General features: G+C 43.3%; 1 protein-coding gene and 2 long non-coding RNA genes across 3 annotated transcripts; 1 reads left to right on the top strand and 2 right to left on the bottom strand.

Annotated features, from left to right (window-relative positions):
• Positions 1-9,643: 9,643 nt before the first annotated feature.
• Positions 9,644-13,093, bottom strand: adora1b (adenosine A1 receptor b; the record flags this gene model as incomplete). Its single annotated transcript, XM_084479908.1, has 2 exons — positions 9,644-10,433; positions 12,753-13,093. The coding sequence occupies 2 exons, from the start codon at positions 13,091-13,093 to the stop codon at positions 9,644-9,646; spliced, it is 1,131 nt and encodes a 376-aa protein (XP_084336034.1).
• A 37,348-nt stretch (positions 13,094-50,441) lies between these two features.
• On the top strand, positions 50,442-64,300 carry LOC311359504. The gene is made up of 4 exons (XR_014638240.1): positions 50,442-50,561; positions 52,048-52,201; positions 52,321-52,416; positions 63,731-64,300. It is a non-coding gene; the product is annotated as an uncharacterized lncRNA (long non-coding RNA).
• On the bottom strand, positions 61,083-65,238 carry LOC311359506. Its single transcript, XR_014638242.1, has 3 exons — positions 65,130-65,238; positions 61,983-62,063; positions 61,083-61,303 (listed from the first exon to the last, which is right to left on the bottom strand). It is a non-coding gene; the product is annotated as an uncharacterized lncRNA (long non-coding RNA).
• Between the last annotated feature and the right edge of the window lie 274 nt (positions 65,239-65,512).

Below are 65,512 nucleotides of genomic sequence, written 5' to 3'. Positions count from 1 at the left end.
AGGAAATTAATGTAATGTCATTGCTAGTCTATGTCGAGAAGAATGCAATTTTCACACTACTTTTCCCACAACAATGACCAAATGACCAGTTGCAATAGCTTGCATGGCCTTATTTGGTGATTAATCTAAGACTATACGTGTTGTTGTATTTTTCCTTTAAAAGGGATCTTGCTGACTTCCTCTCGTGTGAATATACCAAATTCAACTCTAATGTCTTCTTTCGACTTGTTGAGAAAACACATTAAATACTTCATTGGATTGCACCTTAGACTATTTGTATGTGTATTATGACTATTACTGTCATTATCACTTGCACAACCATTTCTGGCTGAATGCATGTGAGTGTGCACTTGAATGTGAGGTATATTTTACATAGAGGCCATGTTTCTTTCTTCTTGCCATACTTTCAAAACACATTTAACAGTTTAATATTTGATGACGCTAATATAGGCCTATTAGCTTTGCTGAATTAATAGTTTTAGTATATTATGTTGGTCTGCACAATGATTGTTGTGGATAAGTGATGAAGTTATTATGTTTTGATCCGTCGTTCCGAAGTTATTATGACTCACTAGGTTACCACACAAATGACCAACCTTACCATTGAATTGTCTCTATCAATCATCATGATGAAACATGCCTACCCAGTCACATCTCCAGATGAAGTCAAACATAAAACTTGAAAACAAACCACAACATGAAAGAAATCCATTCAAACGTTTGGTTAATGGTATTATCTTAAACATTCACAATAGGCAAAATATAATATAATATATATTATATTATAAAATGGCCTGAACCATGTATTGATGAATAAATGAACAATACAACTTTTAATGTATAAATCCCAAAAACGCAGATGTGTTTAATTTATATTCAACCCCAAGCTCTAATCCTTTCAAGATGATTCAAGGGCAAATGAGTGTTGTCAAGGACAATTTTTTATACTATAAAAGTAGGTCATCATACGGTTATAAGGGCATTTAAAAGAAGGAAATTAAAACCATTGAATCCCTCTTAACACATTTTATGAACATTCTTGTATATTTTACCAGTGAAGCCAGTAACCTTACTGGAGTTATGCATCTTCATTAAAGTTTATATTTAGGAAATTGTTTTTTAATGCTGTCTGAGCAATGTTTTAATTTATATTTCATGTGCTTTTGTGCAAATAAATCAATAATATACTTCATGATAAACACAAATTACATAATTTGTCACAGAAATATCTCAACAAGTACTATACATTCATGTAATTTGACGAACAAAAACGGTATATATATTTTCTTGTGATAGCCTGAATATTATGGTGTTAGGCCAGTTCACTGACCAGGTTTTATTTGTGCTGCATGAGCATCTTGGGCCAACTTCAAACAGAATCCCTGGCACACACTGTCTCTCATCTCATGAAGTTTTCACGCTCATAGAGACACAATCACAAGGTTATTTCTGCCTCTGCGTGGCTCCCCGGAGCATCCCCAGGCCTGCTTTGAAAACATCTGCCACTGATTTTACATGGCGTCAAAGGCTTAATGAACACGGCTCCATGAACGTAAATGCATGCCACATTTAATTTGGCTCTGCCACTTCTTCTCTCAAACAAACACGTCCGCACTGAATGCTTAAAAAATTGACGTTGTTGTTGTTGGGCTTCGCTCCCGATTTAGCCTGAATCACCATGCATGAGTCTGTTGGTACACAGCAGGCAGCCAGACTACGTCACGAGTGCATGAGTGGAAAACATGATGGTTGAGCAGTCGACCCTTCATGTCAAAACATAAACATGGATGGAATGTATAGGATTAGGTTAGGAAACGTTGGCATGTGGGGTCTAGCCTTTGCAGACATTGCCGCCTTCCTATTTGTTTAGGGAAGAGGTAAGAGAGTGCTGAAGAAACACAGCAGTTAATAAAGTCCAGCAAAATGTGCCCTAGAACCATGCAAAAACCATGCATTTGTGTTTTTTTACGATTCAACGTCTCCATTTTACTACCAATTGTGATTGTGACAACCCCTGTTTGGTTTCAAACTGCAATATAAACTATAGTGTTTCTCGTGGGTCGTTTAAGTGACCAAAATCACTTCCTGTCTGGTATGGTTTCTGTCCAGCTCCACTCCTCAAACGCCCACCACAGACCTGTGTTGACATTGTGACGTTGTGACCATGCTACTCTGAAGTTTGTCACGGTACTTTACCCTGCTCAGCTCTGCTGAGTGAGCATTTCCAAACTATTACCCTTGAAAGAGTTGAAAGAAAAGTAAGTATTTTTTAACCCACTTAACCTTTCAGGCATAATTTGATTGATCTTTTCCATTTGCGACTTTTTGAAAGAACTCCTAATATATTTGTATTAAAACACACACACACACACACACACACACACACACACACACACACACACACACACACACACACACACACACATAACACACACACACAGCAATGAGTCCTGGGAGAATGATTAATATGTAAATAAAAGACATACCATAAAACAAAGCTGGTCAAAAGTGAGACTATAGATACCAGGACAGAACGCCCCCGTATGGAAGCGTACTTGTGACACATCTCCACTACCTCCATTGAGTCAAGCAGGTAAAGTCTGCCATGGAGGACTACAGCCCTGAATCATGTTGGCCTGGAGCAGCAGACGGCTGTTTCCTTTATCAGATAATCCTGTTTTAGATGTTCGAGACCATGAGTCATATTAGACCTACCCATTTGTTAGTATCTTTGTTTGTTTCAGCAGACCAGCTGATACTAAAAGACATACAACACATATATAATTGATATCAGGTACCACAGCAGTAAGTATTTATTCATATTTTATATTTATTTTCATTCATTTAAATAATGCCAATATCACATTCAGCCCTATAATGACCAGTAAGGTAATACGACTGAGAGCTCAAGCCCAAAAACATCAGAGTCAGCACTCAGGCTCCATCTCATCAATATGCTTTGCTGTATTAGCAGCCAATGAAGTTGAGCTCCACTGTAGTGCGTCACATTGAATAAGTCACTTCCATGATTGGATCTCAACAAGTGAGCAAACTCTGTGACTCTAATGAATCAAACAGGATGTGACAGAAGACCAGCAGTGTGTAGTACATGGTGTGCCTGAGAAGCGGTTATGGTGCTTGCCTCACAGTATATCCTTAACCGTAATGGAGGTTTTGAAATTATTGTGGGGACGGGTAGCGGTGGCTGATGGCGGAGGTTCCTCAAAATGAGTGTGAGATTCTACGCGATCTTAGTAACCAAAGTAGGAGTGGATTCCACTGTGGGACACATCCAGACTATGACTGCTGAGGGCCTTGGCCTCCGACGGCGGGCCAGGGACCGTGGCATTGACTGGCTGGCTAAAGATGTGTGTGGCTGTAGGGGCTTTATGGAAAGCAGCCTCCCACTACTGCAGTTAAAGGCTAATGTCTACCAGGCATCAGTGGTGGGGTTTATGGGTGTGGTCCCGCCCCCCCCCCCCACCCTCTCCTTAACCCACACCCTCTGTCAGAGTCGAGCAACATTGAGTGACCGGGCGGGCTGACCATGAAGCAGTGCTTATTGCAACTGAACAATATTATTGAAAAGTTAACTGGTGATGTATGGTAGAAACAACGCCTTTGTGACTTATTTTAAGAACTCCTATTTAAAGAGCTGTCTTAAAACATCAACATAAATCTGTTTTGTGTCAAGCAATTGAGCAAAAAGGAAAATGTAGAACAGCGCATTGGACATTTATCTTACAATCTTAGCCTCGGGGACAACAGACTCGCAGGGCCGAGCAGAACGACAGCCTAGCTGGGATGGATAGCAGAGATAATATATTATAATGTGTATGTAGTAGCCTGTGTGTCACTGGAGACTTTAAAAATGGATCCAGGGGTTGAAAAAAAAGGGGAAAGAACGATGGGAACTTCCCCCTTCCCCCTGAAGGACAGACTGCTGATAGTAGGAAGCTGGGGATGTGAGTCAGGCTCAGCATGGTCAGACATGTTGATGCAGGAGACTCAAATTCATGCGTAAGGCCTAAACCACAGGGACGCAGGGCCAGCTGCAGTGTGGACCATCGTGAAGGGTCGCTTCTAGGGTTTGAGGAGTGGGGATCTATCCCTGGGAGAGGATCCTTTTTTATATAAACAACCTCTATTCTGATGCTTTTTGATGCACTCTGGCACCTTATTTATATTCGAAGAACATGTCTCTATGAGACATGTCTCTCTCACACACACATACGCACACACACACACACACACAGAATGTTCAGATACAGGTTATGCAATGTAGTGCAATGAGAGGCACAGCCTGCGTGCAACCAACAGGTCCACATTATCGGGAACACTATGATTTTCCTGGAATGCCCACCAAACTGCTCTGGGCCTTAGCATTGTCATCATCTGTGGTCACGCATTGGTTGATTTGATTGCGTTGTTTTTCAATGGAATCATGTTTTGAAAGCACTGCTGGACCAGCAGCAGTTGGATGAGACACAACTTACCTTTAGGTTTTCTTTTAAACTTGACCTGCCCTGATATATAATATCCCTCAGCGCTGTACAAGTGCTTCAGTCTGTTAGCTGCTGAAATCTACAACTTTGTTAAATGACCACACTAATCTAGAAACCTAGGAAGCTGGCTATCTCTAATAAAACCACAGGCCTCAGTTCAGTCCACTTCACTTGTATTTACTGAAAATCAAATGATGGGGGGAAAGTTAAAGCCAAGTTCAAGGTGTTTCAAAAGAAAACAGGATTTTCAAGTGTAGACAAGGCACCCAATCTAGAACTTGCCTTACCTTGAGTTCGTTTATCTAATGGATGTACCCTTCCGAATATTTATGCATTTTATGTGAGGAGCTAAGCAGGGCTTTTTGGGCGGCAATCAAAAGACTAGCAATATAGTGTGCGATAATCTGGTAATCAGGACCTGTAAGAGAAGTTAATGAGGGAGACAGTGTCTCTCTCTCTCTCTCTCTCTCTCTCTCTCTCTCTCTCTCTCTCTCTCTCTCTCTCTCTCTCTCTCTCTCTCTCTCTCTCTCTTTCAGTTCTGTGATCTAATTGATGTGCTCTTCTGAATATTGATGAATTATATTTGAGGAGCTAAGCAGGGCTTTTGGGGTGGCAATCGAAAGACTAGAAATATATCTCTCTCTGTCTCTCTCTCTCTGTCTCTCTCTCTCTCTCCCACTCTCCCTCACTCGCTCTCTCCCTCCCCCTCTCTCTCTCTCTCTGGCACTGAGTGTAGTTTTCATCAAACCATGCAAACACATGGCTTCCCAGCAGGGGGTGGTCTGTCACTACGAGCTTCAGCTGAGTCAGACAAAGAAAAACGACATTTACCAAAAGTTAAAACATAAACTGATTCAACCCCATCAATAAAGCTAACTCTGCTTTTGTAAACTGCTTCTACAAGGCTGCTTTTCAAATTTGTAATGCATTATCTTCTGTAAACAATTTATTAACAAAGCACAACCAATGTAGATGTACATGTGACACTCTACTTTGCATTTTGTGGCTTGCTGATGCCTGAAAACTTTCAAAGTCATGTTCTGTTAATAATTAATGTGTGTGTGTGTGTGTGTGTGTGTGTGTGTGTGTGTGTGTGTGTGTGTGTGTGTGTGTTGACAGGGTGGATGTGTGTGTGTGTGTGTGTGTGTGTGTGTGTGTGTGTGTGTGTGCACATGTGATCGTACATGACAAAAAAAAATACTAAAATTTACTTGAATTATCATCATCATCTATTTAAGAGGCTGCGTGTAGGACAGAAAAGACCCATTTGGGGAATATTTGACAGTAAACAAAAGTAGGAAATATTGTTTTGGATTTCATGAAGGTGTTTTGTTTTTTTCACAGAATTGATCTGCAACGCCATTGTTCATTGTATATTGTATTGTTGTATCGTGTTGATTTGTGTTTTTGTACTAATGTAGTTTATTGTCGTATTTACTTTTAGTATGTTTGTCATATATTATCATGTTTCATTTTCATTCTATTGTATGATAATGGTTGTATTTATAATGGGTCGTTGTTTGTTCCATCGTTGTGTTGCTTTATTTTGGACATTGTTGTGTTTGTGTGTGTTTCATTGCCCTGTCCTGAAGTCAGTGTTGTCGTGTCATGCCATCTGACACGGCCCCCCCCGGGCCCCCCAGAGCAGTGTCACCTGGAGCCCTCCCCGCTTGGCTATTCATGTCTTGTGGCCCAGCAGGCCGCAGGTAGATGAGACCGCTCGTCCATTTTTTATGCCCGAAGCCCTTCAGCAGGGCATAAATATCCATCTCTCCCCCCCTAAGCCTGACCAAGCGGAGGCATTCCTTCGTGAACGGCACGGCAGCATTGACAAATGGTGAGAGGAAACGATTCAACCGAGAGGAAGAAGAAGAAGAAAAAAGGAGTACTTAAGATGTTTAGATCAGGTGGACACGCCAGCAACAAGGCCACACTTTAAGTATCGTCAGATGAGATTCTTTGAAATCCTTTCTCCAAAAAAGCATATTGCTATTATGCATTCCTAGATTGTTCAGTCAACTCGTGGGCCGATTCATCTCAGTGACGGATGGATCTAAGCCAGAGGACGTACCTGCACTGCACAATGTGAATTTTAAATGTTGGGCGGAGACCCCATCCACCGCCAAAGCCCCCTCCGGGGATGCATTATCAGCCCGGGGAGGACGGGGGGTCCTTGGGGGGATCGCGTCTCAAAGGGTCACCTCCAGCACTCTCCTTGGGATAAACACATTGAAGTTGGCTCTAGCTCGTTTCTTTCTTCTCTCTTCTCTGTTCTTATCTTATTTATTATCTTAGTTCTTATCTGAAGTCACTCTCTAAACACATACCCCTGCTTTGCCCAGAAATCGAGGTCGACTGCCAAGCAAGCCCGGCCCATTTGATAAAAATAACATTCACACATGAAATGCAAACCTTTTGCATGTAAACACATCTGGGATATCAGACCGGGATAATTGATTTGAATGGGCCATTTGGGTGGCCTTGCATGGTATTAAGGTACAATATGTCTGGTGTGTTTCCTGTGGTATTGATTCAAGGGTGGCAACATCTGAAAGATGAGACTAAAAAGATCACAATGATGACAGGCTATTCGATATCCAGTCCCCTAGTAGAGAGAGAGACAGAGAGAGACAGAGAGACAGGGGGGGAGAAACACACACACAGACACACACACTGAAAGAAACTGAGATAACGAGAGAGAGGAGGAGGGAAGCACTTTATACTCAGTAGTTTGTCCAGAAACTTCTGGTGCTCTATAATTATTCAACAGAATGCATATCCTAAAGGGAGACATGGGCTGTCAGCGAGGAGAGAAGCAGTTTTATCTCAGAAACACACAATGTTGTTGCGCAGACCCAAGGTAGGAACAATAATAGGAATTCTACAGATCTGCTGAGGCGAACGTGCAGGCACCAATACAGAGTCGGGATTGCTTAGCCTTATGCAAGTGTTGTGGTTTGAGGATTTGAATGAAGCTGCACCATAGCATTCATCAGCCAACTCCCATGGTATGCATGGAAATACAGATGGAAAGGAACCAGTTTTACGCTTTGATCACTAAAAGAAAAGCAAAGGCTAGTGTGCGTTTGTTCATTTGCATTGTGCAGTTTGCACAATGACATTGTCTTTTCATGGAAATTTTGCTGGAAGCTATCGCTGGTTGCATTTTCCCTCATGCACTGTTAAGTATTCACTTCCTCTGTTTAAATGATGCATACTTATGTACATCTTCTGGCCAATGCGCTTATTTTGGACTGGTCTATTTCGCACACTGTCATGTATTAATGAACATCAGACCTTTAAATAGCATCTTGTGTGTCATTTAAAAGCAAGATATCAGACCTCACCGTGGGAAGAGAAACCAAGTCAATTGACCCAGAAAGGACAGAAACAAATGGCACATACATGCGATGCATTAAGTAGTAAAGCACTCAGGAGGGGAAAAAATGTTTTCATTTGATCTTTATTCATTCACTTTTACCCTTAAGTGTGCTATGTACAGGACAACCGGCCTAAATACTTAATGAGCCCGTCAAGATACATACAGTGTGACTTGCATGAAAGATTCTTGTTTCTAACAATATGTAAAATGTATATAATCTCAGCATTAGGGCTTCTTTGTTCACTGGAACTCCACAGAATAGCATTGACAACACAGCTGTGAAGGACAGCTGAAACTGGCCTCAGGGATTGTCACTCAGTTTGCTCAAACATCTGTGTTGACGCTCTCACCAGTGTCAAAACCACAGAATGAAACTTTACATTCTGTTCTGCATTTTTGCCATTAAAGTAAAAAATAAAAAGGTCAATGTCTTTGTCTGACAACACACGCTCTGCACTCTGTACATTGATGACATAGCACTGTTGTAAAGATGGTCACAATATCAACTATTCTTGAAAATGAGTACACCAGAAAACGAGGCATCCAGGCTATGGATGCCTCTTTAGTTTCCCAGAAAAATGTTCTACTCAGGATGAAAGAGGAAATTGCAAGCTCCCTCATATAACAGTTTGCAATTCACACTTAATTCTGGCGGTGCTTCTGTGAACATGTCTATGTGCGCACTGTGCATGTATATGTGTGTGTGTGTGTGTATGTCTGTATGTGTGTGTTTGTGTGCTTTGTGCGTGTGTTTTGCACATGCGCACATTGGTTTGTATGTTGGTGCATCTGTAAACATTAAGTGCAACATTTTTAAGAAGCATAGCTTTGATCCCTCCCTCTATACACAGAACTCAAGCACAGACACAGCCCTCTGAGAGAACATTGTATGGCCGTTGTCCATACCTCAGAGTCATCCGCTCTGCACCTGAACCAAGCTACTGGTAAACGGTGGGACTCAATCCCCCAGATAATAATAATAGAAGAGGGATTCCAAAGTCCCATTGTCAGCACATCGCTTTGTCCCAGTTGTCTCTTCCAGGGGTGGTTCACTGTCCACTGGGTAGGGCCCACAAGGCCCCTGGGGCCCCTGTAGGATGTGAGGAGGATGCTCACAGCACACCACAGAAAGTATTTTGCTACAGTATTAGAAGTTACATGATTGTTACATTCATATTTCTTCAGCCATTGACAGTTTAAACCAGCACTCATGTTTTGGTAACAAGACAGATCTTGTCTATAACCACTACAATAGGTTGTAATCCCCACTGTAAGTCACATCCTCTTCCGTGTTGATACGATCTCGAAACCGGATACAGAACAATAACATTCATATACATTGCACACTATGTAATGGCCACATGGACGAGTTGACATTATATATAGAAGAAAAAACCTTGTAGATAAAGTTAACAAATGTCTGGAGTTTAAAATGGACACTGTATCGTCAAAGAGAGGTGCATTATTGCAAGTTAATGTATACCCTCATTGCCGTAGTTGTTCAATCACAATCCCCCTCCCTGTCTTCCACTCTCTTGTACCGTCAAACACACTAACACACACATTCCGCCTGAGTGTAGATACACAATTCATATTTTGTTACACTGCTAGTCGCCAAAGTCATGCTCGTAGTGACTATTTAGCATCCAAGCATTTTGGAGGTTGGACCGACTCCTTCCCCTCACGGGAATACATCCAGCGTGAGAGGGCATCCAAGTAACGCATCATCACCCAACCGGGATCCCTGCTGGCAACCTTACACAGAGTTCTGCTCCAGGATGGACAGTGCTTGTTTAGGGCCCAGCTCCAGTGGGTGTCCAGAGGTTGGCGACTGCGGTTTCGGGGGACCATTGTTTGGCACATCCTTGAGCGGGAGCGGTGGTGGGGGTGCGGCCGCCTGCCGCGGGTCTGGATCCGGCATCTCCTTCCTTTCACTGGGCTGCATCTCCAGCGCTGGCACGTCTTTGCAGCAGAAGTACTGCTCCCAGATCTTCTGGAATGCGGTGCGGAACTTCTTGATGCGGAAGGCATAGACGATGGGGTTGACGGCGGAGTTGCCGTGCGTGAGGAGGATGGCAATGTAGAGGAGGAACATCGGCGTCTGGCAGTGCGGGCAGAACAGCGTGATGCAGTTGAGGATGTGCAGTGGCAGCCAGCTGACGGCGAAGAGGAAGAGCACCAGGGCCAGCGACTTGGCCAGGTTGAGCTCCTTGTCGTAGTACTTGTGGGGGTCTGAGTGGCCGGTGGCACCCTTCTTCTTGTTCAGATGCTTGTGGATCATGTAGAAGATCTCGGCGTAGATGAGCAGCATGAGCAGCAGCGGGGGCAGGACCCAGCCGAAGAAGTTGAAGTAGACCATGTAGTCCATGCTGATGACGTTCTCGAACTGGCAGGTGATGACCAGGTCGGGGCTGATGGAGCCGTTCTCCCGGAGGCCAGAGAGGTTGTTCCAGCCCAGCATGGGCGTCAGGCCCACGATGAAGGCCACCGTCCAGCAGAGGACCACGGCCAGGCCGGCCCGCCGAGGGGTCACCACCCTCCGGTAGCTGCGTGGACGACAGGACAAGGCAAAGGCTCAGTCGTTTATCGCAATCACCGGGTATCCTTCTAATATCACTGCTACGAGGAAAACCGCTATCGAGACATTAAATTATCTTCACGTTCTTCAGTCATTTTATCGTGCACACAACAAACCAAGGTTTTTCATATCATGAAATATATATATATATATGTCTGCATTTGAATATACCTGAATAGACGATTTTGCCCATTATGTTTGGTAATGAGATAAACTCATTGTTCTCCACTCGCTGATAATGATATGATATAATGCAGACGGTGGCATTGTTCCTTATTGATTCATCTTCAAGAGAAAATTGCTTCCCTGCATGCTCCCTAAAGCTCATCTTAATATCTTGATAACCTCAGATCCCTTGACAGCCTCTAGCCTCTGATCATGCTACAGACCATGATACAGAGAATCTGCACAACGCCCACGATCTCTCCCGACTTCACGCCGATGAATCAAGCAGAGGCCAACCCACAGGCAGCAGCGAGGGGTAAGCAGAGTTCCCCTCGGCTCTCTGGCCTTTCCCTCGCTGACAATGGTCTTATAGGTCATCTTGCTGGGTCACCGCGGAACAGCAGCCTTCAGTGTGGTCAGAGGCTGTGCGAGGTGAAAATGGCAATGCTCTTCTTCACCATATATTTATAGGGCCGCTGACTGATGGCTAGGGGATGATGCAGAGAGTCTTCAGTCTGTCAGCCACTGTCACTTCAACCAACTCGAGATAAACCACAGGGTACAAAACAAGAAGAGGAAGTGGTTTCAGATTAGCAAACTATCAGTAATTATAGGTTTAACACATTTGGTTAGCCTATGCCTCTCCACAAGCAGCGTGGTGAAGCCACTGTATGGTAACGGCTTGATTAAAACAATGATTAGACTACAGTCTTATGAAAGGGCCTGATTCTGAAGTAGCACAACACAATTATTCTGTTAATGAGCCACAGGACCGCTGAGATGGGGAACATTGGTGACACTGTGATATGCACCACACGGGACTGGTGCAAGGAGACCCAGGCACACTGGGCTGGGCACACTGCATGGGAGGGCTGTGAAACCAGTAAACACACACTGTTGTCATAGGAACACACGCTGGGGGTGAAAGAGCCATGCCAATATCTTATCAAGCAGGAAGAATGAGAGATATGAGAGAGAGAGGGGGAGAGAGAGTGAGAGGGGGGGGGTAGACAGTGTGTGTGTGTGTTAACATGCCGATATTATTGTAAATTACTTGAAATTGCACTCTCTAGATTGAGAACCACTCTATTAATATAAGAAATGTCAATTATCGTTCCCTGACATAAGTACGTTAATCCAAAACAAAGTCTAATAGGCACTTTACCATATATATTTGAGGGAGAAATGCAATGATTGGCAGCATTAGCAGACATTAAGTAAATACGTAATCCTTAGATATCCAAACAGACAAATGCTGCAGCATGTAGCATCACAATTTGATCCCAAATTGTTTCCTCATTAAAGGATTTTAAATAGCAAATCGCTATTGATATCAGCATGCAAAGACAATGTCTGTCTTCTGTAATCCGCTTAACCTCTCAGCTGGTTTCTCTGGCTCTCCTCTCACCCTGGCATATCAAAACAAATGGTGGGTGGTTCATTTGAATACAAAATAAAAATGGTTTAATTAATGAATGATAATGTTGACTGCACCGGCACACTTTATAGCTTTAGCTCTGTCAAGTACACTTCGAAGGTGTAGGAACAGTGGCATGAGTGCCCTTTTTTTGGCCTTTTTTTCTTTCCTTTTTATATTTATGCAATGTGTTTTTGTATGTAATGTAACGTTTGCCTTGTGGGCCTGTATTAAAGTTTCTATATTTATGAATTCATCACCAAAGATGGACATTTTCTCTTCCAACTAAATTTGTTTGATCGACCAATCGGTGGGCTGTCCCGTCAGCAATGTAGAGGGGATCAGATCACCGTGTGAATGACAGCTGGATGTGTGCTACCGCACAGACAGATGACACCCTTGAGAAACATCTGTGCCAGGGAACACATACTAGGACATTCAACTTCTCAGAATCACCATGACTTACCACCACCATCATCTCCAGAAGCACCACCATCCCCACAGCCACAGTCGTCAGCATCAGCACCAACATTATTTAAACGACCTGCCCCCCTCCAATCACAAACGATCAGGGGGGGGGGAATTCATTATTATCCAGAGACTGTGTACTTATGTGTAGTTAATGTACCGGAGTGCATGGGCTATCGTGATTATTATGCTGAATGAAAGTTGTGACCTACTGACAGTATACATATATATGTTTACCTGGTTGGGATCTTGACCCTGAGGTAGCGGTCGACCGCTATGGCCAGGAGGGCAAGGATTGAACTTTGGGTGAGCACGAGCACCGTGCACGCCACGAGCAAGCAGCTGTAAAAGTGGGTTTGGAGTCCGATGCTGATGGTTATAGCTAACGGTATGACGAGGGCGCCCACCGCGATGTCCGCCAGAGCCAGAGAAACGATAAAGCAAAACGTGGTATCTCGCAACGATCTATTAATTTTCACCGCCCACACCACCATCACGTTCCCCACAACAGACGTGACTGCGATAGCCACCTCCATTCCGATGTAGAGCAACTGGGCTGGAGAGAATGGCTCGGGCATGTTCACGGATGATACTGGCCTTGATTGGGAAACAAATTGATTCCACACACCGACCAGGCAATCGTTGAATGTCTCGCCTCAGTTCCGAATTCAAAACTCCAAATCTAGGCTGCAGCGCTGCAATCCATATTCGTTTGGGGATGTCGCCAAAGTTGAACTATAGGAATCCATTGGGTAGACGTTGGAGTATTTCGGAGACTATTCAACCATATTGCACGCCTAGAAATACAATTGTTTAGAAATACAATTGTTCTTCATGGAAGCAGGTGCCGTGCTCCTGCGGCTATGGTGCGCTGTCCCCGTTCTGTTGTGTGCTGCTGCGACCCTCCGCTCCCCCAGCTTCACGCAGAGCCATGCTTACGCGCGGGGTCCATGCATCCAACAGAGATGCGCTTCGGCCTGTCTTCGCATTGATGTCACCGGTCCAGGCTATTATGTAGGCCTAATAGTGATTTGGTTTCCTAAACGAAGAAGCCAACTCTATGCTCAAGGCGAAGGAGCGCGCTCCCGGGATGCCGGCGTCCCAGTGAGTCGAGGGTTTTTTCGCTTTGTGCTCCGAGCGCTGTGGAGAAAGAAATTGAACGGTTCACCTCGCTTTTACGCTTTCGTTATCCATACACATGGAAATGTCTTCATACATGCGTATCAGCAATTATCTGGTATCTATCTTGGTAGATCGTGTTCTTTGGTGCGTCTTGCTGGCGACAATTCAAAAACAATTGCGCAGGACCGTCCCGTTCAAGTCCGTTGGCGCATAGGTACTATAAAATCACACTTCCTACACTTGGTACGTCATGGTACTTGTGCCTCTCACCTACCCTCTCCCACGTTTTATAAACGTTAGATCTTTTATTCCTGCTGTTGTCGTCTCTCCAAACACCCAAGAGAAGCAAACAACCATTGGTAATAACAATGACCATTTCTGCCTATTTCCTCTATGCTTATTTACAACATTGTGCTGAAAATGTAAAACAAGGAAACATGTTTAGTGTTTAGTGTTTACTGCATCCTAGAATTAGGAAATCACAATCGTCTTAGAAACATCATAATTAAACATTGACATTGTTTATCGATTGACTTCATTGGCCTTTTCTTTAAAAATAGATTAATTGTTTGACCTTATCCACCAAGAAGAGGTTCATAAAACACCTGCCCTCTCCATTTTTTGGTTTGCGTTGGTTTGCGTTCCTCCACAAACCGAAAAAAATCCGGAATTACCATGAATATTATATATATATATATATATATATATATATATATATATATATATATATACATACTATCATTAGCTATAGCTAATGCCAACTTTGTTTGGCAGCTGTGGCAGTTTCAATTATTTCACCATTAATCACTGAACAATGACACAAAAAATCATGACTACTAACTAAATAACTAACATTCCAATGGTCGTGTCATTGCAATACGATGTACAATCATTAGAGAGACAATGAGTCTGAGGGTCCCCAGTCTGACACATTCAAGTCACCTAGGAAGAGTAAAGGGGGGACCTTCCCTTGTGGTTTGGGGGGCTCCCTACACCCTACAGGTTTTCTGTTAATATATTGAATTATATCGGTTTAAATACTGGACGATTTGTTAATATAACAATATGACAAAGGAGCTCAGGGTCCTGATTTATTGTCTGGTCTTCTTCCGTGACACTGTGCTGGGTCCTATTCCAGTCTGACTCCCACCTGCTCATATGCATAATGCCTATTTGAACCTATGTTTATTTAACCCTTAAAGCCTTAACCGGTATGAATAATTGAGTGCTCATGAATATCATAACTGCATCGGGATTGTGAATCTACAATTCCAGAGGTGTTGTCCTGGCCTGTAGTCAAGGACCTCCACAGGGCATAGACCCCATAATGTTATTACACAGTTAGAAAGACAGATAGACAAGCTCTCTGTCCAGCTCTGTCTCTTTTTTTCTCTTGGTATCTCTCTCTCTCTCTCTCTCTCTCTCTCTCTCTTCTCTCTCTCTCTCTCTCTCTCTCTCTCTCTCTCTCTCTCTCTCTCTCTCTCTCTCTCTCTCTCTCTCTCTCTCTCTCTCTCTCTCTCTCTCTCTCTTTCTCTCTCTCTCTCCATATGGGTATGTGTGTTTTCTCTGGCATCCGTGTAGGTAGTCCATCTGTGTGGTGTGTATCTCAGAGGAGCGGAGGCCACAGATGCTACTGACTATGTGTGGCTAGGACTTACGTAACAACAAGGGGGAGTGTTTCGGGTCGGTTGGGCACTGGGCTTCTGATCTGATATGGCATGGGATCTATTGTGAGAACCAATCACTGAATAAACACTCACATTCACACTTTAGTCTTTTTACAATGTGTTCAGGGGGACTCAAATGCGGCCATGAATGGAGTGGGCTGGCATTACAATTTAATGTTATTATGTACACTCAGAGTCCAAGATCTTCATCCTGTAAAACAAGATGAGAGTTTTCAAAGCTTAACATTTGTCAACGCATATTTTTGAAAATCCCATAATCCTCTTGTGCTTTTACAAGAGACTGCATATTTCCTATTAGGAAATCTTCAGTTCCTATGCCCACTGGGGCTAAATAGCCTACTGAGGCTTAACCTCTTACTTTAGCCTCCACACCTCTCTATTTATTTAAGTCATAAGATTAGCCCAGGTGTGCCGGCAGTAAAATGTTTACAGAATTGTACAAATAAAACAGAAACGATAGGATATTTGTATCAGAATGAAAAGTAGAATGTCAGGAATGTATATACAATCAGGTATGATATGTCAAATTGACAAAATAGCAACTAAAATGTATAAAAATGTATAAATAAATACAAATACTTGCAAGATGGACCGTGTCTATTTGTTGGGTTAACCTTGGGTTGTTTTCACACCAGCCTCTCGAGAACATTCAGATCTCTCAAGGTCCCACTCTGTTCTCCTCCGCAAATCAGCCTGGCCTCCAGCTGAAAACCTCCCCCAAAGACCCAGAACGATAGATCTGATTGGCTGGAGTTTTTCTTAACAACATAAGGCCGCGCCCATATTTGGAAATCAATTCCATCCCAGCCAAGGCCAGACCGATTTCTTCATTTCAAAACCCAACCTTGAATATCTGGATGGTCCCAGGCTGGTTCCACGCGGGACGAAGATCAAAAACAGAAGAAGAAGAAGAAGAACAAGCAGAAGAAAGAGCAGGTGGTAGTGCTAAGCCATAGCATAGGCTCCCTGGCAAGCAGGCGTGTGCTTGATGTGTGATGATGACGATGCTGAGACTCCTTGGCAGCGTGTGTGTGTGTGATGTGTGATGACGATGGCAGGTCCACTGCCAGCACACCACTGCCAACCCCCCGCCCCCCACCCACCTGTCCCCCAAACCCCTGCGAACGAAGATGTTGCCAGGCCGACGGGGGGCTGCCGTCTGTGGCCGGCTGTCGTCACACACGGCGAGGCAGTGAATGTGAAATGTGAAGGCCCCGCGGAGGTCAGCCAGCGTTCTGCAGCTCCAGATAGAAGACATGTGGTGCTCTCTCTTGTTTGATTGGCAAGAAGTGCCCGAACTGAGCCACGCTCAGGTGTTCACAGAGCAGGGAGAGAACCCATCAGAACACCGCTCCCTCGAGAGACGCTCTGTGAGTATTTTATTCTTTCCTCCGGGGGATTATTTCTTCAGCAGAAAAACGGTGGTTCCTTCCCGTCCATCCCTCCCATGACAGCCCATAATTGAACTCAAATTCAATTACTTTTTATATAGTCCCACGTACAATCTCACTCCTACGTGTTCTGGTGTTGCCACGCCTCGGGGCCCTGGAGGGGCCCGGGCCGCGCCGAAACAAGCAATCAAAGGTTGTTTTCATTCTGTTCCCTGTCCTCTCCTGAGTCACCAGATCAGGGGGCTGGGATCCCCACAGCACGCCCATGACTACCTCTAATGGTTATGCTTCTTGTTCACAGGCAAGTAGGGAATTCTAGTGAATGCGAGGAAAGTGTATATCACATCTACCTGACACATTCACATTCAGTTTCTCCTTTTTATTCCTTCAAAGCCTTTGCTTTGCCCTCGCTTAGCCAGTACGAGTGTGTGAAATTTACCTTCTCAAACGGGTCTATTGCTTTTACTGCCCCTGTCTTTATTGCCCTGGAAATACAAATGTTTTAGTTTCGAACTCATGAAAAACATGAAAATATGTCCAGAGAAGTATGGGAGGTAAACATCAGCAAGCAGTTTATTCCTGGGAAATGAAAAAGGTTAACAGAAAGGCAGACAGGTTCACTGTGTGTCATAGATCACATTTGTACGGCTCGTAAGAGGTTGCAATTTATGAGTGACCGCATTAAAAACACATCAATGGAGTGGGAGTTCCCAAATGGTTCGAAATGAATGCACGCCTTCCTTCATGATGGAGTATTGCCTGGTGCATGTGCATGGCTATAAGCCATTCACACAAGCGGAGCCTATAAAACAAATCAACCTCTGGAACTTGCCGTACTTAAAGTGTGCATTAAACCAGTAACTGCTCCGTGGAAGTTCCACGTAGGTTCCACCTCCGTTCCCCCCGTATTAATACGAGGAGCAGAGGTCAAACACTACTTCTTATTCCCTGGTCTCTCCCTGGTCTCTCTCTCTCTCTCTCTCTCTCTCTCTCTCTCTCTCTCTCTCTCTCTCTCTCTCTCTGGCTGGCTTAGGAAACAATATTTGCTCTGTCATTAAAGGAAGCGCGCCAGACAATGGACCGCTGTGATCATCTTAGCAGGGCACTGGACTGCAGACAGCGTGGCATTATTAAACCATAGCCCCCATTATTAAACCTGACACTGGCAAGGCAGGGGAACTGTTCCTTTCCGTTGTCATGGCGCTTTTTGAGGAAAACTGTTTAGCCGTTCCATCAAGGTGCCCAACAAGGCAAGACAAAATGTACGGCGTTTCTGGGGACACTGGGGAGGAAGCCCTGAATGGAAGCCCCCTCCCCCCTGAATATCCAGAATCAGGGCAGATAAGCCGGTAAACTACTACATTTCCATTGAGATTCACCTGAAAGTGATGCATCACAACAGGGCATAATGCACTCAATCTCCTCTTTGTTTTCCACAGATGCTCTCTCTTTCTCTCTCGTCCTCTTTCTCTCCACTACCTCTCACACACACACACACACACACACACACACACACACACACACACACAAAATCTCTCTCTATCACACTAACTCTCCACCTCTCTCTATCACACAAACAAAAGCCCTTAAAAGACCACTTATACCACCTTGCTTCACTTTTCCTTTCTTGTTTATTTGTTGTGTTTTGTGGGTGATAAGAAGAGCTCCAAAAAAGCTCAAAAGTATTATTGAATGTACTGATACATTTTTCCAAGGTAGTGTCAGAGGAATCATTAATCCTTAGAACACAGTATGGTGAACCTATTCATCAACTGGGGAGAGAGACCATACTCTCTGATACATACACTCCCTAGGTGTGGCTGTTGACCCCTCCCATCTTATCATGTAGAGGTGCTGCAAATTGATAGCGACGGTAAAAAAGATGTCCTGAAGGTGAATTTAATTTAAAATGGGTCCCTCATCCTCACCAGGCCCGCCGGGTTCGCTCTCGGTAGGTTTGAAGGGTTTTTTTTCACCATAGGCTGGCTTCATATCAGACCTATAAATCAGCGTGGAAAACACATTAGACTTCAACACAAGCCGGCACTTTGGCCAACCGCATCAGTTGCTTAAAGTTGCAGCATCCGTCCCCGTATGCTCGTGGGTGCTTCAGGCGTGACGCTCCGGCCATTAACGCCCACAAACCGCTGTCTGTTGATCACTCATCTGCTGTGGCTGACGAGGATCAAAACAAACAATGGAAACACCGTGCCCGCCCGTTTATTGCCTGGCAGGCGTCGGGTGAATCATATCACAGGTGTACTGTGACACAGCATTGATTCGGAGTCGGTTGGCCGCTGCGTTTGAATATCGCTTCTACACTATACTGTACGTGTCGGTGAGCTAGAATGTGTGTTCCTGCCGACATTGTTCTGCAGAGAGTGTTGTCGGCTCAGAGGTAGTAAGGGTGGCCCGGTGGGTTCTTCATTTGTTCTGAGTTATCCTCTCGTTGTGTGTGTAGTAGCCAGAGGCGCCCGGATTACTCCCTCGTTATTCTCTGTTCTCTCTGGGCTTCTGCTGTATGCGGGCTGATTAGGAAGGCCCCCGTATGTGTGGGATGTTGTGTTTTTGTGTGTGTGTGTGTGTGTGTGTGTGTAAGTTCACATGTGTTAATGTTTTAGGGAAGAGCTACACACTATATCAGATCTCAGCCACAGACTTCCTGAGAGACCACGGCAGTGTCATGCAACACCAGCCCCGAATGAGATTACCGTGTGCATAAAACAGACCCCTCTCTCTCTTTCAAGATCTTCCACTGCATTGCACAAGGCTCCCTGAGTTCCCTTCCCTCTGCCCGACCCACAGTCCTGGGGGGGTAGCCCCAAGATGCATGCGCAGTCAAAAGGTCAGGGTTAAAAATGTAGTGTGAATGTTACACTATGACATTTCCTATTCATAAAGGGGCGGGCTATGTCAACGACTTGGTGATCTGAGGGGATCCATCTCCATGTGATCTGAACGGGATGCAGGAAGTCCTTCACAGCTGCATTTTCTTTTGAACCATACAACTCTTATTGTCTATTGACAGTCATTACAAATGCATATGCAGGCAAGGCTCCCCTGCTTAACCCCTGCTTATTAAAGGTACAGTGGGCGGAATTGGACTTGGAATTGGACTTGGAAAAAATATCGGTAATGTCGGTTTTAATCCGTGTTTTAACCCATTAAAAATAAGAATTGTTGTGTTTTGGTTACCTTAGAATGAGCCCCTTATATCTTCATAGGGAGCGAATCCTCCTCCATGGAGGCGGCCATGTTGTACCGCCATGTTCCCTCAGTATCCCAGAACGACAAACGGGTCGTGCTCAATGGAAACAACCCATTTGTGATTCTTTCTTATGTAAGGTAGAGGAAATAACAGTTTAACCGGAGAAAAATAGTGGATGAGACGTGAGCTTATTCCTTACTAGCCTATTACAGCTGCAATAATTAGGGCCACTGTTTGAACTGCATGCACGTATATCATACAAACATAAAATATTCATGTCGGGATTGTTTCCGATTTCCAATTACGTGAGCAATTGTCACATCAGCAATATACGGTAGTAAAAACAATCAAATCACTTTGTGTACTTGCTGATGAAAAGAAGGACAAAGAAAATGTCCCGCCTTTTTCAAATTAGCATCCTGCTTGCTTTTAACTCCAAAGTGCAGCGTACTCAGAACAGCTCAGCATGGATGTATAGGGGAAATGGGTGGAAGCCACAGTGGGAAACTGGAGCAGGGGGTAAATTGATGCAGCGCCTGCAACTAGAGAGACAGGCGAAGGAGATGAAGGGGAGGGAGAGAGAGACAGAGAGAGAGACAGAGAGAGAGAGAGAGATAGAGAGAGAGAGAGAGAGAGAGAGAGAGAGAGAGAGAGAGAGAGAGAGAGAGAGAGAGAGAGAGAGAGAGAGAGAGAGAGAGAGAGATGGGATAATAATACACACATTCAATCTCATCAAGGGAAGTGTGTGTTTGAGGGCCAGGTTAGTTTTCATGGGGAGGTTAACAAGACGTGAGGGTCAAAATGTAACACACTCACAAACACACACACATACACACACACACACACACACACATTTTTGAAAATTATCCTATCATTATTATTTTTATAGAGTTTGACACTCACAGGGTTGTCACACTCCACAGTGTGACATTCTCTTGACTGTGTGAATTTTACTCACACAACAATAATATCCAAGACCTGTTCTCTCTTGGCAGCACAAGTATGTGTTGTTACATGTGGAATCTAATCAGTGTGGTTTCCATTGTTCTCGGTGGACGTCACAATGTTTAAGATTGAGCCCCTCCCAGTATGTAGGCTTTGAGAATACTCCTAATTCAATAACAGTGTTCAGTTCACCCTCACTGGCTGTGCAACTGGGTGTTACAAGCGCAGCTCGGCTGGCTGGGTGGCGCGAGTGGGAGGGTTTGGTTCGAAGGTAAATATGTTGCAAACAGCCAGAGCTTGTAGACTTGATGTGTATTCACACATATGTGAGGGGGACATTACCTCAGGAGGTAGAGCGGGTTGGCTGGTAACCGCAAGGTTGCTGGTTCGATCCCCGGCTCCTCCTGAGTGTCGTGGTGTCCCTGAGCAAGACGCCTCACCCTAATTGCTCCTGATGAGCTAGCTGTCGCCCTGCGTGGTTGACTCCGCCGTCGGTGTGTGAATGTGTGCATGAATGGGTGAATGTCAGTCAACACTGTAAAGCGCTTTGGATAAAAGCGCTATATAAATGAGGACCATTTACCATGTGAGCTGCATTTGAAGTCCAAAGCTAAACACATAAGGGCTTGTAGAACAAAATTGTACTTGTATGTTAGAAACTATTCACCCACCAGTGTTATGAATATTGTGAAGTCACCGTAAAAGGAAACACAAATGTGATTGATGTTACAATGACAATTGCACTTGAGTCCATTTTTCACTTGAGTCCATTTTCCAGTCAGACACAACAGACATGATTAGGTCCAGAGAGGTGGAGCTGGACCAGGTCTAGAGAGGTGGAGCTGGACTAGGTCCAGAGAGGTGGAGCTGGACCAGGTCTAGAGAGGTGGAGCTGGACTAGGTCCAGAGAGTCTGGACTAGGTCCAGAGAGGTGGATCTGGACTAGGTCCAGAGAGGTGAATTTGGACTAGGTCAAGAGAGGTGGATCTGGACTAGATCCAGAGAGGTGGAGCTGGACTAGGTCCAGAGAGGTAGATCTGGACTAGGTCCAGAGAGGTGAATTTGGACTAGGTCAAGAGAGGTGGATCTGGACTAGATCCAGAGAGGTGGAGCTGGACTAGGTCCAGAGAGGTAGAGCTGGACTAGGTCCAGAGATGTGGATCTGGACTAGGTCAAGCTCCGCCCAGTCGTATCCACGGTAACAGAGCAAGAGTCGTTTGCTGATGAGCAAATTGATTTTAAAAAGTGGAGCTTCGATCTGTCCCTTTTTTACGTGGGTGAGCACTTCTGTGAGGTTGCAGGGATTTGAGAGTTTGTAAACACTGACGTGTTGTACTGGAAGATAGACTACAAGTACAAAAATATATCAGTTATTGGATGTGATCGTATTGATAACAATATTGAAAGCACAATAAATCAGCATTGACTACAGATATGACCAGGTTGCGATGTTACACTTTGCCTCTTGAATAAGCTGCCTTGTTGAGAGAAATGTGGATCCTTGGAGTGTCGATGTTGTGTTTCTTCCTGAAGTGCTTTGATGTTGCCACGGCACTTCTGGAGACAGCCAGAGCGGTACCCTCCCAAAATAATAATGATAATTCAGTCAACTGCTGCAAAGCATCGCATGGAAATTGACTATTTATTTCTTCAAAGGTATTTTATTTTCAATGTGGCACATTCAATGATATTATCTATTTAAATAGCATTACCACCATATTCAGTGTATTTATATGTAGTTTTGATATAACATAATGTTGTTTGTATTACTAGTTGTATGAGTAGAACACCAGCAATGGTAGGGTTTTATGTAGGATTGCTGTGTTATTTATTAAATGTGTCTATATATTTTGTATTTATTTGGATATCCTTCTCTTACTTCAGTCAATTGAATAAATAAATAGCAAACTCACTGCAAAACACATCGCTTGAGCACTTGAGTCAAGTCAATGGCAACTAGAAAAATGACATGTCTGCGTTGCCTGTAAACTGCATTCCACAGAGCGGGCATGCATTCCCCCTGTTCCCCGTCTGTGTCACTCAACGTCTGCCTGCCTCCTCCCAGGAGACGATCACTTAGGTAGACAGAGCACAAGTCACGTGTCCATGTGAACACCTGTGACAAATTCAATACCATCCCCAATTATGGGATGGAAATTGTGCTGGTAGCTATGATGGTCTCCCAACTGATGGCAGGTCGGTGGATGCAATGGTGGTTGAATGGTGGCTGGTGTGGGATCTTACGATTTGTGAAATGTCTGTGAAAATGTCACTGGCACAATGTTATTTTGCAAGAATAATTCTTGCTTCTGTTTATTATCTAATTCCATTATGTTAAAAGAGGACGTACAAATCAGTTTGAAACATTGGTTGCATTGGGCTTATCGTAACCTTAAGCCATTAATATCAAGCCTCATAGGAGGCCCAAGTGAAGGCTTAATACTATATGGATGATGTGTGCAATCCTTTCTCTCTCTCTTAAGTACAATTTAATTTACTTTAAGAGCAATATTGCTAATAGCTCAAATGTATTGTGACACTCAAATGATGTAGTCTCATCTCAATAGTGTTGTGCTGTGTATGTGTGTGTGTGTGTGTGTGTGTGTGTGTGTGTGTGTGTGTGTGTGTGTGTGTGTGTGTGTGTGTGTGTGCGTGTGTGTGTGCGTGCATGTGTGTGTCTGTGTTTTCCCTGTCTGAGTGTAATTTTAGAAGTTGCATTGAATTATGAATGCAAAATGAATGCAGCACACTGAAACATATAATTGTGATTGTATTGAAATGGGTGAACGCCGCAGTAAACAGTGTTCTGAGGGAGCATCACTTTAGCATTCAGAAGAAGAAGAGGGTCATTCCATCTTCTATCTTTTGGATTACCAGAATTACAATAACAAAGAAATCATCACTGCACAACACTGTGCGCAGGCATTACAGTGAAACACGTGCATCATTCAATTTAAATACAGCCCCACAGGCTGATGACTCACGTGCTTGCTTCTTTTTTTCTTCTTCTTCACAATAGTTTGGCTTTATAGTGGAGTTGTAAAACCCGGACATGAGTTGTGCACCTATAAAACCCTGTATGGAGATATATGAGAGAGGGTTGGCATGAGAGGCCGGCAAAACACTGGGCTGGTCAGTCTCTTCATGGATCAGGAGGTTCAGAAATCAACCAGGAGGGTTCTTCAAACAGAAACTTCATACAAAGATATGGCATTGTCTTATGCCTATGTAGATCACTTAGTGATTTCAATTCAATTTCAATTTCAATTTTCAATTTTATTTGTATAGCCCTTAATCACCATTACAGTCTCAAAGGGCTTACACTGTCATGGAATTATTATTCGTAATGTTTATATAAAATAAATAAAATACAAATTATATCAATCTTGTTTATATTATTGCTCATCGCCTTGCAGACATATCCGTTCTTCACCATAGTGTATTGCAGGTTAACATTGTCTCTCCCACCATGGCTGACTTCAGCCCTGGCCAATCCTAAACTCTCCACAATGCTCACTCCCCCTCACCTTTTGTTTCCTTTGTTAGTGCCCACAATGTCAATGTTTCCCTCTAAGAATCATGTGCACCCATTGTCTCACTGACTGTATCCTTCGCTGTCTGCATTGTACCATGATCACTCTAAAGTTAAATGAACATTTTGCTGTCAAGAAGTGTCCTAAAAATAAGTTATTCTTCATCACACACACACACACACACACACACACACACACACACACACACACACACACACACACACACACACACACACACACACAGACACACTCCCACTATCACTTTCCCACACGGTCATTGTGTTCCCCTATTATGTTTTATTTTGTTGTAGGTTATAAAAGATCCCGGTTGTGAAATGGAGGTTTGGGAATTCAGTAAAAGATATAAATGATTACATCACTCCTGCAGAGCCTTTCAGTTTAGTTCTTTCTGTGTGAGTGATCCATTTAACCCTGGCATCCAGTACATGATGGAGTACACTACAGTAATCATGATCCTAATTTGACTCTGCAAACAACAAAATAATGTTTTCTGAATTCTAAAAGAGGTTTTCAGCATTGATGAACAGTGTGTGTGTGTGTGTGTGTGTGTGTGTGTGTGTGTGTGTGTGTGTGTGTGTGTGTGTGTGTGTGTGTGTGTGTGTGTGTGTGTGTGTGTGCGTGTGTGTGTGTGTGTGTGTGTGTGTAATGTATGTGTGTGTGTGTGTGTGTGTGTGTGTGTGTGTGTGTGTGTGTGCGTGTGTGTGGGCACGTCAGCACATGCATGTGTGTATGTTTGCGTGTTGTCATGAATAACATCAAAGGCCGTGCTATCAGTATGGAGGTCTGGATCATAGTGGCCGTCAATACTCACTAATGCTTTTGTGATGAAGTCAAGGCCTCTTAATGGAGGCCATAGCCTCTTACTGGAGGTCACAGCCTCTCTTTGTCAAAAATCAATAGCTGAATTATTGTGTTAACGAAATATGAAGAGATATTGATAACCAAAAAGGACCAAGTAGCCTGCTATTAATATCCCCTTAGAAATGTATGTCACACAATGGCACCCACATTTCATCTATTAAGATAGTTTCATGACTGGACCACTAGTTAAAACCAATCAAGGGTTATTTTTCTTGCGGTCATTCCAACACCTATCATTAAACAGCCACTGCGAGGGATGTGAGTTTATTATTCAAAAGAATGACTAACTGGATTTAGACAGACGGTAGACTGCAAACTGCAAAAGTCATTTTCATTGGTCTTGGTTCATTCTGAACCAAGACCACACCCTTTATGCTTCCTCAAACAAGGAGGAAACACAACGATTTTGACAACGAGAAGCTAATGCATCACTAGAATAATAACATAATATTGTATTGGTATTGCATTTCATATATTTTATTCAATCCTTTGTATCAATACAACATTTTATTTCTTTATTTTCTATTTGCCGTCTTGTAATTCCTGTTTCTTAGTTTTCTTGCCATCCAGATGCTGCCATTGGCATCTCTCATTAGCATATTCATGTCCGAGAACTAACATTCTCTCACAATAATGGAGGCTTTGGGTTTCCCTGCTGGCTTGTTATTTTCCGTAATAATGAAGACAAACGATTGCACCTTATAACGTAGTCACATATTCGAGGCACATTGACGTCTTAATTCAAACAGATCACCTTTCTTGTTTATATTAATATTCAATATATGCCATAGGCCCCGCTACATAGTTGCCGATTAATTAACTGCTTTGATGAGCTAATTTCATTTATTGACCCTAAACAACAGCTAAATGGGGCTATAGTGGGCGATAGGTTTGAAGACATTAGCTACCCACTGCCACAGCTGTCCTTTTTTCATTGGGATGAAGACAGAGCTAGTTCTGACTGGAGTCCATCACAGACAGCTCACCTGGGTTCTGCGCGTCCGTTCCTGTTTATGTTGTGGTGATTCATGACTGCCCAACAATGTTTCTTTTTGTTTTACTTTTCTTCCCACCAAGTCTGCATGGGAGAGAAAAAAAATCCAATCCTAGCCAACATGTCAATGCCAATGGCAAGGAAATAGTGTCTCTCTCACACTGACGTAGATCGTTAACGACACTGCGCTATAAAACGCCTGGAAGCCAGACGCACCGGTCACCTCAACTCTTCCCTTCCTGTCAACAGGAAGTGTGCTCAGTCACACTGCGGTGGACCCACATTGTCAGGGCCAGCCCATGTTAACCACGGCACAGTGAAGAGATATATGGGACCTTGAAAAATCTAAGGCAAATGATCAACATCTTTTACAACAGGATTTCTTTTGCAGTCACACAGGGTGTATTAAGTGCTTACCTTGGCACACCATTGCTGAACAGTGATTGATGTGTTCCCTTTCATAATATACATCACCGACGGTGCTGCCTTTTACCGTTATACGAGGAGCAATGCTTTTTGTGTGCAAGAGCCATTTTTCAAAATAGGTGGCAGCATGTCATCCACTGCAGGTTTCTGCAGAGTCCACAGGCTATCAGCAATTAGGCTCACTGCCAAGCGCTCTAATACACTGATTGCGTCATTATCTTTCAGTTTCTTTTGTAATTACTGCTATCTTTTTATCGAGAAATGCACACACCGTGGCTGGGTTTGCTGTGTATTTTGTCCCTCTACCTACAGAGATATAAGCAGGACATGAAGCTCAATACACATGGCTCACCTTTCAGAGGGATTGTACTATACTGCATGTCCTATACCTAGGGAACATGGTGTTTCTGTACCCTTTCTCTTTTATGGTACTGTATGACACTGTTGTCCTAGCTAGGGACAGTAGGAACACCATGTCAGAAGATGCACATCTTGATCAAGGTGCTAAGATAATACTGTTATACAAAAAATAAAAACCCTCTGATTGGAAGCTTTATTGCCCCACAATATTTATTCATTGAAAGCGGGACGGACTGAAAAAGCGGTAGACAGAATGTGCCGACCTCATAAAAGGAGTGCAGCTGGCAGCACAGTACATTGAGCATTCTCTTGTAAAATCAAATAGGATTTTGTCTTATGAGCAAATGGAGCAAGGTTGTCAGACAGAGCCTGGTACGTGGATGGAAAAACAGCCACAGGCCAGCGTAGATCCAGTCATCTTAGAATACCTGCTGGGATCCCAAGGGGTCCTCTAAAAGGTCTGATAAGTCTGGGGATGGAAAACTACTAATATGAGTCTCAGAGATACAAGAAGTGCTCAGTGCTGTATGATAAGCGGTCGTATGTGTGATTGGGTTTCCTGTTGTGGATGATTGATTATTTAATGTGCGGGGGTATGGTTCTTGTTGATTGGTTTGCCAGGAAGTGGCTGGTGTATGAATACAGGCAGGCAGAAAGACACCAATGGCCACCCAATTACTCCCTCTTAATCAACAAGACATGGGGGAGGCTGCCTTATTATAGTGAATAAATATATTCTACCCTTGATTATGATTTTTGTCTGGATTAAAAATCCTTGACTACTGGGTCCTTGACTACCGGTGGTTCACCGGGTAGAGTGCGTACCACCATTACGGCCTAGTCCTTACCGCAGCAACCCGGGTACGATTCCTGCCCGTGGTCCTTTGCTGCATGTCTTTTCTGCTCTCTCTCCCATACCTTCCTGCCTTACTCAGTTTACAATAAAAATGATAAAACCTTAACAAAAAATCGTACAAAAATAAAAAAAATAGAAGTCCTGGACTACAGAGCAGGAAGCGGACATCTTGCCAAATTTCCCCATGGCGAGCTTCAACAGTGTACAACTTAACAATATTATTCTTGCGATCTGTACTTTCATTAGTAAGAGTAGAGGAAGAGCGTTCCCTCCCATCATCATAACTGTCGTTTATTGCTTCATTCTAAATACACATAAAGAATGAATGCAATGTGCGTTATGATGTCCATAGCCGCAGCATTCAAAGTCAAGGACGTTCATCAATCTCCGTTCAGGGCACAAGTCAAGTGTCCGAGGTTGCTGGCCAAGGGCATGCCAATAAGGAGCCGCCCTTATGCATACAGATGCCTTCCACCTTCAGCCAACCTATACTGTCCCCATAGCATGCCAATCATCACAAAGCCACACAGATTTTGTGGCAGCCATTTTAGGATTTCATTGTAAATTATTCAGACATAATTGACCAAGGCATCAATTATACCCCTTTCTAAATTCCCGGCAGGGTTTGGCTCAAAGCCCCGATCATCAAATCAAGTTAATTTAGACTGATTGTTTTAGATTTGATACTCACCAAGGTACACCTGCTCCAAGGCAAAACAACTGGCAGAAACCGATTGTTTACCATTAATACTGCAGAGAAATTGACAGAAAAGGGAAAAACAAAACCACAATACTGGCACTAAGTAAGCCGCTCCGTCGGGCAATCTCGGTACATAATGGATGAGCCGTGGTCAACCGCGAGTCCTTCTAATGATGAACTATTTTCAACTGCTCTGAGCAGATCTCCGGAGACACAGGGCCAGGGAGCTGTGTCTAAAGGATGCACCTCCGTGAAAACAGACGAAAGGTTTTATATGAATTTTTCATCCTTCTCTCCCTCTATCACACACTTCCTCGCTCTCCTGCGCTCGCTCTCGCTCTCTCATGCATACTGATTAACAAGTTCTGCTTGTAAGAGGGGTTCTGCGGGCGGGGGGGGGGGGGTTCAGCAAAGGTGATGGGCTTACTTGTCGGTGCTTTAAGGCCTGACCCCCCCATCCCCCCGTCGCCCCCCTTTCTGGGATCCAACGGAGGCGATATGATGCGTTCCCGTGCCAACCACCTATTGGACGGAGGCTTAAGCCCAGTTGAGATTTCCCCATCCCTCCCTACTCAGAAATCTCTCCTGTCATAATCACCCTCACCCATATCCCCTCCTCTATATTCATCAAACTTCACAGGCAGGGTGTTTCAGGTTTCAGGTTTATGTGGGAATACTTTATCACAATTACAGGGCAAAAGGGCTGGATAGGGCAATGTCTGATGACACCCCCTGCCCTCAAGCATAGGGTGAGGGGTGGATAAACTCTCCACATGACCCAGTAGGGATAAAAGTGAAGACACACACATGAATGGCACCCTTGCTGCAACAGACACAACAGTGCATTAGATGCGAAATGGGATTTACAGCGTGTAAAATTAATGCAATTGAGGCAGAAGTGAATATGAAAGCAAGGTTATGTAAACAAAATGACAGATTTAAATGGGAATTTCAGCCCCTCTTCTTCCAGTCACACATATATTCTCATGCACTCACACACATACTCCCCCCCCACACACAAACACACTGCCTAAATTCTTTCTTCACACTTTCAATTAATTTGTGTATGTGCACGTGTGCATGTCACATCCCCCTCTCTCCGTTTCACATTCCCTTCCTTCCTGCACTTACACCTCAATGACACTGACCCCCCCCACCACCACCACTGACTCTCCAAACCCCCGCCCCTCCACATCCTGCCCCCTCCTATCCATACAGTATGTTGGAACCATAATTAGGTTTCACACACACGCGGCCGCACACTTTCACCAACGCCACTCGTCAACGTTCAGCTGACACGGCCGTCAGCAGCCGTCTCAAACGGAGGCGGTAATTAAACTCCCCAGGGATTTTTTCCGCTCATCCGGCCGCCGTGTGCACCTGAACACAATCAAGGATGTTAATCCCCTCTCCCATCCCCCCACGTCCCCATCCCCCCCCCCACACCGCCTCCGATGCAGCACTTCACAGAACGACAATTCATTGCCAAGTGGTGCAGGCGATGAATCTCTGTCTGGTTACACCTCTATGTGCAATAACATGTCCGTTTCACCCCAATTAGTTCCCCATTAGTTCCCCTCTCTGTTACATTATCTTTAAGCATAGCAATGTAAAAATCCATTCACATCACCTCCATCGTCCGGCCGTCCCCCTGTCAAGCCAGCCGCTCCTGGGGTGACAGATCACACCCTCTGATACTGGTGGCGGAGGAGGGAGTAGAGGCTCCACCATCGACCCTCTCTCTCTCCCTCCTATCCCACCCGCCCCATCACAATTTGTCATGCTATTAGACAAGACCCGGAGTTACAAAGCAGACCACTTGGCTCCCTGGAGAGAAAGGGGGGAGAGAGAGAGAAAGGAGAGAGATAGAAAGCGGGGGAGGGAGAGGGCACACACTGTGGGTGGGGGTGGTGGTGTGAATGGAAAAAAGTGGAAGAGGAGAGAGCAGGAGATAGACATAGAGCCATCTTGGGTCCCCAGCTCATCCTTTGACACACTCCCACTGTGCTGTGGATCTCATTTTAATGCTGCCAGACCCGCAGCCCAAATAAGTTGTATAAGTAATATATGATAAGATATATAAAAGTCCTTCTTTTTCACAACGTACACATTTTTGTGTTAGTTTCAGAACATTTTGTGGAACACGTTGCAACGCGCTCTGTACAGCGTAGCATACTGTATATATATGGTGACTGTGACACAGGAAATCCATATAAACAAATGTATACAGTAAAAGCTTTCTTGATCACATGAATAATGAATGTGCACCCACACGGTCTCAAAATAGTCCGGTGTCACTGCCGCTGCTTGGCATGAAGGAGGCAGGACAGCCATCAGATTATGTCTCACCTGGAAATGAATCGATAGTTGGCAATTTGCAAACACGAACACTGCAAGTGCCTGACTCATCAAAAATAAAAGGCTGTGAAAGGTCACTGAGACAGTGAAGAACCAGCCAAATGGGAGATTACAGGTTCATAGTACTTCTGCTTATAGCCGCTTATCTTGACCCTATAGCTGATTGAGTTGGAGCACAAGCTAGTTGGCTGGAAGGCAACCCTTCAAGGTGACAAATAGCTGGGCTTTTATAGAGCGCAACCCTTTTTTACAGGTTTGTGTTTCAGGACAGAAACATATAAGGCCAGTTGGGAAGCTCTTATCAGATCTTGCGGTGGTAGGACATAGAGGGGAGGTTTTAGGAGAGATAGAGCATAGCTCCCCATTCTGTTGCAGTGCACAACTGTTTCATAACTGCTCACGTATTCAGTAGTCAGACACAAGCCAGCCTGCAGCTCCTCCCTGTACGACAGACCATTTCAGAACAGTTTTCCCTATAGTCCTCCGGGCGTCAATCAAAACCCACTAGAAAAACATGTTTATATTGAATATTGACAGTATTTTGTGCCTTGTCTTGCAGATATACAGTATGTCAGACTTTCTGAGTGTTGGAGGAGTCGATGTTGACCATCCTGCTACAGACAGATTCTCTCTGGTCTATGAATAGTTCCCCTTTCCCCACAGTGAGCTTATCTTCCACCGGTGATAACAGCGGTGGTGTCCACACCCTCCAAAGTCCATCCACACACATCCGAGTTCGAGTGGATTTATATGCCTTGAGGTTAACGTCAGAATGTGCAGTATACCGGCGATTTACAAAAACATTGCCGCTGGATGCCCCCCGAGTTCATGAAGAATAGATGAAGCAAGTTTTTGTTTCATGAAACAACTATGAATCATATACATTCCTATACATTCGTTTTCCCCTGAAGCAGAAATATTAAGCGCGGGTGGGCATTCAAAACACTCTGCTATTGATTTCCAGACTGTAATCAATAAAAGGTATAATTTGTTGACGTATTCTTTTATTATTTATGCTCTTCATTTTAAGTGTGGTCTACACAAGCAATATTGTTTAGAGTCTGCTCTGATTTATTGGACACTTTAGAGTCTGGAGAACAATCCTACGGTATGATCAGATGAACACCTGGCTATAAACAAAATAAATCATCGCACCACCATTCTTCTCAATATTCCTCAGTATTGTTTCCCATGGGCTGAACATTTTTGTCCAGCTACGCAGCCTCTACCTGAACAGCTCCTAAAAATACATTTCTTCCAGATCCTGTTTTAAGTTTAATTCACTCAGAGGCGAGTGCCAGGACCGGAGCACTCTGCCAAGAACACTGCCAACTGGGCCTCATGAAATGCTAATGAGAGTTCTGTCTGCTGACAGCCACAAATACACTGCTAGAAGTACGTTCATACAGTACAGCAGGTGCTCACGTTAGCCAGTCCTTTAGGGTTCAACAAAAGAATAAGAAATATTAAAATCCCTGCACACTGACCCCCAAAAAAAGACAATAAACCTTAATTTGGGGAATGCATTTGTTTGATTTGTCAGAGGTTGAACTAAATCACGGCGGATCTCATCTGTCGTGGAGCAGTGAGGAGGCTGTGATGATCCATGTTGGCGTCCTACTTTCTCAGCCCGATGGCCCTGCTCAATGTTTTCTTCATGAGGGAGTCAAAAACGAGAGATGTTGATTCATTTCACTGCAGCGCTGCTGTCTGTTTTTCGGGGGGGGGGGGGGGGAAAGTGCTCACATACCAAAACAGACAGAACAAATGCTTTGTTTAGCTTCACTGAATTTAGACCTGAAGGCGATTGGCTGCTTTTCCCGTATTAGATCAGCACCTTGCCACGTTTCAATGTTGAAAGAACTAACGCTCTGCGTATTGCTTTCTCGTGTGGGTAAAAGATCTATTTTTACATCACCCACTCTACCAACCACATCAAAGACACACACAGAAATACTGCCACATTCATACACACATGAATACACATTCATGTTAAACAACAACAACACAGCAGATGGGATGATATTGTTGTGGCTCCATTTATTTTTCTCCATTTTCTTTCTCTTTCTTTGTCTTGATTTGTTCTACAGTATTCTCTCCCATCAGTCCCCTAGAGAAACCCCACCACATAGTCCACTATAGTTAGCTTCATAATATTCTAGTCTCACTAACCACACTGGACTGTTTAACGATTTAGAGTCACAGAGGTGAGGGCTGTTACAGCAAACCAGAGGCTTGTACACTACGGCGGTATAGTGCTTTGGAGACCTGGCTTATACGTATGCGTTATATACGGATTACTCCAACAGACCCATTATTGATGAGGACCCAGCTTGTCGTCCCCACTATCATGTCAGACCCTGCGCGACCTTTGTAAAGTGATGGTGTAGGCAGTGTCAAGTGTGTGTGTGTGTGTGTGTGTGTGTGTGTGTGTGTGTGTGTGTGTGTGTGTGTGTGTGTGTGTGTGCTGTGTGCATGACAATTGTGTGGTTTTACCTGCGATTACACTGGGCTGTAATTGCTGCTGAGCCTTTATTAGAATGTGGGTAATGTAATATCTAGCAGCTGAACTTTGTGCAGGAGAGAGCAGAGAGAGAGGGTAGAAAAAGAAGGAGGCTGAGCATTAAAGAGCATGTCTTATTAGGCTTATCTCCAATGGTGTCTTTGTGTTTTTCATCTTGCTCTTTTTTCTGTTTGGAACCTTTTTGGGGCAAACGTATGCAATCACTATGTTGCTAACGTAGGGTTCTTCTTTTAATTGAGAAATTGTATCAACAAAATTACCAGCAGCAGATTATCAAGGATGAAAGAAAATAATGTTTACAATGATTAATGAGACACAAGGGGTGTGTTGGCATTACTTAGCATGCATTGCCCTTAAAGCCTATTTTCAAAACATTACATTACAAATCTGAATAGTCATTACTCAACCCTTATTTAAATGTATTGAAGTAATTGGGTTGATTTATGGCATATCACACTCTGTCTTCTGTTTGTAACGTATTCTACAATACGCCCTCCCTTCCCCCAGGAGAACCACCTTCAGGGTCTCAGCGTGATGCTCGCCTGTATGAAGGCCTGCTGCAGTTTAATTGTCATCCTGAACAGGTTGCTCCATTTAGATCTGGTTCATATCACATCGCACACCCTTGTGTGATTAGCGGATGAATAATAATTAAAAATGTTATTTTCCCCTGACTCCAAATCCAGTGTGGGAAATCAGGGAGAGATCAGAAGAGGGAAAACCGGAATCTCAGGACAAAATACAACGACAGAGAAAGGGGGGAAAAGTTACATGGGAGAATTCAATGCTAAACATCCTCTCCCCTCTCCCATCCTGTTCCTCATACACCTGCCATGCCTCCCTCAGAGCCGCTCTCCCCTCTCCCATGAAGCAGGCACTCAGGTTCCCCCCAAAGAAACCCACAGACAATAAACAAGCCGCATTCAATGAGTTCTCCGCTCCACGGGCTCCTCCGTTTGAAGACGCTCCCGAAGACCCCGTTTCTCTCCCCCTCTTCCTCCAATAATTCTTGTAATACATGTTGTTGCTATGAGCCCCCCCTCGCTCGCCGGGGGGGGGTCCCTAATCCAGTGCCGACTCTAGTTGCTGACTCTTATTCTTACTGAGTCCGTCGGTCCTTTAAGACGGCTGCAGCCTTTTTCCTGGGGGGCTGTGGTGGCGGCATTCTAGTACATGATAATGACATGTATCGAGCTGCTCTTTAATCATGCATCGGCCGTGCATGTCGCTCATGCATTTTAACATCCTTATAAATTATGACCATGGAGGAGATGTGGGTAAGGGTGGCTCTGTTGCTCATACACGGGTTACATACAGACGTCTTCCACCAAGGTGACAGGATGTTGGAAACATAGCATAGGGAAGTATAGATTGAGCCGTGGTCTTGTGAGAATACAGCTATTTCCAAATCGACCTGTGTTTCTGTTGTATTTGGTATTGGATCCCATTTGAGTCCCATATGGAGTGGTCTACGGCATTTTATTCTGCGCAGTGGCTTGTTGCGCTTTCCACAAGCATTAAGCCCTCAGGTGCTTAGTCTTTTTCCAATGAAAGAGTGGCTCACTCTAGCCTAGTTTACTGGGATGTGGAGTTTGTGTGTGTGAGTGTATGTGTGCCAGTGCATGTGCATGTGCATGTGCATTTGTGCATGTATGCTTGCTGGATCTGTGCGTTTGGTGCATGTGTTTGTGTGTGCTTTTATTTGCCTGCATGCGTGTGTGTTTTTGTTTGCGGAATTACGAATTCAGTTCAGTGCCCCACCAGCTAGATTTCAGAACCAAGATGGCTCCAAGGTGCGAAAGGGCGATGGGTAAAAGGGAAAGGAGTCTGACAGCTGTCGTGTAGCACTGTGGTTCTGCGATTTGGGAGGGTGGGAGGGAAACAGAGCAGTCCCACAGCTGTTACTGTGAGTAGTTATTGGCCTGTTCCATCGTGCATAATGTACACAGGGAGCACTTTGCCAAGCCTTGTGAGTGTGGGGGCGTAATTTGTCATGCACATTGATACACTGGAACACTTGGGGGTCCCTCTGAGAGAAGTGCCTTGGGGGGGGGGGGGGGGGTTACGATGTTGAATTAATCATCTCATTCCTTACCATGGTCAAGCATGCATGACCGCTCTATGACATGGCTGACATTTGTACAAAGTGTGCTGAACATTTAGAAGGTCGTGGTCAACCCACGAAGAACCTCTCCATGGCTCCTTTTGACTTCATCACTGATTGCTTTGGGAGGTCTTTCTACTTTTTTGTGCTGATTAGTTTTATTCAGTGGAAGGAGGAGTTGGACGAAACAGAGCTCAATGCATCCTATTTATTTATTCATTTGATGTTTAGGGTAGACAATTTCTGTCCACGGTCCACCACTTTTCCTTGATAATGAATCCCTCTCGCTCTCATTTTAAGTATATTGCCTTTTGAAGAACAGAGTATATGTAAGTCAGCTGAGAGGTCTATTAGTGGTCCTCCGAGTCCCCTTTTTGCCTTTCATATCTAGCATCAGAGCTGTGGAGCCACATAGCTCATTACACTTTCAGTAAGCTAAACGCCTAATCGTTTTTGACCTTGTGCTCATTGAACTCTGCTGAGGTTAACCCTGCGTTAGATGATTAACCATTGAAATGGTTCAACGTGTGTGGAGATACAAGACTGTATCTATCCATCCGTGTAAAACGAAATACCAAAGGAAAGGTCATTGGTCAAACGTCACAAGACAAATATTGTTTTTGACAGTGAGCTGATGACAAGCTGTTTACATGCGCATGAGGAGGATTTCCGAAAGGATTAGTCGACCTAAACCACAGGGAAATCAAATCAATAGGGGTATGTTTCAGTCACAGTGGCTTTACCTCTGTATCACCACATGCTTCAAGGTCATGGAAGACGACCTGCTGTAAAACAATGCAGGTTGCCTCCACAATATCTTCAGCAATTATTCTTGCAGCTGCCGCTCATACTGACATAAAACACGGAAAAGCTTGACCGTAAACGATTTGCGATGTATGTATTTCGATCAGCCAGGGGTCATCGTACGTGCGCTCTGTGAAACGTATGCTGGCGCTCTTTGTAAACACTGAATCATTATGTTCCCCCATTCCACGTTGTTCTGAAGCCCCATCCTCTGGGAGCTAACTGCTAATATGCTTCATATATTAACCAGGTTCAAACAACCGCTCATAGGTGTGCGCTAATCAATTCTGATGGTGGAGCGATATGCCTCTCATGCAGAGCTTATTAAGGGCTTCCTCCCGTACAGACGCCGGCGCTCTAATGGCTGGGCTCCGCTCCACAACCTGAGTGTACACAGTGATGCGGAGCCCCTCGCAGCGCTGCAGGATGCACCATTAGCCTCATCTTTTTCCCTTTGTGCAGCGCTGCCGTGATAGCCGGCTACCAACGCATTGTGATGCATTGTGCAGTCTGCGAAACCACCACACCCACCCCTATCACATTGGGGGTGGGGTGGATGGTGGGGGTGGGGGTGGTGGCGGTGGTGGTGGTAGGGACCCAGCGGGGGAAGCCTGAGTGCCTCACCTCTCAACTCTCAACCACTTCAGGGAATCTAATGAAGTGAGCTAATCAGATCAGATGAGCACGGTAATTACTGTATATGGGCGGTACCGACACCCACCACATTGTGGCGACTAACAACTGAACCTTCTCTGGCACACGGTGATGTCATTGTGACGGGAAGACCCTTAAGTTGTTGTTGTGATGGTGATGCTCACACTCTCTTTCTCTCTCTACCGCTCCGTTGCTCTTGCTCTCGCTCTCTCCATCTCTTTTTGTTAGAGTGTGTGTGTTGTGGTGTTCATCAAACCCTTGTGTGTCTAATTCCTAGGATGCTGTGTGCACTTGTGCGTCGCTGAGTATGTATCTCTGCGTGTGAAGTCGTCTGTGTGATCTCATTGCTTTGCGGTGTGTGTGTGTGTGTGTGACTGTGAAGTGTGAAAAGTGAAAAACAGCAAGATAAAGAGGGTGGAGGGGGATCATAGAACTTGAAAACATTGTTGGGAATTGAAGAGAGAGAGAGAGAGAGAGAGAGAGAGAGAGAGAGAGAGAGAGAGAGAGAGAGAGAGAGAGAGAGAGAGAGAGAGAGACAGAGAGACAGAGAGAGAGAGATACAACTAAAGAAGCACGGTGAGATAAAACAAAGATATATCCATGAAGACAGAGATGGAACTAAATAGACAGAAACAAAGATAGCAAGACAGAGAAACAGGGAAGGACAGAAGACAGACTGACTGCCATACAGAGGAGCCATGAAATGGCAGAGACAGACCTAATCTTGCTGATTCACAGACACTATTCACTATAGATAGATATTCCCTGGAGACAGTTTGGCTTTCTGAACCTACATAAATATCTCCAGCCAGAGTGTGTGCTGAGCAACACTGCATTGTCCCACAGGACAAATAAAACAATAAATAAAACCTCCTTACTGTGCAAATCTGTTGAAAAGGATAAACGACATGCACAAAATCTGTCCCTCATTGCTCATCATTCATGAAGCACACTGAGTAATGCCGGGATGAAGACATCATATATCCTAGAGGGGGGGGAGGGGGGGGTGTATGCAACAAGCCATCCTCCAGCCACCAGTCCATCTGCTGACCACAATACATCACAATACAAAAAAATAATGAACTAATGAACGACTTGAAAGACTTGAGTCTTAAATCAAGAGGGAAGAATCAGGAAGCAGTTAAATTGTGTGAAAGTCACGTCCTGAAGGTCAAAGTTTGATTAGCTCAGGTCACCAAGGGTGGGCGAGGTGTGACAGGAGGAGGGGGAGCAGTCCAGTGGTCGATAGCGCTGGCCTCTCCTCCTACACACGGTACGGCCCTCTGCTCTGCACGGCCTCGCTCACATCGTCCCCATAGCCCTTTGGTCTGAGTCCTTCTTTTATGGCAGAGAAAACATCATGCCCGGGAGACACGTCATCCCCCTGACCTGAGCAGCCTGTCAGGTGTGAAGACACACACCGCTGCCTGCAGCAGAGACAAACAGCGCTGTCGCCATGTCCCCCACCAACTCCCCACCGCGTACGAGAGAGTCAAATGCCACGGGCGAACAATAACAAAAACATGTTTGCATTTTTTTGCTGATGTTTCACTGTGAAAGACATTCTCTGTGGTGGATATGCCTGATTCTTTCTTGTGGGGTTCCCTAGGGGAACAAAATGCTTTGTAATCATTCCCGACACTCTTACCAAAAAATGATGATGGTGGTGGGTTATGAAGAGGCCGGTAAACAGTCCAGATGTTTTTTAACTAAACAACCACAGTAGGACCGTTCACCGCAACCAAGAGAGGATCGGAGATACATCATAGGGTGACAGATCCATAAACAGATACCTTAGATTTTGTTCACAGATCAGATATTGATCACCGTGGCTTCATTATTTTCTTGTTGTGCAGCGAACCCTGTTGTGCTGACGAGATGCATTCTGGGAAGGTATCCTACGCAGAGAGCGGACTATTGTATTTCAGTGGGGATAACAATCGTTTCTGACGGCAACTAACAACAACTAACAACTATTTGTCTTGTGATTCTTGCTTTTTGCTGTGGACACTTTAAACTAATTTAACACTGTGAAGTCGTCCCAATAAGGCCCAGGGGAAGACGGAAACAATCTGTTCTGCAACACTTTCGGTCAGCCGCGCGACAGGGAGAGAGAGCGTTAAGTGCCGGAGTTTAAGTGCTGAAGTGGCTGGACTCAAAGAGCCTCTCTCCCTCGTCATACTCCAGTCGACACTTGGTGTCCGCTGGATCTTATCAGAGGCACTTCTCAGGGAAATCTGCCGCACTGCTGATTCAGCAGGCATATTTTGGTCAATGCAGAGTGCAGACTTGTGGATAAAAGTCATCGTCTTGGTGTTTAGGCCTGGTGTGATCTGGAGGTCGTGGAAAACAGTCAGCACAATGTGGTCCTGCTCTGCTTTCAAATCTAATGAGAGACTTTTTTTAATGAGAGGTTTTTATTTTGATTTTGTCCCCACAAACAAGTCAATAGCATTTGGTAAGTAATTCCCAGTTGGTTGTGGACTACTTCCCACACTAACTTGACCTGACATCGACGTTCATGGTGTTATCTGGGACTTGTGATTGGGTCTCAGGCCTGAGGGTTGTGGTGTCCCTGGCTGCAGCAAGTGTTAGGACCACTTTAACAGGTCTGTGGGGGGGAGGGGGGGAACTATTTATGTGACCTCCTCATTACCTCTCCGGACCTCTTCCTTAAAGTGTCATTTGATTTGCCGTTTGGTCGTTGAACGTAGCATGGTTCAATCAGTCCTCAGATGGCCTACACTCATTCAGGGCCATAAAGTCGACAGCAGACCTATTGAGTTACCACAGCTTATGTCTTTTGATCAATTCATCCTAGCAATGTATTTTTTATTTTTTACTTATTTTATAATTTTTTTGTCGTCAGACTACAGGCCCTGACAAACCGGTTGTTTTTTCTTTGTTTTTGCCATGGACAGACTTAGATTAAACTCTAAGGATCCCTAGAGAAAAACAACCTTTGTCTTTACCTTTTGCTTGATCCAAGTCTGTTATTGTGTCCCACAATTTGTGATCAAGGAGAAATCAAATTTTTGTGTTGGACAAAACGTTCACAAACTGGCCAAAACATAGGATTTTACTCCTTGTTTCTCTAAATGATGATCTTATTTCAGTAACAGTGATAAAATGCAACATATTACTATGTTGAAGATCATATAAGACAAGAAAATTATTCTGGGTTATCTTCCACCTTAAGACTAGAGAGCAACATTTGATTCGTGAGGAGGGGTTTGGCCCAACTAGCATATTTAGGTTACTGGTGGATGGTAGCACTCATTTCCTAATTGCAGACCCCGTTCATGTCGTACATTATGCATGGGGACTCTTTTATAGCCATAGTAAACCAGTACAACACCACTTTTAGGCCACACAGTAACTTAAGATGCCCATGATTCAACCAAAGCATCTATGGTACACTGTCTACTGTTGTGAGACAATATTATAGGTCTGACTCATGTTGTGGTTCCACTAGTTTGGCTTCTGCCAGCCTACTCCCCTGCCAGCCTTTTCTGGTATAATAAACTTACGAGATTATATGCCCAACGCTTTCAAAGATCCCTCGATATGCTCTGGCCAGCAAGTCAATTTACAGTCATTACCACCGCCGTGGTGCCTTTCATGTGCAGTTTGGACTAGGATGTGTGTCTGTTCTCAGTTATTTTTGAGAAATAACTGTCGCTCGCTTATCGCAGCCATGGCCAAGCCTGTCACCTTTCATAAGCTAATCCTTCCACAGAGTAGAGAAGAATATTTGCACAATAATATAAGGCTTAGGAGGCATGATGCCTCCCTAGACATATCACACTACCCACCAAATGTGACACCGTCAGTTATAAGCAGCCCCAGCAAGAACAGACCAACCCCAGCAATGCGAAAAACAAAATTAGCGCAGATCCGTGCAAGATGAAAAGACGCAAGCCCCCATCCACGAGACGCAAAGAGACTCAAGCCGAAATGCCCACGAAGGCGCCGGCAAAGACAGAGGTCTGCAGATCTACCCCCCAAACCAAGCTATGCCACTTAAAAGCGCTTTGTCGGAAGCAAATATGAATTATAAAAGAGTGTTCTTGTGTAGGACACACATCGCCCTACCCGCAGAGTAGAGTTCTCAACTTTGTGATTTGTTATTAGTCGTTCCTTCATATAATTAGATATTAAAAAGGTTAATGTCATTGTTGCCATTATTATTTGATCCTACCTTATCTGCTACTAAACAAATATAAGCCTTTCCTTGTGTAAAACACTACAGACGTCTCTCTCGGGGATAATATCTCCTAAGCTTAGTAGGCCTCAGAGGCTACATCGTGTTACTGCTTCTGATTGTCACTGAAAGGCCTATATGAGTATGACCTGAGAAATACATAGAGAGGCCTACTTCTTCAAAATGCAGCTCAAGATTTAACTAATGTCTGTCTGTCTCAAGACTAAATTAGCCATGTGTGCTCAATATGAATATGGGCCAGCAATCAAAGAAAGATATAAGACCACGAGCCACACCACACACTGTCACGGTGCGATGCAGAAATAGGTGGAGTTTGGCTGAGGGTTTCCTAGTGGGGTCCACCCTTGTGTGCATGTACCATTGAAGCGATGGTTTCTCACCTGGGGCGGTAGTCGCTCGCCCCCAAGCCCTAGCACGGACGGACGCTCTTTTTCTTTCCAAGTTGGAAGAATGGGTTTGGAGAAAGACATAACCAAGTGGTTGCATCACTCTGTTTAAAAATCAAAAAATCCATCAGTAGATTCAATTGAAAAAAGCCATAAGAATACATGTAGGCAGTTGATTGACTCACTGAGGACCATCTGCACGGAGCAGCTTGTGTTTTGTTCAGAAATTATGTTTTCGTGATGCTGTATTGCAGAGGGATGTGTTGGATTACCCTAGAGGGTATTTTTGTCCTCTTGGTGTGTTCTTAGTGTGTGTGTATGTGTATGTGTATGCGTGTATGTGTATATGTGTATGTGTATGTGGGGGGGGGGGGGGGGGGGCTACAACAGAAAGGGCCAGGAAAACATAGTTACTTTCAACCAAATTATTGATTTCCTGGAAATGTAATGTTGAGGTGAAGGTTTCTGACATCTCCCAACCCCCTCCATTACTCCAATAAAACATAGGCCTACCTTTCCACAAGCTGCTTTCTAAATGGGATTTCAGTAAAAAAAATAAAAAAAAACATTGTCGCAAACCAGAAAATAATAAACACCAACCGAGAAAACCTAAACAGACCCTATTTTAAGTCTGGAAAGGTTGAGTTGTTCATCACCTGACTCGGGTTGTTCTCAGCCTGGTCTGCGTCGACATCGCCAGCTAATATGACATTTTCTTCTGCATATTGTTACTGTGAGATATTGTCTTATTGGTCTTCTTTACTTTTGTTATAAGAAAAAGTGTTGAAAAAATTGATGAATTACAACCAAAGAAATATTTTTAAAAAGCAAACAGAAGTCAATCAGCGTAGTTTTGGGTTTTCTTGGCATGCTATGAGCGAGCGGGTGGCGCGTCCAGTGAGAGCAGTGCTTAATTACTCGAGTATGATTGCTGTGCTTTGTCGGCCGGTTGGGAATGTGTGCGATCTGATAAAAGAGGAGGGCGTTTCCAGGTAGTATCATGGCGCGTGTGTGGAAGGGGCTACCATGGCACTCTGTTGCCAAGGAAACGGTTTGGTGATCTATTTTTATAGCACCATACAAATCTCCACTCGCTCTCGCCATCTAGTGGATAGCTGTGCGAAATTCGGTCAAAATAGGAGGACATTGATCCATTTTTTTTAATAGCCAAGATAAAAAAAAGCTTTCAAAGGTAGAGCTTTCAAAAGAAGGATACACATTAAAAAGAACAGCCCAGTACTGTTCATTGGAATGAAGAAAGTTAAAAGGAGGATTACAATACATTTATTACATCCAGTATCTACAATCCGATTAATCGATCTGAAGAGACAGCTGGTTTGTCCTAATTGAGATAAAATACAACAGCTGCAATACAATTATAATCATTATATAACTAAATTAAGAGACATTCAGTAAGCAGCAACCTAGACATTAACAATTGGGGGATTTAGGTACCACAATTCCAATGTTCATTTCTTGTCTGTAATGGATATAAATTGTTTGCCTAAAGGCAAATGAAGTTCACTGTAGCACAGAGGACAAGCATACCCAGTGTGACACCTCGCTTCAAAGAGGGTGGGCTGCTTGAAGAGCGTGTCTCGAAGCAAAGTGACTGCAGTACAAGGCACAGTGATTACCCACATTCAATGTGTCTGCACGGTCGAAATGCCTGCGAAATGCCTGTCAGACTAGATAATATTTAAGTGTGTGCTTGTGTGTGTGGTTTCCTTGTGTGCACAGGGAGGGTGGGGGCTACAACAGAAAGAGCCACATAAACACGCTGTTAAATGTAAACCAAATTATTGATTCCCTGGCAAATGTAATGTTGAGGTGAGGTGCTTTCTGACCCCTCTCCACCCCCATCCTCCATTACTCCAATAAAACATAGGCCAACTGTTCCACCGGCTTCTCTCTAAACATGACTCCAGTAGAAGAACCAGTTAATGTCAAACACCACAAACCAACCTAATAAAGATCAACCGAGAAAACCCCAAACCTTATTCAAGTACCGACCTGTAGTTTGTAATTGTTGAGTCAGTTAATGTGACGTAACACACACACACACACACACACACACACAAATATTTTTTTAAACACAAATGAATCCTAGTTTAGTGCATGATTTAAATATTAACATATTTTAGATCCATTTTTACTAGATGTCTGATAATATTTCAGTGAAACTTGCAAATCCGCCTTTTCCAACAGGATGGCCTTCAGGGTCTGTGTACGAAGTATAATTAATTTACAGTTGTTCACGTTGTATAATGAAACAGGCCAGTTTAAGTCAGCTTGTTCCATTATCCAAGTTGTACAATGATATTTGAACAAGGAAGTCGAGAGCCGGAAACAGAGATAGCTCGCCTTCAAAGTAAAGCTCGCCTTAGAAGTAAAAGTTGTGCGTTTTGAAGCGTGAATTTAATTTAAGGAGAGCTAAACAAAATAAATAAACAAATAGCCTAAATAATAGGGTGACCAGACGTCCCCGGTTTCAGTGACCTGTCCCCGGCCACTGCTGTCCCCGGAAATGTCCCCAGTTTTCATTGTGACTGAAAGATCCGAAATTGGAATAAAGGAAAAAATGAAAAAACTAAAATGTTGACCAAATGTAGTTGCGCACCGTATATACTGCTCGCACAGCCACAGGCTAAAGCCAGCCAGAACAAGCCCCGATCAGAGTAGAATGCCCCTCTAGAATGCACATAGCTGCACAGTAGAACTATCTTCTTCCCTTCGCGAGAGGCTACAGGTAGCCTACCTACGCGGTACTTTCATGGCATTCGTGCATCTATTCAGCCAGCTATGGTGTAAACACAGCAGGAATATCATTGATTGAATACGATTGGCAAACCAAAGGTGTTCTTGTAAGTGTTACTGTTTATCATGCTGTATATGTTATTTAATGTTTAATTGATATGTGTATTATCTACGATGTGTGTGTATGATCACAGATCTGTTTGTCTGACAGACACAGCTGTTTTGCATGTTGTGTCCCAACTGTAGCAATTCTGTGTGTGCTTGGGGGAGGTGTGTGTGTGTGTGTGTGTGTGTGTGTGTGTGTGTGTGTGTGTGTGTGTGTGTGTGTGTGTAGTACGTTTACATGCACAGCTTAATTGCAATTAAGCTAATAAACTGCAATTGTCCGCGTATACATGGCGGTGAGTAAATCGATTCATTGGCCAAAGCGTGTCATGCCCCGGTACGATAGGTGGCGCTGTGCCCATTTCAACTAGTGGTAATAGAGCCGCCGGTTGACCTCTTTACGTCACCAGCAACAACAAACTCATTCGAGAAAGCGATGTTTCAGCAGACAGCTGTCAGTTCACTTCGGGTCTATATAATTTCTCCGACGCTCCATCTCGGTCGTATGCCGACTCCTCCGGCTGCTCTGCCGGCGGAGCAGTCCGCATACGACCGAGAGGTCGGAACAATGGAGCGTCGGAGAAATGATATGGCCCCGAAGTGAACTGACAGCTGTCTGCTGAAACATCGCTTTCTCCTCCATGTCGCGTTTCAATCTGGACTTCAGAGAGTCAAAGCCAAAGTTAATTTCCCCCCATTCCTTTTGCCCATGGGCGAGATAAACCCGACTAGGAGTCTTTACTTGTTGTGGAAGTACCAGAGAGTCGGAGAACCCGACGCAGTCTGTAAGATTCATAATATCAGAGAATACCCCCGTCAGTTCGGCCGCGGCGCAATGAATGAATAAAGATCGTAGTTATTTTACAACCTCGTTGATGAGCAACATTTAGAAAAACATGGACTACACTCCTTATAGGGGGTAACTACATTGGCACGACACCGGCTTCCTCCATCTTCTGCGCCAGCTTTTTAAATAAATCGCCGACCCAAAGTTAGTTGACAGCTGTCTGCTGAAAACATCTTTCTCCCACCGGAGCAACCCCTCCGCCTCCCGTCCGTATACGGCATTCCCCGCCGCATCGCAAGGAATGAATAAAGATCGTAAACACGTCGGGAGAAAAAAACATTTATTTTGACAGATGTGCCCGAAGTTACTACTTTACAACCTTGTTGATGACCCACATTTAGAAAACATGTACTTTTAATTCAGCCTTGGGTGAACTGGAAGCGTAGTGTCCGTGTGTTTCCACCTTTAATGAATGCATGCCATGCGCGCTCCCGCGGCCGGGACACAAACTTATAGGGGGTAACTACATTCACCGGCTTCCAGTTTCTTTAAAAACTCTTTGGTGGGTCACACCCACTTTTACATGGAATTGACAGTGTCTAAAGATAAATCAGTGTATGGCATGACACATGTCCCAACCTCATTACTGTGCTACCCATGTATAATACATTGGGTTAGGTAAATAAGGTTTAAGGTATGTTGGCCTTCATTTGTAATGTATATATTTTTTAATAATTCACATATTTCAAGTTAGGGACCATTCACAATAAGATATTAATATTGTACAATATACAACAATATATGGCAGGTTAGCTGCTTGCTACTTCCCACCCACATTTAGGGGAAACTGATTCAACCCCCTTAAAACCATATATTTTCTAAAACCATATAACCTGAAGTTGTCATTCAACTTGAAGTGTGGCATTTTCCATTTTCCATGTCTTCCCCAAATCTTGTGAAAATCATATGGTGTAAGGAGGAGGCCTTGGTTTGGGTGAAGTGAAGTGATTTTAAGGATGTTCTTGATCTCAGCTAGAATTTACTACTTAAAAAAAACATAATTATTAATCAATTCCTTTGCAATTTTGGATTTAGAGTGAGAGAAACTGCTTTGTGAATGGTAAGGGCAGTGTCCCCGTTTTAGTTTTTCTATGACAAAAACACTACATGTTTGGAGGTTTTTACACCGCTGAACCCAAAATTTCCCCAGATTTTGTCTCAGAAATCTGGTCACCTTACTATAGACTGTATCTCTGTTGCTGCAGTAGCAGAGTTTATTCTGTCTTGACACTTTGTATTGATATTTTGTATTATATTCTTCCCTTAAATGATTATGTTTAGAATGATTGTTTTATATGTATTTTTTATGTATGTCGCTTTGGATAAAATCGTCTGCCAAATACTTAAACATAAGTAAACACCTGAAAGTTTTTATATCAGCTAAAACCACCAATCTGTTTCACTGGATTCAGAATAAAACCAAATTCTGTCTTACCCAACAATGTTAGTATTTGAATATTGTTACTTGAACGACTTATTCATGGTTCCAATTATACTGTTAAGAAAGTATTGTCTTATACTTTGCCTAAAATTAGACAAAATAGAACATTTCCTTACAAAGACGAATGGGGCCGGGGAACTAAGTTTTAACTTAATATTTGCCTTGTAGAATTCAGCAAGATTAAAAGTGCAAATATATCAATAAAAATTGGGAATTATACACAAGTTAACATTCAATTCAATTTTATTTATAGAGCGCCAAAACATTACACGTTATTATTATTATTAATTATTCACCGGTGGACATGCGGCATAACAATGACAAGCTTCAAGCAACGCTTACATTAAAAGTAACATTAAGATACATGTGTCCACATTAGAGCCTTAGACCCCAAATGATGCAAACACAGAAGTTATCCCAAAGACGCATTCTGAATGGAAATACATCAGAGGGACGCATCAGCCGTCTTTACCGAGCAAAAGACACAGTGTTGCTCTCCAAAAGATAGGTATCCACCCACGGCATGGATGGCACAGAAGGGAAGGAGGCTACAGAAGCAGAGATTGGAACAGGCACGAGACAGAGTGAAAGTTTGGGAGGAAGGGACCAATTAGGACCCCGACCCCAAAAACGACAGGTGTCACATTCATTTTTTCATACTCAAAATACTTAATTCTTATATTACAATTTTCAGATTCCAGTTTAATTCTATTTTAATTATTTCTGCTTTATATTCTTAATAAATCCATTGTTTCTATTTGACTATTAACACTCTGTTCACATATCCTGTGGGCTGAACATCAGAAGGGAACAATTCAATGTATCCCATACACAGCATCTTGCAACCGGCCAGTATGGAAGGCATGCTTAGCCTATGACAAACCCGGGACCAAACAAGGCAAAAGATTACTTGGCCAAGTCAGTGTGAGCACTGACCCACTCGACCATAAAGGGATGAGGGTAAGAAAGAGATGAAACCATCACAGGAAGTGTGGTCGGGGCTGAGAGGTGGAGTTTCAGTTGTCAGGCAGCGGAAGTGGAACTTAATTAGGGCATGTAACTAGAGCTCTATTGAGCAAGTATTTGATTTATAAATCATTTATTTTTGATTTTGTTTGTTTGCATGTGTTTCTATTTTTGGGAATACAATATTTATTGAATACATTCAGTGCTCATTCAGTATTTCTATTAATGCTGTTTGGCTTAATACTAACTGGAGATGATGTCTTTCAATAGAATAATCTTATTTGTTTCAGTTGCCATCTTGCCTGTTGGAGATCATATTTGCTGAGGTGGTCCTTCATGATGGAGACAGAGCTCTAATGACCCTGTCCCTGGTGCCTTCCTCCTTCAAAGCAGTGGTGGAAATGGAATACTTCAGGAGTAAATTGCATTTTCTGTGGCTTGACAGTAAGATTACAAAAACGGCTATAGCTAGTTATGGTTATATAATGCATGTTTTCCATGTTAAATCAATTTGAGAAATCATCTTTTTCTCAAAATTGTCTCCAACAGGTGTTGCAAACTGGACCAAGTTCTCAGCAGAATACAGGGCAGACTTTTACCAAATGTACACTCTGGATATGTGTGGAGAGTGCAGGGTGACATTCAAAAACTGCATACCAGGTATGAAAAATTGTGCACGGAAATGTAATGAGTACTTCTTATGGGCCCCTTTTCCACCGACAGTACAAGCTCAACTCGCCTCGACTTGGCCCGCCTTTTTTTGCGTTTCCATTGCCAAAAAAAGTACCTGGTACCTGGTACTTTTTTTAGTAGCACCTCCGTCGAGGTTCCAAGCGAGCTGATCAGGCGTTTCGCCCTGTGTGTCACTCCTTTCCCAGGGCTAGACAGGCTGCGCGTGGTTGTGTGTGTCGGGCGTGGTTGTGTGTGTCCGGCGTGGCTGGAGTCCACGGACCGGCTCCCAAGGGGGACACGGATCAGCGTTTCGTTGTTTCGTGTGTGTTCCTTTCCCAGGGTTCGATTTTCGCCTCCATCGTTACCATATGACAACAGACGCGCAGTTATTGCGGTTTTTATTTTATTTTATTTCCCATCATAACCTTTCCCGGGAATCAGGAAATAGTCTCGATCAGATTTCCCGGGAATCCTGTCCCCCGGGATTAAAACCTAATGACGACCCGCGTTGAATAGGTAGGCCTACTTTTTTAGATGGAAACACGACGTGCCGGAACCAAACCAAGTTGTGCAGCACTAAGTCGTGGCGAGTTGAGCTGGTACTGTCGGTGGAATTGCTACCTAACGATGCCAGATGCTTGTTTTAAAACTTTTGATAGAAGTTGTTGCATAGTGTGTTGACCAAGTAGGCCTACTGGAAAACTCAATGATTCCTATTCCATGGGCATCCATAAGGAAATAATGATGGTCTCATGCAGTAGTAAAATAAAAAGAATAAATATGGATATAAATAATTTAATAACTAATAATTGTAGCCGTTTAAAACTGACACAAGTAAACATTGCAATTACATGTAATAAAACCCAAGAGACACAAAAATAGAACCTTACAGTGGGTAGAATACTGACCAGAGGACTTCTAGACACCAAGGGTTTCTTCAATGTGGTAATCCATAGAAAATAAAGGGGGGCCCTCTAACAAGGACTGTTTTTATTTAGCGACAGGCTGCAGGAAAGGGGAAAAGAGGGGGGCTGCAGGGCATCTAACTCACACTCCGGCTTCTGCTCTCAATTCTGCCAGCTCTGTGCAGGGCTTTCACAATAAATGGGCCATGGGTTGGTGGGTGAACATTTATTTATTTTTATTTATAAATATATATGAAAATGCTTTGTGTCCATGTTTATGCCACACCAGGCTTAAACACAGACAAAGTATAGATTTATCCTTTCATGATTCCTTTCAATTGCAGACACTCCACAAACTTGGGATTTGATGCAGACCATCTCCTGGTTGTTAAACCGGTTTGGGTGTATCTGATGCACACCATCTCCTGGGTGTTAAACCAGTTTGGGATTTGATTCATTGTGGCGGCTAACAAGCACTACTCCATCGACATGGTCGTGGGCTTTTACATCACCACCCACCTCTGGGATGCACCTTACAACATCATCCCTCATGCACACCTTACACTACTGATTCCACTGATATCCACACTCCACACCTTGTTAATTATTAGTTAAATTGATTGCCTTTTGTTAAATAAATTACTGTTCTTAAACCGTTCATGGTGTGTCTCCCACATTTGTCATGACTGAAGAGCGAGGTTATGACGGCAGCTGCAGTTTTTTTCTTACCCTAGGTTTTTTTCCCTGCCCATGTGTATCTGGATGATGATTTGTCCCATTCCCAAAACTGTTCATCTACAGATATTGAATGAAAAAGGCATAACACCCTGTGTTATTCTTTACACATCGTTTTTACTATGGATGCTAAATCCACACTGTAAAAAATATAAATGTGCTCTATCCAGTTTATATGATTTTCTGAATCACTACCATGAACAAATGTAATGACTATACAATAATAAAGAAAAACACGTTACACCAACGGTTTGACTCACAAATATAATCAAACATGCATTTGTGAGTAAACTGAACTTGGCATAGACCTCTGAAGAATAAGTCCCGCCTCCGAGGCTCCCGGTTCTCTCGGTCAAATGTCTATGGGAAATAACATGGGGTTTTCAATCCACAACGTGCTCTTCTATAAGCAAGACTCTTAAATTCAATACTTCGTGACGTTTGAAACTCATGGAAATGTAAGTTACTTCGATTTTTGATATTGCATTAGTTATCAGGTTTTGAATAACCTTGTTAGGTTTCATCAAATACATCTAAACTGAAACTAGCATCTCAAGGACGTTGTGGTGGGCTTTAGCCAAATAACATACAGTTAAAGAGTTGTTCCAAAGTTTCAGCCATGCAACCAACTATATCATTCATTTGTTCACTTAATTTGTTATTATCGTTGTGCAACCAGGACTCTCGTATCGCAAGTTGTTTAATGAGAACACAATTCGGTGTTTAGCTAGGCTAGTTGCACACGTCTTTTTTATGTAGACTAGCCTAGTCAAGGCCTGCGGTTCGATGAATACTTTTCTATTAGATGTAGGTACCCAATGTGTTCGCGTTATCCATACAGCATGGCCTTTTCATGCATTTTAATTGCCCATAGATAGGCTACACCAGCGGTCCCCAACCACCGGGCCATTCAGCTCTTAGCAGATCTTAGCTAGATTCCTGACCGGGCCTATGGCCGGCGGCGGAACCCCGACCGCGGAGCCCCCCGGCGGCGGAGCTAAGATCTGAATATTAGCCCCAGCTTGATGATTCGGATCTTAGATTATGGTAGGTGAAAAGTTTGGACCCCTGGGCAACACTATCCATTGGAAATTGACACAGTTTCTCGTCGGTGAGTTCGCCTTAGCACTACAGGCATCATGCACTTAGCACGTGATCAGACCACCAGAGTTGTTGGTCGTAGCACATTGAGACTAGTGCCGCGGTCAGTCGACCGCCTATTTATTTTTGTTCTCCCGTCAAACGGCTCACTGTAAGTTCACCTCTGCACAAGTCTGTGCGCTGTGCGCGCCCTGCTGGTTAATCTGCTATCCTCTTTCTTCCCCCTCCCCCCGCCTTCACTGCTTTGATATAAAAAATGGCTGAGGCAGGTGAGTCCTCCGAATCAAGTCGAGTATTTCAGGCCAACTGGTAAAGGAGTGTCACGGCTTTCAAACACACAAACCATAAAGCCTATGGACGCCTCAGAACGGACTAGTCAACGCGCTGCGGTATCACTCGGGTGTGTGTGTGTGTGTGTGTGTGTGTGTGTGTGTGTGTGTGTGTGTGTGTGTGTGTGTGTGTGTGTGTGTGTGTGTGTGTGTGTGTGATTTCAAAGTAACAAACTCAAAGCCGATGCATGCGTCCAAAACTATTCGTTCAAAACCAAATAAACAACAAAAACAGCGTCCCCTATTCGCTTTAAATACTTTATTTACCGCGCCGTATTAATTCCCAAGTTTTGAAAAGAAAATAAAGTATTTGAAGCGAATAAGCGACGACACACACGCACGAACACACGTGCACGCACGTTCATTCACGCAAGCAGGCACCCACTACAACCTGGAGAGGCTGTAAATGCTTTTAAAAATGATAATGGCTATAGACAATTTTTGACAGGTTACAAATTCTCCCAATTTACTTACTATTCCTCTGTACATATTTGTTTTTTCCTGCATTTTACAGATTTGTGAGGAGTTTTTCTGTATTACAAACAAAGATCTACTCGGAACATTCAGAGCTGCTGTAGAAAAATATGCGCCCCTACTGCTGAGTTTGTACCGCGCCCGAAAAGTTTGGCAAGGACCTGAAGGAGATACTGAGAAAGCTTGATGATGAGGTGTGTGCACAGTACAGTACCAAACATTACTTTTGCCCAGATGAAATTCAATCTGTTGAATTACAATTAGTCTTGCTATTATTAGAGCTATCTTTCTGTTTTTTCTTTTTTTCTTTGAGACCACCAACATCGTCAGACACGGCAAGGAAGCAGCCATGAAAGGACTTCCTGTGTTCCTACGTGAAGATCCTAATCTACTTTTCAAGCAGTGTCTTGTAAGTATTAATGATCATTTATATAAATTTTACAAGCATAGAGATACAATTGTAAAATGAAGATACTGTAATTGAAAATACTACACAAGTAGAAAATCTGAAAGTTTATTTCTGTTTTGCCCTCGGACTGCTTGAGAGAGGGAAGGGAAGTTAATTGCCTGTCTTATATAAAAGCTTATTGGTTGTGAAGTGAGTCCCTCTAGCACATTTGACAGGGGTTTCAGATTATACCATGAGGAAGATGCTGCTTTGATATACAGGTTGTTGTCGGCAGATGTTAGACCGAGGCTACCTGCTTTGGCTAGAACTAGGGGGCTAGATCACAGCCATATCACTCACCACCTGTCAGGTCATTCTTTTGATACTAGTGATTAGGTCTAGGCCTCTACAGGCTACAAGCTATTATTTTTCTTACAGTCCGAGTCAAATGTTCTGGGCCACATAACTACAAGGGTGATATACTCTTCTACATTGGGTTGGAACCATTTCCTTGGTTTTGTGGACATTGCAGGTTATGCTGGTGAGCTGGCACGCATCTCACAGGGGTGAATTATACCATAGATTATAGATAGATAGATTATACGCTTTTATTGAGTCTCTGCTCTTTTATCTATTTAAATGTGCGCTATGCATGATGGTGGAAGTTCAGTTTGTATTATTTGTTTAAATTTCTTGGTTGATGCTTTTGCCCATCAACCAATGAACGTAGAGTAGGTTTAAAGAACGTAGAGTAGGTTTAAAGTTTAGGATCACTTTGAATGTTGGAAACACACATGAGTTATCCTGCATAGGAAATATAGGAGACCAAATCCTGTCTTTATTCATTTTTTCCAGATTCATATGGCGGTCTTATCATGGTAAACTAGCTCATTGTCAGGTGTTTAACAGCGACACACACTCGGAGACAGTAAAGAAAGACGGGTCCTAGCTGCTACGCGCGTTTGATGTGCTTTCACCGTTCTCATGCACACAATTGTTTTTTTAATACATAAATTAAAGGCTTGCGGTTTGTCCACGATGTGGCCTATATGCGGGAAATTACGGTAGTGTAGTTTACATAGTTTTCATAGTTATCAGCCTACGTGCTGCTGAGAAGACCAGAGTTTTTTTACAACACCCTCAGGGGTCGCATAGCTATTGGATCATGAGGAGATATTAGCTGAATGCTAGGAAATGTTATTTGTTTAAAGGTCCCATGGCATGCTATTTTATGGATGCTTTAATAAAGGTGTTAGTGGGCCCCTAATACAGTACTTGAAGACGTTCAAGAAATTCAGCCTTGGTGCAGAGTTACAGCCACTACGAGCCAGTCCCACAATGAGCTCTCCACAAACGTGCCGTTTTTAGAGGCGGGTCAAGGTGGAGGGTGGGAGTGTGGCCCTGAGCAGCTTGCAGCCACGGTACCATGCGCTAGTGTTTACAGTGGAACACTGAACACTCCGGGTGCTCCAGCGGGAGTCCTGGAGCTCTATATCTAAATAATATATTATATTTAGATATCTATATAATATATATTATCATGGTCAAAAGCTGTTTGCACCTCCGTATGATATTATGAATCTCAAACGACTGCGACGGGTTCTCAGACGCCTCTGGTTCTTCCACTTCCACGTCAATATTAAGTAGGCTACAGACTCAACGGAGAAATGAAATGGAGGAGAAGGGGATTGTTGCCCGCGATTGTTGCCCGGGGTTGTCTGCGTCGGGTTGGTTGAGAAGGAATTGGGAACCGCGACATGGAGGAGAAAAGGATTGTTGCCCAGGATTGTCCGTCGGAGCCCCGCGGAACGCTGGCCGCCCCCGGGGCTGCCCGCCCAGCCCCACTGCCCGCTACAGCGGGGCTCCGATGGACAATCCTAGGAAACAATCCTTTTTTCCTCCATGTCGCGGTTCCCAATTCCTTTACAATCAACCCGACGCAGTCTAGTCTTTTCACCAAATGGGAGCTTTATGCAAGCTTGCGTTGGCGCATTGTGTTGCATGTTATGCGCCATGAAGGCCGCCTCATACCTCCGGATCCGGACGAAATTTGTCCGTCCGTACTAAACGTTGTCTCCGGGACTACCCTTCATACCTCCGTCCGGTTTCAGTGTTATGGATGTTACGCAAAACAACCTCTAGAGGGCAGTGACTGTCGTGTATAAAATGACCGGCATCGACAATCGCAAACATGGTATCTGTAGAGGAGATGATTATGCTCTGTGTCATCCGGCACAAAGTGTACTTGGAGGTGGCATGTGGCACCCCTCACCAACCTGCAGATTCTCTGCTCAAAATTTAAATTCAAAAAAGTTATTATTATATTTTTTATTTTTATAACCTCTATAGGTTATAATTAACCTATAGAGCATTTTTCCATATAGTTATTATCATTTGGCTATATGAGACACACTCCTTACCTTCTGCATGGGCATGTTCAACCACAATATGGCCAATAAGAATATTGGTTTTCCATCTTCAACGATACGGGCATATATAATCTCGCACTCTTTGGTGGATTTGTCAGTGGAACCGTCAAGCATGAACGAGAGGTAGGGGGCGGATGTGACTTTGTCGTAGGGTGTGAATGGGCCTTTACACCAACAGCGGAACGGTTATCCAAATAACAAAGAACACTTGCGTTACAGTGTGTATTCACACACACACATGTGGCGCTCGCACGGTCCTAGCTCATTGTCTCATTGGCGGGCCAAATTCTCTGGGCGGGACAAGCAGAGAAAGGGGAGGTAACATGGCCCCATATGACGTCATATGGGGCCGGAAGCCAAATCGAAGCGTTTCAGCGATCCTTTTTTCAAAGACGGCGCAAGATAGCTACTTCTCGGTTTACACCTAACGCAATTTTTAGCTACTGGGGGACCATAGGGAGGCTAGGGGAACTCAACTTAATGTTAGAAAACCTCAAAGTGAAAATTTCATGCTATGGGGCCTTTTAAATGGCTTATTAATTCATAGGGCTCCTTTTTAGGTATAGGCCCATTTGATTGTTGTTTCTGCTGATCAGGTGCACCAACCCATTGCAGCAGCAAATTTAATGATGGAGGTGTGATTGCTGCTCTGCAGCGGGTGCATCACATAGCCCTGGGCAGAGCCGTATATAGAGAGAGTTCTGCCAACTGAAATCATGGGTGCCATCTTGTAGACCCAAGTCAGCTCACTGTACAACGTCTGCCAATGGAACGAAGATGGGATGTTGCAACAAATCGCTCATTATCATCATAAACTGTTTGTGACAAATATATCACGTTGAACGTCTCGAGAAGACAGACAATTATGCCTACATCACCTACAGGGCTCCAGACTAACTTTTTCACAGGTAGCACTGGTGCCACCTAGCTTTTCATTTAGTAGCACCAAAACAAATTAGGTAGCACCATATTTTTCTTTGTATAGCGTGTTATTAATACATGACCTTATGTTTATGAAAGATTGACAAATAAATAGATAAAGAATAAAAATAAAGATAGATAAACGCCTTAAATTAAGCACATAACATGGAATATTTATATTTACACACACACACACACACACACACACAATTCTGTGTGTTTTTATAAGATACCTGGGCATGATGGCATTAAATAATAATTTAATTCTAACGGAAATTATAATTAACCTATAGAGCATTTTTCCATATAGTTATTATCATTTGGCTATATGAGACACACTCCTTACCTTCTGCATGGGCATGTTCAACCACAATATGGCCAATAAGAATATTGGTTTTCCATCTTCAACGATACAGGCATATATAATCTCGCACTCTTTGGTGGATTTGTCAGTGGAACCGTCAAGCATGAACGAGAGGTAGGGGGCGGATGTGACTTTGTCAGCGGTCTTTCCCTTGAGTGTGTCTGCTATAACTCCAACAAATTGTGCACACGCAGTGTCGTTGGAATATGTGGGGTTGACGTTCAGTCCGTTATTCTTCATCATTTTGTGAACGGGAGTTCCTCTTTAGCGATGTTGTAGGCGGTGTTAAACTTGATCATTTGTTCATTCTCCGCCGAGTGATTGGTCTCATCTAGGGATGTAACGGTTACCGGTGTAACGGTAAACCGCGATAAAAATGTTGTCAATAACGATTACCGTTTTCATTTCAAATAAAATTATTATTGCGGTGGATAACCGCGCCCGCGGTGTGGAAACCGTGTGCTTAAATCCTTCCCAGCGCTTCATCCGAGCAGTGTTTGGAATAACGCAGTTTAAAATAATCATAATAATAATTTTTTCAGTAACGGGTAATCTACAACTAATTAATTTTTCCGTCGTTACAATGCTGTTACTGACAGTTAAATGCGGTGCGTTACCATGAATTGATTGAATAAACTGCGTAATCCGAACGCACCCCTGGCTGCACACACAAACTGCTAGTGAGGACGGAGACCGGGCGGGTTAGCGAATATGATTGGCTAAGGCAGAGTCGTGTTTCATGGTAGCCAATCGGAGCCAGTGTTTTTACACACAAGCCAGGATACGCGTGCCACACGCACACGCACACACAAACACCAAACAGATTCGATGAAGCAGTAGAAATGGCAAGTCCGGAGCAATCCGATGAAAAGTTGGTATTTTTAAGGTGGAGATATAAGCACTACTTCAAATTCATTGAGGTCAAAGGCAAGAATGTGCATGTAAAGCGAACATTATGAGGTCGCGGTCACGGCGATCTGCGGAGGAAGTGTCGGCGGTAGACGGAGAGCGAGTAATTGTTTACATATTGTTCTTTATGTCTTGAATGTTTGGATTAAACCTGCACTACTGTAAATGTTCCTGATAAATATGCTGTTTACATGCTGAACCCTTGTTCCTTTGATGTTAAAAGTTGCACTTTTGATAATATAAATAAATATAATAAACACTTAACTATTTCAGTTTCCGTAGGCCTATCAGTGCTTTCTGAACATATTGAACACACTTTTAAAAATACCGCGATAATACCGAAAACCGGGATAATTTTGGTCACAATAACCGTGAGGTTAAATTTTCATACCGTTACATCCCTAGTCTCATCTATCTGATTAAATGAGGTGGGGAGAGACTGGGAGCTTCATGTGATGCAGCGGTCCCTGCACGTCTTGTGCTTTTGGCTTTCATTGTGTAATTTTAATGACTGAACTTTGAATTGTGTAGACCCATTTCAGGGATGCAAACAGCGCGCTTTTCGGCGGCTGCCGCTTTTTTCACGGCTGTTTGGGTGACTTGTGTGAATCGTGTAGATCCGATGAGTTGGTTTTTTTTGGGGGGGTGGGGGGTCTGGGAGGGTCTGAGGGTCTGATTATAATTTCATCAACAGTAATTCTGTATTGCATCTACCGTTGATGCAATACAGAATTACTGTTGATGAAATTATAATCAGACCCTCAGACGCGGCGCCAAACTCCAGGGTCAGACTATGTGAAAATCCTTGCAGCGCGAGATACAGGTGCGCGCGCCCTGCTGAAACAAATCTACCAATCACGGGGGGGGGGGGGTTATTATCGATAATAGAAAATGCGGATCATTTTCTTTCTCGTGTGTCTCGTTTTTCGCCCGTGCCTAAAACCGCCGCTGCTTATAATGCTAAAGCCCAGTTCAGACCAAAGATTCGTGACGCAACTGCTTGCAACTCGCGACTCCTTGCGACGAGATGGGCTGAGACGTTCTAAAAACGGGGCAGTTCACACTGCTGCACCGGGCGGCGATTATTTTTATTTTGGTTGAGAGTAGGCTAGAGTTGCTGTGTTTCGCCATTCTCCACTACTTCTGCATTGTAGTAATTCGCTGGAGCTTAGTTTGTTTAGATCCCGCTAGTTGGATACATTGCATTCTTTCGTAGTGGCGACTTCTCTACTGCAAGGGAAGCTCGGCTTCACCTAAAATTTCGAAAATTAAATGGTCAGATATATACTGTTGTGTTAACATTTCATTGATTAAAAATGCGTTAGAACACGTCCATCTCGAAGACGAGTCCGTTCAGAATCAGCTGCTTATCGCAGGTCGACTGACTCGATTTCCTTCTCATACACTTACGTGTTTAATTTGCGTGTGTTTAGACAGATGGGCGCGCACATACACGCGCACCAAGCATCACCCGCATTCATTCATTTTATTAAATACTCACTCGCGGTAAAACTATGTTTTTTCCCACGATCAAATACTCATCAATCCTAAAAGTAATGGGCTTGTACACGATGTCTGGGTCAAGAACATATGTGTTTGCTGTACGGTGTTTGCAGATGCATTGATTTAAAAGTACAACTTACCGCTGTATCAGCTGTTCTTTCCCAAATAACTTAACCAATCATTTACCCTAAAACTAGATTTTGTTTTGGAAGCCTGTAATATACTTTGCTCGAATGTATTATTGTTATTATTATTATTTTAACGGATGGCATAGCCTACTATACTTCATTCATGTTCATCCATGCAGAGAAAAAAATGTTTCCACAATCCACACGCTATTTCTATGCAGTTTCACACGTATGAATAATCTTTGACATCATAATATTTAACATGCAAGTGTAGTGGTGCCTGGTTGCTGCGGGGGAAAATCAGCTTTGCGCCGGGTGCAAACTAGCAATGACACATGCGTCGGTGTAGAAAGTCAATTGCGCCGGGCGCAAGATAGGGCCCTTCTTCTGTTTGGCGCACATGGCTAATTTGCATACGCTCACAGGACTGTCGGAATGGGAACATGTCGGACTGGCAGCATTACGGGGGCACGATTACGGGCTGGCGGAGTTACATTTAAAAATCGCGTTCAAGTAAAAATAAATAAGAAAAGCGGAATCAATTTGTGGCGCTCGTTGTTCAATATTGGCCTATGTGTGGGAAACATTGGAGTGGGCTTATCTTATCAACAGGTGGCACTGCTTTTTTAAGGATACTAAAATCATTTAATACATTTTAATTGAGTCAAATAGATTGCTGAAGGTGGCACAGGGCACATTGAGGAAAGGGGGCTGAGTGAACTACTTTGCTCTCCGTTATGATACAGAAAATCTAGGGTGATCAGACGTCCCGGTTTCAGACGTCTGTTCACGTTATGCTACAGTATGGCTAAAATATTAAACTCTTCATTTGCAGAATGAGAGAATTTGATGAGAGTGCGGCACTTACTGTGCAACAAGTGGATAAAGGATGTAAAACCAGTTGGAAGTGGCCTTGGCTAAAAGTTGAAACTGCAATTGAGGTCAAGGCAGTCAACGCAATTTCAAACTATCAGACTTTAAAAAAAAAAAAAAAAAAAAAGGGATGTGCTAAATGCACTCTCTGCGTTAAAGAGATAAATTATGGTTCCAGAGGGCTGCATGCCCTGTTGGAACACTGCCAGAGCACAATACACACACAGAGAGTGGCCTCCATCGTATCTACCCAAAGTGTGGCCCAGCTCCTCTGTAAGGACAATCCTTTACCAGCTACCAGCCAGAATCAGGCCTCAGCAGCCGAAAAGATCAGGGAAAGTGCAGTACTCCCGATTCCAATGTGCAATCGGATTGCCAATGGAGAGGTGAGTGTGTGTGTGTTGAAGACTAGTTAAACAAAATTAACGTTTTGTGGATTTTCATTTTAAGAATTTCAGTTTGCACTTTGTCTGTGTATAGGGTGGGCCGGGGATGGCAGAGGTTGGTGGAAATGTCATTATTTGATATTTGCTGCGGGGGCGCGGGCTTCAAAAATCTCTCTTTTTTGACCATAGTTCTGTTTGCATCCCTGCATTTACAAAATGTGTTTTGCCTGCAACGGACGGGCCACATGTCCTGCAGTACACACACCATGGTTTGTCCCTCATAACGCAACCACGGGAACTGCGCCAGCCATTTTTGTTGAAAACAATACTTTTTTTTTTCTCCCCACTGCCCCCCGCCTCTTTCGCCAACCTGTCACTGTCCTCTTCAGAATAAGAATCTGAGATTCTTTTTGCTTCCTCTGCTAACCCTTCTCCAGCACCAACAGCCTCATTTGTTTCCTCCTCCGAGACATTTTTCTTAAAATAATCTACTATCGACCGCTTCATATCTGCTCGTCCTCCTGCAAGTAGCACCGGAGCGACCTCGTTAAATTTTAACTCACACCTTAAGAAATAAGGTCGCATATGCGACCTAATAGGTCGCACTCTGGAGCCCTGATCGCCTATCAGTGGAGCCGCGTTCACCTTACCTTCTCCGATAGCCGTCGCCGTGTAGCCTACGATTACTTATTGAGACATTGACTAAAAATTACAACTTCTTGGTTATTTATTTTAATCTAGACTATAAATATTTCCCCTAAACATCAAATTAACCCTTCTCGTAGCCTACTTAGGTGTCATGATCAGACTGTGTCTATTGTTAAAAGTCTGACTGATGACTAATGCCCAAGGGAAAAAAGACCATACACGTATGATTTTGTTTATCTATTAAAGAGTTTTCTCTTTCATAAAAAATGAATCGGACGTTAGCAATATAAAAATAACTTTGGTTACTTCTTAGACTATAACTTATAATACATTCTGAATGTTTGCATTCAAATCCTAGCAGTACGCAATAATTTGTACAACATTTAAACAACAGACTCTCAGGAAGATCCTCCAACAGGAAAATTCATATTCAATATTCATGTTAAAATATCAACAGTGAAATCAGGGAAGAGCCATTAAAACATCTCAAATATTACGGTAAAAGTATACATTTTGTATTAGACAATCTTTAATATCTTTACTTCTTACACTATATAGCGTATAATAAATTCTGAATACATTCTGAATGTTTGCATTCAGAGATGGTTCATCTTCAGTCCGTTTCGTTTGGTGGGTCTGCTGGGCGGTGTCGATGGGGTGAAGACGAACAGTGTTGGGATGGAATTTGGCTTGAGCTTCCTAACACCATCAGCTCTGTGACTCTAACTGTGTCTCATCGAAGTGGTCCTACAAACGGAGTCAGACATTTTAATGCAATTTCAAAGAGAAAGTAAATGATGGTAATGGATTTTCACAGAATGGCATCTAACCAATGCATAGTTATTGCATGGATTACATAAGCGCTTTGGCACCATGCTGTTTGCACTAGACTCTAGACAAGAGTAACATAAATCTCTCCAGCAAACATGAACTGACCATGTATTATCTGTAACTCGAGAAATAGCTGACCAAGCAATGCTGCAAAAGGGCATTTGTTTGCAATATATCCACATGATTTCCGTGCAAAGTTAATCACAATCTTTCTGACATGCATGAACATAAACAAAGACAATGCCGGTGTTTTGAAAGAATGCAGGGTAAAATGCGGCAGTGCAGAATGATAGCAAGTCAAGTAGGCTAGCCTTGCAATGATGTAGTATTAATAGTTGTCATTATTCTAAAAATTGCATAGATTTTCACAGAATGGCATCTAACCAGTGCATACTTATGCATACTTATGCATAAAAGAGCCTGGTGGAAAAATACAGACAGCAGATGCAGGTTGTTTGTCCCGGAGTTCAGTGCTAGCATTAGCATAAAAAAGGCGCATACATTTTATTATATTACATTATATTTTATAATATTATTACAATAATATTTTCCAAATGTGTTTTCTTTACAAAGTCCATGATAGAAATGTTCTTACCTCACACAACAAGGAAAAATTATTTGGCTTCCAGTTCATCCTTCTGACCCTCTGCTCCCACAATTTCCTCCTAGTAGGGTCCTGAGGGAAATGATGCAGACGTTTACCACGTCCGGGCCTTAGAGAGCATCCATAGGCTACACAACACGACATTTTCTTTCGAAAAGTAATGATATTACAGATATATATTCCTCTCTTGTAAGTTGTTGCACTTGCCTTGATAGCATGGTAATGACAATTGATTAATGTTTGGTCTGTAAAGCCCAGTTCAGACCAAAGATTCGCGACGCAACGACTTGCAACGAGACGGTTTTAGAACGTCGCAGGGGAAAAGTTGCAGCAGTGTGAACTGGTCGTCGCAAGGCGTCGCAAGGAGTCGCCAAAGATTGAACATGTCAAATCGCCAGGTCCAGTTTTAGAACGCAACGATGTGGCTATTTCTCTTCAGCCAATCAGGACACAGCACAGAACAATTTAGGCTTATTAAATAGGCCTACAAGTTGTAGATCCTTATATTTGGTTCCAGAACAACGATTGTAGATAACATTAGGCTTGAGCTGATTCATTGACATTATTTTAACGGGACCACCGTTACCGTTACACGTTAGCCGTTGTTATGGTTACATGCTGCCAGTCCGACATGTTCCCATTCCGACAGTCCTGTGCGCGTATGCAAATTAGCCATGTGCGGCAAACAGAAGAAGGGCCCTATCTTGCGCCCGGCGCAATTGACTTTCTACACCGACGCATGTGTCGTTGCTAGTTTGCACCCGGCGCAAAGCTGATTTTCCCCCGTAGCAACCAGGCACCACTACACTTGCATGTTAAATATTATGATGTCAAAGATTATGCATACGTGTGAAACTGCATAGAAATAGCGTGTGGATTGTGGAAACATTTTTTTTCCATAGGGCTGCATGAATGAAAATGAATGAAGTATAGTAAGCTATGCCATGCGTTAAAATAATAATAATAATAATAACAATAATACATTCGAGCAAAGTATATTCCAGGCTTCCAAAACAAAATCTAGTTTTAGGGTAAATTATTGGTTAAATGATTTGGGAAAGAACAGCTGATACAGCGGTAAATTGTAGGCCTACTTTTAAATCAATGCATCTGCAAACACCGTACAGCAAACACATATGTTCTTGACAAAGACATCGTGTACAAGCCCATTACTTTTAGGATTGATGAGTATTTGATCGTGAGAAAACTGTTTTACCGCAAGTGAGTGTTTAAAAGAATGAATGCGGGTGATGCTTGGTGCGCGTGTGTGTGCGCGCCCATCTGTCTAAACACGCAAATTAAACACGTAAGTGTATGAGAAGGAAATCGAGTCAGTCGAGTTTAAAAAAAATGCTTTTCCGACTTTCTAGCTTTTTCAAAATTGAGGGTGTCTATGACTTTCATTTCGCCATATTTACGTAACCGTTTTATAAAAGCAATAGATCACTTCAGTCATTGATATACGGTCATTATACCACAGTGAAGGGGGTCGCCGCCCCTCCGCTGCGCGTCGGGATGGACAACGCCCCTTAACTGTGGTATAATGAGCGTATACCACAGCCTGTCGTGATCTATTGCTTAAGTATACACCGGAATGGTCCTTCAACAACAAAGCTAAAATGACAGACAACTTCATATTGGATATGACAATCCAATTTGAGATGCCTGGCTCCCTACAAGACATGTAGTATGTGATGTGAGTTTGAATTGAAAATCATATTTCTTAATGTCCTAAACAGGAAACTGATCCAGATGACGTGGCTGCCAAGGGAGTCACTGTGGGAATTCTCTATGTCCTGTGTGGCTGAAGCCTCATCCCCCAAGATCCAAAACATCGCACTCATCTTAGAGGAATCCATAGTAGTAAAGGACCTTCCGGATACTCCCATGGCCTACCTTCTCGGCCTCCTTTATGCACTCAATATTTCCTATCCGGAGGACCTTAAGTACACCTTTGAAACACGTGTTCCTGGATAATGGCCCAAAATGCTCTGTGTGCGATCTCTAAAGAAAAAGCTTTGTCTTGTCTAAACGTTGCAAAAAGAAAAGTGAAATAAAGAAACAGGTTTTCCCTCTTGGAGTCAGCTCTGATTAGCAGCTGTGAAATTTGACAAGTTCACATAATTGTTTTGTGTTCTCAGACTAATTGCTGGTTAATAACTCAAAAGTTTGTAAAATGTGTGTTACACCCATTTGTAAGTTATGTAGTTATTGCTAATAAGGCAACGTGAAATTTGACATTGATTTATTTTATTTATATTTTTCTACATTGCTACATTGATTGTTTTAGCAAAATGTTAATGCAGAATGTATTTTCAAGTTAGACCTTTGAAGCCATACGTGTCAAGACAGCTGTGAATGACATGTTATGTGAATTTGAACAGAACTTTTTCATGTTAATTCTCTTGATGCCCATAGTCATCTCTGACCAGCAGCTGGCAAACTAATGTTTTAAGTGTTTATCACAAATTTTATTGTCTTAAATTGTATTTTAGATGCATCTGAGCAGGGATTATTGTTCTAGCATAAGTGTAACTGCAGAATATTTTTCAAGTTATACCTGAATATTTGGCCATATTGTTGAATTTGAAATTCACTTTGATCACTGACTAGCAGCTGTGAATGACATGTCATGTGAAATTTAACACTGGACTTTTTCATGTTAATTCTCTTGATGCCCATAGTCATCTCTGACCAGCAGCTGGCAAACTAATGTTTTAAGTGTTTATCAAGTGAAGAATGGGGAGATCGCACACTAGGGCTGAGAAGTTCCAAAAGTATTTTAAAAGCCGAAACAACAATTACAGGACACATAAACAAGGGGAAACGTTTCGGGTCTAGCCCTTCATCCGTGTTCCTTGTACGTGATGCGTCACAGGGCGCAGCGGCCTTTTATAGGCTCGCCTGCCAATCACCCCAAGACACATGAGTGTGTTTGGGGTCACAGTGTATCCAAATCACCAAAGTTACACCACAGGTACTATAATATCACGATTATATACAAACATGTACAGGAGATATAACATTTGTATACAGAAACATAGTCACATTTTAATAGTGATGCCATATTTAAATTTAAATGTAAAAAAAATATATATATATAAAACATAACAATATTTAGAAAAAGGTACACATCACCCTTTGTAGCATTCCCAGCTGGACTTTATTCAGACTTTAATTAGCGATGCACTCCATAAAGATGACTGATGGCCCATGGTGCGGTATCAACCATTTATTTCCATACATACACACCACAGATACACCGTAAGAGCTGAAAGCAAATAAAAGGCACAATCATGCACTCGTAATATGACCATGCTTTCCCCACAGCTAGCTACCACAACGAGATGAATAGCACTAGCTAGCATTAGCTAACTCCAAAAATGCATACTCTTACACATATATCAACACACATACCTGTTCGCCTTCCAGCTAGGTGCTATTAAAAGGATGAACAATGCTTCCTATGTTTTGTGAACAGTTCTAAGCATGAACAAACGTGTTCACCTCTTAAACCTTCC

Source organism: Micromesistius poutassou (assembly GCF_964030765.1).
Source record: "Micromesistius poutassou genome assembly, chromosome: 15".
Classification (NCBI taxonomy): Eukaryota; Metazoa; Chordata; class Actinopteri; order Gadiformes; family Gadidae; genus Micromesistius; species Micromesistius poutassou.
The sequence above is the reverse complement of the archived record's forward strand: the minus strand, read 5'-3'. Positions and strand labels throughout refer to the sequence as shown.